The 72089-nt window shown below is 40.9% G+C and overlaps 1 long non-coding RNA gene and 1 other non-coding gene across 2 annotated transcripts; both read right to left on the reverse strand.

Moving 5' to 3' along the window:
- Positions 1-1629: 1629 nt before the first annotated feature.
- Positions 1630-1736, reverse strand: LOC131257239 (small nucleolar RNA R71). The gene has a single exon (XR_009177251.1). It is a non-coding gene; the product is annotated as a small nucleolar RNA R71 (small nucleolar RNA).
- A 22266-nt stretch (positions 1737-24002) lies between these two features.
- Positions 24003-43661, reverse strand: LOC131254779 (uncharacterized). Its single transcript, XR_009175867.1, has 3 exons — positions 43404-43661; positions 41557-41708; positions 24003-24384 (listed from the first exon to the last, which is right to left on the reverse strand). It is a non-coding gene; the product is annotated as an uncharacterized LOC131254779 (long non-coding RNA).
- Between the last annotated feature and the right edge of the window lie 28428 nt (positions 43662-72089).

Genomic DNA, 72089 nt, shown 5'->3' on the forward strand with positions numbered 1-72089 from the left:
TCCAACTGGGTGTGAAAGTTGGAGTTCCCCATCTATAAATAGGAGTTCTTGGAATGCTCCAAAGAATCTTCTAGGGTTTAAGGAGTAGAGTAAAAGGGTAGAGAGCCACCACTAAGAGTTTTCTTCTTCTTCCTTAGTTTGTTTTTATGCTTTCCTTGAGAGATTTTCGTTTAATCATGTCTATGGTCAACTAAACCTCTTGGCTAGGGATAAGAGGTGAAGCTTGTAACATGATTGAGATGTTTTCTTTGCTTTGATTTATGTTTATATTGAACTTCATTGATTTCTAGTTGATTTTAAGGAATATTTACAGTTTTCTATGCTTTGTTGTGATTTAAATTACAATAGACGCTGTGATGGCTTTGAATATCTTCTTTTCTTATTTGAGATTGTGGGCTTGGTAAAATCTATTGCTTGTCATAGTCTCCTGGGCATGGTTGAGTGATGAAATTCCTTCCGAATCTTCACAATTCTCTTACATTGAGGCTAGATCAATGAGAAGTTCAGAGATTTGATCATCTCTCCTTCCAATTGGATAAGATAGGACTCTGATTCTAGTTGGATCTCTAAAATCAAGTAAGGTAATGTCTCGATAGCTACAAGTGGATCCTTGGCAACCTAGTTCTTACCTTTAAATTCACAAGTTTCAATCTACGATATTCACAATTACTCCCTTTATTCCAGATTTCTAATTTAGATATTCTTCTTACTCTAGTTCTAATTACTTTCAAAAACGTACAAGATTAGTCCCTATGGATTCGACCACGGTCTCACCAAGATTATTACTACATTGTAACCCTACACTTAGGGTTGTGAACAAGTTTTTGGCACCGTTGGCGGGGACTATGGCTCCATTTTTCTGAATTTAACTAGTATTAGAATTAGGTTAAGATTAGGATTAACTTTCTGTTTTATTTCTAGCTTAGGATTTTTCTGAACTTGTTTTTTGAATCTAACTTAGTTTTCTTTTTTATAGGATTCTAACATAGAAATCTTCGATTCAGTAACATCTTTCTAATTCTCTACCTTATTTGTTTTAGTTTCCATAGTTTTCTTTCTTAGGATTAGGTTTAGTTACTCGAAGGCTTCAAGTGTTTCATGCCCAAGTAGGTTTCTAACAACACTCGACGTCTCTAAAGTGAAGGAGGATTGGTCGAAGGGTTGTCTATCCAACACCGGATTAGAACCACTTGAGATCCTCAGAGTCAATAGAAGTGATGGCTGCAAATCAACTGAAAATTTAGGATAAAAATGCGATGCATAATGCACCCCCATATACATTATGAGATTATTTACAACCGGCAAGGGTGAGTACACCTTCTTGTATGATTTTTCCAAAAAATATAGGAAATATGAATATTAAGCCAAGGGTGATCAAACTCCTTCCAAAGTTCTGTGAACATGAATCTAAAAGTCCATATCTACACATGATAGAGTTTGATGAGATAATAGACACTTTACAATTTCCTAATGTGTCTGAGGACACAGTCATGCTAACAAAATTTTCCCTTCTCCTTAAAAGAAAAAGCTAAGACGTGGTTGCACTTACTACATCCATGATCCATTGGTAGATGGAATGACATGACAAGGGAGTTCATAAAGAAATTCTTCCCATACCATAAGATGAACACCATCAGGAAGCTGATTATGAATTTCGCCCAAAATGAAGATAAGACATTATTCCAATGTTGGGAGTGATTCAAGGATCTTGTTAGCTCATGCCCACAACATGGTTTCGAAACATGGCACATAACAAATTTCTTTTATGACGGACTGACATCTTCCATGTGCCAATTCATTGAGATGATGTGCAATGGGAAATTCATGAATAAAGATGTTGATGATGTGTGGGACTACCTTGACAAACTTGCTGAAAACGCACAATCATGGGACATCTCCCCAAGACCTGGCACTACTTCTAAGCCTTCTCAATCAAAGGAGAGGGGCGGAATATATATGTTGAAAGAGGAAGATGATATAAATGCTAAAGTGGCTCATCTCACAAGAAAAATTGAGGTCATGGAACTTAAGAAGGATAAGGATAAAGAAGTTGTTAGTGGTATTTGTGTTTGCAATGTTCATACAACTGAAAATTGTCCAACAATACCTGCTTTTCAAGAAATATTGAATGGGCAATTGAATGCTGTGAACAACTACCAATGACCTTTCAGTGGACCCACTTCAAACATTTACAATTTGAGTTGGAGAAATAATCCAAACTTCAGTTGAAGGAATAGACAAACTGCTACTCTTCAAGGAATCCCTAATCAAACCTCAAGAGGAACCAATTCAAAATTCCACTGAAACTCAAGAGCTCATCCAGTAAAGTACACTCCAAGTATTATAAAACCTTACAAAGGTACAAAGGACTGAGTAGCACTTTGCAATTGGGGAAAAAGGGACTTTTCCAACCCAACCCCTCCCTAATAAGAAATTAGTGACACGAGCTCTTCAAATCAGATGGAACAAGCTAAGTCTATCACTACTCTTAGGAGTGGGAAGACAATTGACAAATCTATTCCGATAAGGGCTAAAAAGTCTAAGGACCCGGAAGTATATAAGAATGATAGACTTAGTAATACTCTACATGTGTTGGTACTGGAACCTCAAATTAAACCGATTGCGTCATTCCTCTAACGGTTAATTGCATCAAAACCTCTAGCTAACTCACAGGATATTTTAGAGGTGTTGAAATAAGTGAAAGTCAACATTCCTCAGCTAGACGCCGTGAAAAAAATCTCCTCTTATGCCAAATTTCTGAAAGATTTTTGTACAACCATGAGATGATAGATTATTCAACAGAGAAATTTTCTGACAAAAAAAGTGAGTGTCATCATCAAGCAAGATGTGCCACAAAAATATAAATATCGTGGTAGCCCAACTATCACTTGTATTATTAGGAATCACCAAATAGAGTACGCACTTCTTGACTTGGGATCAAGCGTTAATTTGATTCCTTTCTTGATATACGAAAAATTGGGTCTAGGTGAATTAAAGCCCACCTGGACCACATTACAGCTTACTGATCGTTCGGTCCATGTACTGAGAGGGATAATCGAGGATGTGCTAGTCCAAGTTGACAAATTCTACTATCTAGTAGATTTTATTGTCCTGGATACTTAACCCATTGTAGATATAAGGACTCAGATCCCTGTCATCCTTGGTCGTCCATTCTTAGATACATCAAAGCCATAATTAATTGTAGAAATGGAGTTATGAGTTTATCTTTCGGAAACATGACGTTGGAGCTCAATATCTTTTTGAACATGAGAAAATAGTCAGAAGATGCTGATGATATCCACTACATTAACATGATCAACTCTTTCGTGGAAAATAGAGCAACCCTGAATCCATACTCTGATCCTCTAGAAACATGGTGTGAGGAAAGTGATCTCAACTCACTTGTGAACTATTACGTGCAGGTGGCGCTAGGACGCCGCAGCAGCATTGAGATTGGAGCCTGCAGCTGTCTTCTGGAGCTTCCAATATTGCTATTTATTTCCCTTATACATTGTACTCAAAAGTTTTGATCATAGTGGATATGTGGTGATGTTGTTGGTTGTTGTTTGTGGGTTATGCTTATGATTATGCTTCTTACAAGATAAATGTACATTGGAAATCTTCCTTCTAGGAAACCAGGATCGGAACCTAGTATATGGGTGTCAGGAGCCCAGAATGGGTGTCAGGAGCCGAGAATGGGGTACTACAGATACTGTAAGCACTGGATTCGGCAATTGAAAATTTTATGAGCCCAGTCACAAAATTTTCGATCGCCGAATCCAGCGCCGATAGCCTCTGTATTACCCCATTCTCGGCTCCCAGCGCCCATACACCAGATTCTGATCCTAGGATCTACAAAGAGGATTTTTAACATAAAATTTTGTAAAGATAAAAGCATAACCACAAGCATAACCCATAAACAATAATCACAACATCACCATATATCTACTATAACAAAAACTTTGAGTACAAGGCATAGAGGGAATATAATAGAGATATCAAAAGAAAACTCAGGAAGCTCAGCCGTACGCTCCTGCCTCAGCTCAACTGTATCCTTGCATCACCTGCACTCATCTATCGTGCATAAGCTTGTAGAAAGCTTAGAGGGTGGTGTGTGTGCATAATATATGCATACTTAGAATGCAGTATCAGAGTAATGCGGAAACATGTTGGTAAATCCAAGAATGTTATGCGAAAATGTTGGCAAGTCTATGAATGAGATGTCGTTGGTGAATCAATAAATGCTATGAGTCGTAACAAGGCTATGCGATATAAGGCCTACCTGACCAAATATTAATTTAAGATGCAACACAAGCACACCAATCCTCATCTGAATCCATATATCAATACAGCTCATCTCTGGACAATCACTTGGGTCTAGTATGCTCCATATTAACTGCCCCTTCCCCAGGCGCACAACCAAGTGACTGTAAGAGACCTCACTATCCGCCTAGCCAGTATTCTGTAAATATCTACCAGACTCATCGATAGCGGACCCATTCCTCGAGCTGGTCAGACTCAATCTAGCTATGCCCCCTTCACTCGGGGCAGGTAAGGTCCAACCCCCTTCTAACTGACCACGACACAGTAGGAGACACGGCCTACTGGTATCCGACCCTCATGCACTCATATATCCACTCAGTCTAGATGTTGGAGGAACCTCCTAGTACCATAAGGGTTTAAGAAATTTCACCTAGGGATATCTATCGCACCCCATCTTTTGAACCAAAACATTTTTGATGTCCAATCCTGCCATCCACGATATGCCTGTGGAGGCTACGACCCTGATGTCCCTAGGGCGTTCAATAATCATACCACACAAATGCAAGATGCATGAGTCACACTATCCAGTTATGCATCAATCCTACGCGTGTCACGCGCTCATGTGGGGCAACTCCATCTCTCAGGGAGTCCCATAAATAATCCGCCTAATGACATATGCTATGATCAATTATTCCTCATATCAAGCATACATATGATGCACATGGGCATGAATCATGGCGTTATATTAAGCATATTCTCAGTGTGTCCTACTAGACTAAGTATGCTAGTATGATTATCAAATATAGTAGGCGATTATCGGACTTAACTGGTATGCCACTTGCAAGATCAGGGGCTGAACGATACGCCCCACTAGACATATAGAAGTCTATATGGTATGGTCCATGTTAGACTATCATAACCTACTCAAGGTACTAGCATATCATATGTCCTAAGGCGGGGTCCACTAAAAGGATGGTGGGTCTAACTCATGCATTAAGGTAGTTTCCACATAGTGGATATACCAAATCTGATACCACGTATTCTTCCATTTATGACAATGGATGATGATGCATTAATGTCAAGGATGGACCTCACACTTGTCTCAACAAGGAGATGGCTGGTGTGGATGATATATATATGTCACGAGGTCCTAACAAATGGGGTACAAGGGTAGGATACATCTCTCGTGGGGAGTGAAGTGGGTATATGATAAGGTGAGTTCACAGGGTGAACAATTGGGCTTTCTCAATCTCTTATCATGAATAAATTGGGCTTCCTTATAGGTCCTGATACATGCACAAAGTGGGCTTGGTGGAGTTCATACATCTAAGACTATGTGTCCTTCCAAACAGATTGGGTAGCCCGCCCAACATCTAAGTGGGCCTTAGGTAAGATCACTAAACTTGGACAAGCGCAAGTATCTAAATGGGCCACATATCCTATGGAAGGTCTGATATGAACATGAGGTGGGCTCCAAGGTTTAAGATGGCCCTACCAAGGTATGGTGGAAATCATTATCATCAATAGGGGCCCAATAGTTTGGGTTAGCCCCAAAAGGGGAGGGTGGAAATGGACTTAATGGTGGGCCCTAGGGAGGTTTACAATGTGTACATTTAACCACCATTGCTCCTAAGGTGCGGCCCATTTGGGATATGGAATCTAGCTTATAATGGGGGCCCACGGCCCTAATACTATCTAAAAAGTGGATGGACAACATATGTACATCACTCACACATGGTGGGCCTCACAAGGTAGCCCCTAACATGGACATAAAACATATACATCACTATGGGCCTCTCAAGGCAGCCTATGGCCTAGGGAATGTATGGATAAGATACATATAATCATATAAATCGAGGTGGGCTTCTCATGACAAAGGGGCCCATGGCCCTGAAACAATGAGTGGGCCGCGTGTGCAACCCATTCATCATGGTGGGCCTCACAAATCAGCCCATGATCCATTAAAATGGATGGGCAGCATGTATAACATATACGTCAAGGTGGGCCTCAAGGCCAGCCCTATGGCCTAGAAAATGGGTGGACAGTGTGTTTACAATACGCACATCAAAGTAGGCCTCACAACTGCACAATGGGCAACAAAACATACAACAAGTGGGGCCCTTGCACATCATAAATGGGCCCCACCAAAAGGTGGCCAGCGTGGACATGGTACATACAACATGGTGGGCCTTACACACTATCACAATGGGCCACACTCAATGCAGCTGGGCCTACCAGCAATCCAGCCAATGGATGACCTGGATAACATACACATCACAGTGGGCCTACTGGGCGGCCCATTTGATGGATGGCCTGGATAACATACACATCATAGTGGGTCCCACTATGATGTGGGTCACCCAAGAAGGTGGGCCCTGCACATGCAGCATGTGGGACTTGCACGTTTCACAAGTGGGCCCCACCAAATGGACAGCATGGATATACAACACCTACATCTTGGTGGGCTGCCTGCCCTAGACGGCGTGGATAAGAATACATCGTGGTGGGCTGCTGCTGGCCCTGGACATTGTCTAGCTAAAGGACGTCGTGGATACAATGGATACATCTCTGGTGGGTCCCACCGTCTCAACTGGACGGTGCGAATGAAATAGATACATCAGGTGGACCCCACCATCCCAGCTGGACAGTGGATAAAACAGATACATCAGCTACCTCTAGCACCGTCCCTTGCTAGATGGTGTGGGAAACACAACATCATGGGTCCCACCATCCCACCTACTGGACAATGTGGACGGTGGAGATACAACACATATATATATTAGGGTGGGGTCCACGAGTACGTGGCAACCCATAGAAGTAAGCTAATATTTTTTTCCTCTACATCCAGCCTTGCTGACTGGTTGGATGGTGCCAGCAGCAGCGGCTGGGCCACAGCAGATCGGGGACCACTCCTTTAGTGGCCCCACCACACGAACGGTGTGGATGTAACCCATAAATCAAATGGGGTCCACGTGTGTGTAGCCCACCAGTTTTGAACAGGTTGATATTTGTGTTTTCCTTCTGCCGGGACTGTCCAAAATGGATAGGCAGCAAGGTGGGGCCCCGCTCACTGGACAACCGGCCGTACTAGCCGCTGGCCTAGTCGGGTTGGATGGTTGGCATGGATGGCATATACATCAAGGTGGGTCCACGTTAGCGTGGCCCAACAACGTTGAATCAAGGTTGATACTTGTGTTTTCCCTTCAAACATGCGTGCCTGAAAACAGGCAGCAAGGTGGGCTCACAGTGGACAGCGGTGTTGTCCCACGATCTGGAAAGCATGGATAAAAACCCATCCATCAAGGTGGTCCACAATAGGGAAAGGAGAGGGAGAGAGTGAGAGAGAGAGAGAGAGAGAGAGAGAGAGAGAGAGAGAAACGTGTGATGGAGGGCTTCACCACTATGAGCCCTCCTAGGATTATAATACATACATCAAGTGGATGTACCAAAACAGGTGGGCCCCAATCAGAAAATTTGGCAGAAAATCGTATCCCCACCACAAAGATCAAGGCCTAGATGGCCACTACAAGATGGATAATAAATAAACATCATGATGGGGACCATGGAGAATGGACCCCTCATGGAATAAACATATGATCATGGTAGGCCACTGGCCACACCTTGGGTCCAAAGTGAGATCCATACGATCAATCGGTAGGCCCCACTTGGTCCATCATCAAAAGCACAATCTAATCCTACAAACACCCACCTATAGTCCTCTTCTTCTTTGGCTCCTTGAAATATCTAGCTCCTTGGCTTCTTCTTTGATGGAGGATGATGAAGGTTGAAGGGTTGAGATGAGAGATTTGGGGGTAGGAAGTGGGCCACGCACTTGGCTTCTTCTCTCCTTAGAATGCTTGGACGTTCTCACCTCTTGGGTTGCTTGGGAATGAAGAGAGAGATGGGAGAGGAGGATTTGTTGTATAAGGGAGATGGGATGGGAGGAATGGGTGTAGTAAGAAGAATGACATGGAGGGTATAGGCTTGGTTGACTTTTGGATGAGAGAGGGATGAGTGTCATGCCTTGCTGGTAAGAGAGGGATGGGTTGTGTTCACTTGTACTTGATTGATTGACGTGATAGGTTGGTAGAGATTCTTTTCTCGAAATTCACAATGTGTGGTGTTTCCTCGAAATATACGGAAGCCCACAACTCCAAGCCTATGTATCGCATTGGCGTATAGGACGCGGTGTTGAAATCGCAGCAACGGCGTGACCGCAATGATACAGGTATCGGGTCAAGTCAGCTTGGGTTCACGGGACATGACTCAGGGTCGCTGGTAAACTCTATCTATAGGTCACAAGTCACCAAAATTCGACTGAGAGGACCGCAAGATCCTAAGGAATTGAATGGTCACTAGGACACGGACCTGACAATTGAATTAGACAATGATGAGGAGTGGGATGGCAATCATGAGTTTACAGCACAAAATACCCTAGAATCGATTTCAACTATGATCTAGGTAAATGATCACAAGTTAAAAGAAGTTGTCGACCATAAAAATCTACTCCACATATTTAACATGTTTGATTTAAATGTGGATGACTTTCTTCCAATTGAATCGCATGATTCTTTTGAGGCATGCTCAGCCCACCCCCTGATTTAAATGATGATTTGAGTAGGGAGATGAACAAATCACTTGATATAGTTCCGGTATTTAAAACTAACTAACAGAGGCTGCCATTTGAATAGTCATCCCTCGACAATACAAAGCCTCTACTGACTAGTATCAAGGAACCGAGTCCTCACATTCCATCTACGCCTATTGATCCTCAATCTGTCTATGTAGGGCAAGGCGAGATGTATTCGGTGATGATTTACTCTCACCAGGATGAAGAATAAGAGAGTATCCTTCCTTCTATTTTCAAAAGCGATGAAAAAGTCCTTTGGCATATCATCATAAGCCTCAAAGTGGAAATGAGGCCCTCTCAACTGAATCTTTCAACTCTCTAGAAGAATGCTTGGCACACTTTGCAGATTCAAAAGATCCCATGATACAAGACATAGTGAATGCCTTGCGAGATAATACCTTGCTAGTTGATACTGACCGGGGGAATCATTACTCTGAAGCCCCTCCTTCCACAGATCCTGAACGTTTACCATCAAAGGAGGAGGAGCTAATAATTGAACCGAAGCCTGAAACTTCAGAATGTCTTGAGACTACACCACCTACTGATAATTTCTCTTAATTTCACCAACTTGTAGTCCCTAATTCACCATATTGTACTAACTTTAAAAATTTGTCTATCACAGGTGAATCATATATACTTTGGATACCTCAGGTGATTCAATGATGATTTTTTGCTTAGGTCCATAAATTTCTCTGAAAATTCATGCTCCAGGGCATCTAAGCCTATTGCAGAAAAGGCTTTTGGATGATCTTGTTGAGAAACCTACTAAGAAATTTATCAAGATACTAGCTAGATAAGGAACCTTACTGCATGATTGTGTAGCTTTCCTTTGCTTTCCCAATTTATGATTAGCTTATTGCTTTCATACTATTTAGGACTAGAATAGTTTGCTTTTAGTTGTTTAGTTGTTGTGCTAACTCATCTTTATATTAAGATCCTTGGAAAAACTTCAATTCTACTTCTTAAGGTACTACCTCTCCATCACTTCTCCTTTCCTTTCGTTGTCTCATATGCATTGAATGCTTACATCTTTTACATTGAGGACAATGTAGATTTTAGATTGAGGTGTGGATTAGGTAAACTCATCAGTATTTTCTTAGTTTCTGAGCAAAAAATTTTCAATTTTTCAATTTTTCAAACTCAAAACCTATTTGGAAAGCGATAGTTTATGTAATTAAGAATGCCTTGAGTAGGATAATAAGATGAAGATTGAATCTTGAATTGTTCGAGTTTGATCAACTGAGTAAACTATCACTGAAGTTCTTGCACTTAATTGACTAAGAGAAGTTTAAATATCATATTGATCTAAATCACAAGACACATTCAATTTGCTTTCTGTGAATTATGCTAAATTTCTAATGGTTAGTATGTGAATCATTGATAAATGTTGAGAATTAAGTCTGGAGAATTTTATCCACCTTAGAAGATGAAAAGAACCAATTAAAAAACAATGAGACCGACAAAAAGGTCATATATGGTGAAAAGACTAAAAATGAATGAAAAGAATATAAAGTCTGAAAAGAATGAATAAAAATAAACCGTCAATATAAAATCAAAACTTGAAAAAGAAGGAAAAGGGGATAAGTTTAGAATTAGCACTTGAATATTTAAGTAATCTTGAGGTGATAACATGGCTAACATTATCAAATAATAGTACTTTTATGAAAAGTAAGTTGAAATTCACTAAACACATTTGGAAAACTTGATATATGAACTTATGCTCTTAATTGATTGAAGAAGAAGCTATTTGATCGATTGCTCATTTGATTCGGCTCTAGGTTTTCAAATTTTCATTTTGACTTCTTTAAATTATACTCATTCATACTTGTTTACACAAAATATTGTTTTTCGGAAGAGGCTTGAACATTAAGAATTGAAGATTTCTTCGCGCATGTTTTACTCGGGACTAGCAAAATGCTGGTTGGGGAGTGCGTTAAGTGTCAAATATTGTATATTCTCCCCTATTTATATCTTGGTTTCAAGAACATAATAGTGCTTAATGGTATTTTATACATGTTTGTGTTACAAGGTGAATATGAGAACTTGGATTGGAAAGAATCCTAAAAGCATGGATTTAATGTTCAAGAATCATCAACGCAAAGGATGAATCTTAGGAGGCCAAGAACGAATAACTGACATGCCAAATATCCAAGGAAACAAAGTGAGGAATTAAGAGAATTGAAGATTTGAAGTGAAGAAAAGGAATCCTCAAAATTCGCGTGAAATTCGACTAGCCCGAGAAAATTCGGACGAAAGTCCAGCAACCATGTATTTTGAAAATTCTGAGAAATTTAACTAGTTAAAGGAAAAGTTCGACTAGTCGAAGTGCCCTTCAACTAGCCCGAGCTCTGGTTCGACTAGTCAGAGGTTACGTAGATTTTGCGTGGTTGCGTAAATTTGAGGCGATTTCTAGATTTTTCCAACTCGGTGCGAAAGTTAGAGTTCCCCAACTATAAATAAGAGTTCCTGGGATGCTCCAAAGCATCTTTTAGGGTTTAAGAAGTGGAGCAAAAGGGTAGAGAGACACCGTCAAGAGTTTTCTTCTTCTTCCTCAGTTTGTTTTTATGCTTTCCTTGAGAAATTTTTGTTTAATCATGTCTATAGTTAACTAAACCTCTTAGCTAGGGATAATGTAACATCTTGGAAAAATAAAATCCGTACAAAGGCCCGAGTACTACCTTAGGCAAAAATCCCTAAGGACTGTTTTCTTTAAGAATTAGACAAAAATTAATTAAGTGTTGAACTAAATAATCGATGGATTTAGCTTGAACCACTATTTATACAAATGGTAAGATCCAAAACCATCAAAATCAATGACTTAATACTACTTAAAAACCTAGGAGAAATCCCAAAAGCCAGTTGCTCTCGGGAACACATTGAAACTCCGTATCGGACCTAGACCACACGTCGAAAGTCTGATGACCGCGAAACTATAGGGCTATAATCATCTTATTGGGTTTGACAACCATCGCGAGAATCAAGCCAAAATAATATCCAGAACCGCACAACTTGAACCCTGAGCGAAGTGTGTGAGAAACGTGAATATCTTTAGAAACTGACTTGAGACTTAAGTGAATTGAACCATTCGCTTGCGGGTGAAGTTGAAGGTTTCAGACCGTCAGTTTCTGGTCAAACTTCACGCAAGGATAAAAAAAATTTTCCTTCACATATTGGTATACTTGTGGCCCTGATCGAGTAACAACGACTATTGATCTGATACAAGTCCTTTACAGTCGATTAGCTAATCCGATCGTACCGAAATCATAACTTGGCTTAGATTCATGGTTAGGGCACTTGTTCTATGACGTAGGTGAGAAATGGACCTTCCTAAGGGCCCTATTTGTCAAAAAAAGGCACCATTTGGCTATAACCTAAGTATATCATAGCCCTGGGGCCATTGACATTAGTTCTGGGCCTATATAATGCCCTTAAACCACCCTCTCTCTTTCATACGAATTTTTCTAACCCTAAGAGAGAGAAGAGAGGAAAGAGGAGAAAAGAGTGAGGGGAAGAGAGAGAGAGAGAGAGATAGGGAGACTATTGATGAGATTCACTCCCACTACTCCACGAGCTCAATCACCTCTCCCGTTTCACTACACCATCATTTCCAACTACAAGTTGGGTAAGGAATCCTAATCCTAATCTTGTTTTAGAACTTCAAATAGACTAATCGACGAAATAGCTAACTTATTTCGATGTTTAAGTACTCATTGTTCGGTATTCGGGAACGTAGGATTCGAACCATGTACGACTCAAGTATTCTGACGGAAGGTGCGGACTATAAACATTTAGGTTATGGTTTTCATGGCCTTCAACGTCAGCAATGATTTATGTCTGACTTAATTGCTGCCATATGATGTTAGTTACGATGTTTTCGATAATTATATATGTGTGAACTATGTTGAATATAAAATGCATTCTATGTGTTTGTTGAAATGCTTGAATGAATGTGAAATCCTGATTTGTGCTTGTCATGATCTCTAATCTTAGATACATGTATGTTATATACTTTATAACCGATGTTGTGAAATGAATTGCTATAGTTCATGTCATAACTAATCTAGTCTATATACTTGAAAATGTTTAGTCTAAGTGTTTGTTAAAATGTCTGAATGGGAATTTGTTGATGGATTATTTTATTAAGTGTATTAACGTAGGATTCTTAATTTCCATAATCATATGTATAGCTCTTTCATGAAATCATATCATTGCTACGCGATTTATGGATTAAATGCAAGTGCTTGGCGACATGTTCCATGTGCTTGACAAAATGCTCAAATGAGTGTTGTATTTGGATTGTTTGTTAAATGCCTATATGAATATCACATGTATCCATATGCTACATCTGAGTAAGATTGGGACTACAACGTAGTCCAGGCAATTGGTAATGATTCTTGTTTGAGTGGCCGAACTAGTCTCACCACATTTGATACGTTCAGGGAATCCAAGTCGTACGACAATTATCAACAGTGGTTAGGCCACGGGGAGCGCTTACCAGCTCGATTAATTTTGTGTGCGCTCGTACCAACCAAACTTGTCTAATCATCCGATTGGCTTATTGTGTGTTTACCATGTATGAACATCACTGTTTGAATCTAAGGTACCACTTTCCAATGTAAACACCTATTTCAACTATGGTACTATGATCCGCTAAGACTCATGAGCTGGGCATGGTAGTATGGGACACCATGGTCGAGTTATTGGCCTACGCTGGGGTGACGAGCCTCCTCGTAGTGACCAGTGAGCAAACCAAACTCATGAGCCGAATACGGTGGTATAAGACACTGTATTCGAGCTATCGGCCTACGCTGAGGTGACAAGCCTCCCTGTAGTGACCTTGAATATAAACTCTTGAATTTGCCTATCCACTACTTCCATTAGGGGTGATGCCCTACAACTTGCTCATCGTATGTGATTAACTAGGATTGATGACCCTAGATGGATCTCCGTTTGGGTTAGTGATATAAAGGGAGGTGCCTTAGCTTCCCAAATCTGCTGTATGAATAAGCCTAATTAAGTACTTGGCTAACATGACCATGCACTGCATTGCATGTGCTTTGGTGATGAAGGGCACGTTTAGGGAGTTGTCATGCACAAACGATTGACGGAGTCGCTTGTGAGGGAGTTTCGTGTGAGTGCATGTATCATTACAGCATACCATCCCTGCATTAACAAGAGTACTTAGGATATGATTGTTGTACTGCTTTATCATTACTGCTTGACTGAATTGATAGCATGTTAAACTTTGCCTTATAATATCGCTGAGTTGATCACTCACTCCCACTGTGGGACGGTATTTTAAAACACCAACCAAACTCTGTTGTAGATGTTGGTGATGGCGGAGTCTATACATCTGAGATGGACTTCTTTGACGAGGAGTTCTCCTATGTAAAGCTATCAGGCGAGTCTATGTAGACCATGCACTGATCGACGGGATCACAGGGATTATATGGATTAGTCAGACATTCACATTTTAATATTTTATATATTTTGAAACAAAAATATGTATATATTCAGCCCGGTAACACATTCATACTCTGGAGGTTATGAAACACGTTTATACTATATATATTTATCTCAGTCTTCCACTTGCTAAATTACATTAACTCTGGAGTATGATATGCTGATTTAGTATAATCCCTCTCATGTATAATACATTAATATGGACAACATTTAAACATCATTATCTATGTTGCATAAGTGATGTGTTGGATCTTGGGAGTTGAGCTTTGCTCGACCCTCAAAATTCGAGGAGTTTCAAGTTGGTATCAGAGCATGATTTGGATTAAACTGGACCTGGGTTATGGTAACACAATGCACACTGACACACTTTGACTTAGGAGGGGGTGATAAAATGTAGAAATTATCGTAGGACCCCAAGGTTTTACCGATGGGTGAAATTGATTGTTACAATGTAGCCTATACGCGTCCGAGATCATGTGGAATTATCTCAGCCCTTTTTTAGGCAGCCAATCGACAAGTTAGAATGAAAATTTGGTGAATCCTGAATTTGAAACAGATCAAAAAGTGTGAATACATGCTTATTGGATCAAGGAAACACATCACGCGGCTATAGGGGCCCAAATCACAAATTTCGATGAGACCCAGGGGGTCCCCCGCACATGTACAACACCCCAAGAGGGGGTGGCCACCGCCCTAGGGTGGAGCCACCACTGGCCACCACTGGCAGTCCAGGGAGGGTGCGGCGGCACTGCCCTGTCGGCAGCGCGCCCCCCGCCTTCACAGCGGGAGCGCGGCGGCACCGAGCGGTAGGCGGCGCATCGCTGTCCGACCGGCATGTGGGCCCTGTCCCACGTGTGGGGCCCTCTATGTCACTCCCCTAACCCCCCTTTACACCCATTTCATGTTATTCAAACCCTCAAAACCCCTCAAAACCTCATTTCTCTCTCAAATACCCTTCTATATACATTTTCATCTTCCAAATATTATACCTATTGCATCTACCCACCACAATTGCCTTGAAACTACCACTTCCATCTCTCTATCTTCCCTATTTCCCCACATTTGAACACAAAACCTACACCTTTGTGTCTTATCACTCTCTAACTCCTCAAATCTGTTTCACTCTCAAGCTTTTCCAACTTCATGGCTCTCTTTGAGCTTGTCATCGCCGTATTCTCGATCTCTACACTCCTTTCCCTCATGGAAAAGAAAACAATGGCCCCGGATAAGGCCGGGCCAAGGTGACCATGCCACACTATAAAGAGGGCGAGCGCCGAAGCTAGTACGAGTGCCGAGCGAGAACGAAGATCCAAGTGGGACCTCGATCCTCAAGTCCCATTGGAGAGATCGCTACCGGCGAGCGCCAATCTTAGTAGGTTCCGTAACCATAAGATGGTGTTTAAAGCAATGTCGATGGGAAGATGTTTGGACTATATCCATCCATCGACTATCTCTTGGAAAATGGGTGGGGTCCCATATTTGAGGGAAACACTCATGCAAGTGAAGGCGCAGTGCGAGCCTTCTATGCCCACATATGAAACACACTGTTGGAGCCTCTTCAGTTTACCATCCCTCTGGGAAGGCAGGAGGCCATAGTAGTTGTGGACATGATGGCTCGTATTATGGGGGTAGAACGTGGAATAGTACATGCAAGTGAGAAGAATCTCGCTAGTGAGGGAGAGAGAAATCGCCGTACATGTTTCTTATGCGGCCGACTCGTGTGGTGGAGGTGAGGAAATAGCCTTGCATCAACTAAGAAGACAAATGATTTCTGCCTGCTCCACCACATATGCATGTAGGTGGAGCAATCGCATGGAATTTACTCGACTCATGGTAGACTTTCTGTACAGAGTTGGACAAGGAGAGAAGGTATGCTTGCCTACTTTCATTTTGTCTCAGATTATCAACACTGCACGGTCTACTAGAGAAGACTCCTCAGTACCTTTCGGCCAACTTATTTGTAAGATCGCCCAAAACCTCAGCTTCAGACTCCATATGGATAACGTTGCCCCGATCCACATTATCAATGAGAACATGCTCAACAACATGGGCATTGGCCCTAGGCAACGTCAAGCTCAACTCGATGAGGATAGTGATGAAATAGAAGAAGAAAGAGAAAAGGAAGATGAAGAAGGTGGTGATGAAGAAAGTGGTGATGAAGAAGGCAGTGAAGGACAAGGAAGCGAGGAAGGAGAGGAGGACCGAGACTCAGATAGGGGACCTCCTGCTACAGATGAAGACTGTCATAATCAGGCCGCCCTAGAAGCCCACATGGCCAGGATTAAAGAGAATCAGGCCACCTTGAAATAGGAGATCAAGGAGAATCAGGCCTACCTGAAATAGAAATTCAAGAAGATGTCTCGCACCTTAAAGACCCTCCTGTGTTGTATGCAGGATAAGGGTGCTCCTCCACCTTCGCCAGAGTCAGAAGACTAGGCGTATGCTGCAGTTGTCTTCTGTTTGTTTTATGGTTCTTGCTTTTCTATGTAATAGCCTTAGTTGACTTAGTTTGGTGTTAAGATAGTCAGTGTTAAAACTTTTGTTAAGTTTAGCTCACATGCATCTTCTGTCATGATTCATGCAATACTACACCTTATGTATTGTGACGATTTTGGTTAAATGAAATGCATGAAACTTCTTTTAAATTGAGATGTGTAGAATGTTTGGAAATGAGGATGATATTATCCTAATCTCACACATGTTGCACCCTATGTTGTATATAGAGAATGCCTCCTAAAAACACTCGGAACATAGCATGTCTCGCACTTGGCGGATTGATTGACGGAGCACCTCCCCTGAGCAATAGCCATACAGACCCCAGTTTGGGCCCAAATTTTGAGACAATGCCAGATTCACAGCCGGCCATTAGCCCCACCAATGGGCCAACACCTGGTGTACCACCGGTTCCAGAACAGAACCGTGTGTCTACATCGACGCCACATATGCCACAAGCGGCTTCTCCTCCTAATAGGTTGGAGCAAATGATGCTCCTAATGCAGCAATGGTAGCAAGTTTTGGATACCATTACGGGGGCCATTGCTCAGAACATGAATGTGGCACCGCCTATAACACCTATGCAGCCTATTGTAGCTATGAACATGAGTAGCTCGTTCGAGCGCTTTCAATGCCTTCACCCTCCTACTTTTGTGGGTACCCACAGACCCAAGAAGGCAAAGTATTGGTTAGACCGTATTTCCAAGATGTTGAAACCGTTGTACTGTACTGATGTAGAGCAAGTAGAACTGGTTACTTATATGTTTGAAAAGGAGGCTAATCTTTGGTGGGACAGCATCCTACGAAACATCCCCACAGGATACGTGTGGACGTGGAGCGCGTTCGAAGATCACTTTCATGAAAAGTACTTCCCCCTCACTTACCGTAATGAGGAGGGTGAATTTCTTCACCTCTGAAAGGGAGGCATGACTGTGGCTGAGTACGAGAACCGCTTCACGGAGCTGGCTAGATATGCTCCACTAATCCTAGCCGACGAACCGATGAGAATGCGACGATTTTTAAGGGTTTGCAGCCCGATATCCGTACGAATATGTGTTGTGCTATTATTTCCAACTATGTTGAGCTAGTGAACATGTCTCTGAGAACCGAGCAAGATGGCGAGAGACTATCCCAGACACACATGCCCATGGGCCCAAGGCCTCGACCTGAATTGCCGAACCGACCATTTCTAGGCAAGAAACCACATGTAGATTCGCCTCCCAGGATTATTGCTCCACCAACCTAGTAGAGGCGATCAAACCTTCCATGCATCTACTATAAGAAGATGGGCCATAATAAGCCCTTTTGCTTTACCAAGATGAAGGACAACAACTTTATGCCGCCCTAGAAGATCAACCGCTAACTGCCACAAGTTATTTCGACTCCACCTCTACGATCGGCACCGCCAGTACAGCCATACAACCAACCTCTCGTATCCCAAAATAGGCCACCTCAACGACCTATGGTAGCACAACCCAACCGTCTACAACAAGCGCGTGTACATGCACTTACAGCTAAAGCACCTGAGTCAGCAATTGAAGTGCCTTTAGCCTTTGGAGTCACTGCCCATATTCAAGGTACACTTGTATTCCTATTGGTGGACACCAGGTCCATTATTTCAATAGTATCATGCTCTACAGTCAAGCGTTTAAGGTTGAACACTATCCCTATGGTTGGGGTGAGAGTACTTACCGCGACAGGGACCTTCTCCGACGCTATTAAGCTTTGTAAGGATTGCCCGATAGACTTAGGAAGCAGAGCGATGCACATTGACCTTATTGTCAACCCGCTATTTCATTAGGACGTCATTCTCGGTATGGATTGGCTCACCGAAATAAAGGCAGAGATCGACTGTGACAGTGACTGCCTATGGACCCGAGGGCACAGCCTTTACTTTCCTGGTTCAGGTCAGTTAGCCCTACCGCATTAGTTGTTATGCTTCCTTATTGGAAAATGTTGATGGTCCAACACTTGGGGACACCCCTGTAGTCCAAGATTTCGTAGACGTGTTTAGGATGATATATGGACTACCTCCTTAGCGCGAGATCGACTTTACTATCGACCTTGTGCCTGGTGTGATGCCCATTTCCTTACCAACAGACCACATGCCTCCATGTAAAATGGAGGAATTGAGGAGACATATAGATGATCTGATGGATTCAGGTTTTATACAGCATAACATATCTCATTGGGGAGAACTTGTATTGTTTGTAAAGAAGAAAGACAGATCGTTACGATTGTGTATTGACTATCACAAATTGAATCACGTCATGGTCAAGAACAAGTATCCTCTACCCAGGATAGATGACATGTTTGACCAGCTAAAAGCGCACAGTATTTCTCAAAAATTGACTTGCATTATGGGTATCATCAGTTGCGCGTCAAGAATGAAGACGTGTAGAAAACGGCATTCAGAACCAGTTTTGGGCACTATGAATTTCTCGTGATGTCATTTGGACTAACAAATACACCGACCATGTTCATGGACCTCATAAACTGGGTGTTTCGGCCATATCTATACTGATTCGTCGTCGTGTTTATACATGACATTCTGATATACTCCAAGAGTCGAGAAGATCATGAAGAACACCTGCGAGCAGTCTTCGATACTCTTAGGGAGAATCAGTTATTTGCTTAGTACTGGAAATGTGACTTCTGGAAGGAAAAAGTCAAGTTTCTGGGACACGTGATGTCTAAGGAAGGTATTGTCATACACCTCGCTAAGGTGACTGCAGTGCAGGATTGGGAGTAGCCCCGTTCCGTTACAAAAGTGATGAGTTTCCTCAAACTTGCTGGCTACTATTGCCGCTTCGTTAAAGATTTTTCCAAGATAGCTAGACCATTATCGCAACTCACTCGAAAGGATCTTAAGTTTGCTTGGAACAAGAAAAAAAAGCAGCCTTTCACGAATTAAAGGACAAGCTGACATTCGCACCCATGCTAGTATTTCCAGAGCAAGGGGTTAGATATGCTATATACACCGACACGTCTCGTGTTGGTTTGGGTTGTGTACTGATGCAGAAGGATAAGGTGATCGCCTATGCCTCGCGGCAGTTGAGGAAGTATGAAGAAAATTACACCACGCACGACCTAGAATTAGCAACAGTCATCTTCGCATTAAAGCTCTAGAAACATTACCTCTATGAAGAGGAGTTTGAGCTCTTTTGCCACCACAAGAGCCTTAAGTACATATTCACGCAGGGAGACCTGAATATGAGGTAACAGCGATGGATGGAAACCTTGAAAGACTTCAAGTTTGAGGTTTCCTACCATCCTGGCAAGGCAAACCTTTTGACCGATGCATTAAGCCATAAGAAGACAATAGAATTTGCAGCTCCGCTGATGATAGAAGAATGGAATATGGTAGAGTTTGTGCGAGACTTCGAACAGAAGCGTACAGTAGAGGAGCCGTTCGAGAGCGTCGCACACCTCCATGTACAACCGCTTATTGATGACCGAATCATTGCGACACAGAAAGAAGACGAGTTATTGGTGAAAATGAGAAAGTGAGTAAGTGATAGTGAAGAATCTGAATGGAGGATTGACTTAGACGGAGGTTTACAATACCGTGGCCGCCTATGCGTCCCGAACCGTCACGACTTGAGAAGGGAAGTTCTAAAAGCTGCTCACAATTCAAAGTTGACAATGCACTCAAATAGTATGAAGATGTATAGAGACACGAAGCGTTCGTACTGGTGGGATAACATGAAGGCCCAGATAGCAGACTTCATGTCCCATTGTCTCACGTGCAATCAGATTAAGGCCGAACATCACCGACCTCCTAGTCTACTTCAGCCCATGCCCATAGCTGAATGGAAATGAGATTTCATATCCATGGATTTCATCTCCAGGTTACCAAAGACGAGGAAGGGACATGACTCCATTTGAGTGATTGTGGACCGATTGACAAAATCGGCTCATTTCCTCCTGATTAAAGTTTTGAACTAAGCAGATGATTTAGCTAAGCTGTACATCAAGGAGATTGTACGACTGCATGGAGTCCCTATGGAGATTGTGTCGGATAGAGATACGCGATTCACATCTATTTTCTGGACTCAGATTCAAGAAGCAATGGGAGTGCAACTGAAGTTCGGTACCGGATTCCACCCATAGACGGATGGGCAGACGAAACGGGTAAATCAGATATTAGAAGATATGTTATGAGCATGTGTGCTTAATTTCAAGGACAGTTGGGATGACTGTCTCTCCTATGCTATGGGCAGAAGTTGGTGAGAGAGTTTGGTTGGTCCAGATTTAGTACAAGCAACCTCATAGAAGATCGACATTATCAGGTGTCGACTTCTTATAGCCCAGAGCAGACAAAAGAGTTACGCCGATACACGACGGCAGCAATTGGAATTCAAAGTTGGGGACCATGTGTTCTTAAGGTTTCCTCCATGAAGGGAGTACTCCGTTTTGGTAAGAAAGGGAAGCTTACACCGATATTCATTAGCCCATTCCAGATTCTAGATCGAGTGGGTGTGGTAGCATACCGTCTCGCCTTACCTACACCGCTTGCAAGCGTGTACATCATATTTCACGTATCGATGCTAAAGAAGTATGTTCCTAATCCTACTCATATTATCAAGTGGGAGCAGGTGCAGTTGAGTGAAAACACTACCTAAGTACTACGACCAACACGGATTCTTCATAGGAAGGAATAGGTGCTACACAACAAAGTAATCCCACTTGTGAAAGTATTATGGACGCACCACACTGAGGAAGAAGCCACTTGGAAAATGGAAGCCGAAGTCTGTAAGAACTACCTTCAAATCCTTGAGGAGTACGAGAAGGTACTAATTTTGGAGACAAAAATTTTCTTTAAGGGGGGTAAATTGTAACGTCTCGAAAAAACAAAATCCATACAAAGGCCCGAGTACCACCTCAGGTAGAAATCCTCAGACCTCGTATTCTTTGGGGAATTACCTAAAATTAATTAAGTGTTGAACTGAATAATCATGGATTTAGCTTCGAACTAATTATTTATACAAATGAAAGACCCAAAACCATCAAAATCAATGACTTAACACTACTTAAAGTTTGGAAAGAGAACTAAAAGCCGCTGATTTAAGCACATTAAAACTCCATGATCGTACCTATACCACACAACAAAGTCCCATGACCCTAAACTATGTGGTTAAGGGACTATCTTATTGGGCTCGGCTAAACCATCACCGGGAATCAAGCCAAAATAAGAGCCTCGTGAAACCAAGACAACTTAAGCCCCGAGCAAAGTGTAAGAAAACGCTAATATCTTTAAACTAACTTAGACTTAAGTTCTCTTACACGTGGAAAATTACAATTCAACATCTACCTTGGGATGTATCACGTCAACCAATTAGATTACTAAAAACGGTTTTGGGTTGGTTCTAATTTTAACATTTTTTTAGTTGGGTCCGCTTAATTTCAACAGTTTCTAAAATTTTCCCTTATTTTCCCAATATTTTTTGAAGATTTTTTCTGTGAAAAGTTTTTTACCAATACAGGTTTTGTATGTTCAATACGCCACATATCTTATCATTTTTGGGATTGGCTGATACTTATAGAAAAACAGTTACTCAAAACCTCATACTTAAACAAAGGGATCTATACAAGGAAGCGGATTTCATCAATCTCTTAGAATTATTTTAGAACTTCTGTGAATTTAGCTTTTAACATTCACCAAGTAAGAATCCATCATCCTTCGCAATATTAGACTAAATAATTAACAAAATGAGAGGGAAAAAGTGTAGTAACAAGCTCTTCCAATAATGCTTCTAAAGCTGAAAGATAGAATCTATTGACCATCTCTACCTTTATTACAAGTCAACTTCCTCTACTTGGTGCTCCTCAATTTTTCTCGGCATTTTTTAGCTTGAGTGGGGGTTGTTCAAATAGCGGAGAAAACTAAGATATCCTTGGTTAATTGGAATGGGTCAACGAAGAGTTCAAAGGAACACCCAAATAAAACCTCATCCATGACTGGAGAGAGTGATCGATGTCTTCTTGCAACCACCTTCTTGTGTCGTTGTCTAGAATCCTCCATAAGGTTGGTGGAAACTTGTATGGATAGTAGCTTGTTTAGTAATCCAAGGCCATCCAGAGTCAGAGTTGTTAGAGATGATCAACGCATGATTAAATTTACTTTTTTTTGGGTTGATGTGTGTTAGCTCCTCAAATAGAGGAAAGTTGTTGGCATCAAATAAGGACAAAGATATTTTATTCTAGGATGGGTAGATACAAGTCCTAGGTGGAGGTTAACTCTAGCAATATGATAAGTTGGATCTAGTTTTTATCCTTAATAGTATTAAACTAGGCACTATCTATTTGGATATTACTTTTTTCACAAGTCCTTTGACTAATATGGTCAATTCACTAGCTAAGGGAAGACTTTATAGGTCTTCTCTCTGTATTAGGGACTCTTATCCATTGCCTTCCTAGACTCTTATATATTTTCAACCTTAGGGCTTCTTTAATAATTTTTAGCTTGAACAGTAATGATAATTTTATTAGACTGAAGGAAAAAATGCAAAAAGGAAAGCGGATGGCAAGGTGCCTTAAAATCTATTCAAATTGGCATTCCAATATTTAGACAATGCAAGTTTATGTCTTCCATCTCCATTGGAGGTTCAATATCTTTTCTAATCAATTGATCACTCAGTTTATCTTATCTAATGCAAATTTGCATGGTGTCCTCTCCATAGTACTAAAGCCCATGGTCATATATCCAACATACAAAATTTCACCAATCAAATGGCTAGGGCGTATTGTTCGATGGAACAGAGTTCCTCTCCATCACCCATACAGAGCAAAACCCAATAGCCAAACAACTTGGGACTGGAATCTACTATAATAACTATTGTACGGAATAAGTAAAAAAACAATCAAATGGCTAGGGTGTATTGTTCGATGGAACAGAGTTCCTCTCCATCACACATACAGAGTGAAACCCAATAGACAAATAACTAAGGACTGGAATTTACTACAACAATTGTTGTACGCAATAAGTAAAAAAGCAAACCCTTTGGCCCACCATGTTGTGAGTGTAACATCCACTCCATCGATGAAGTGCTGTCTCATTCTCACCATACATATCCAAACTAGCCCAACTATCCAACAATCATGTGGATGGATTGGATGTCACACGCAGAATAAGGTGGCGTCACACACAAGTGTTTCATAGGAATCCCATCCAACAATCAAAATAACTGTTAGATGGGCCCACGTGTGTGAAATATTGGCCCCAGAAGAAATCAACACCAACAATTCATGCTAATCATTGCACAATGCAAATCTATAATCATATTTAACCCATCAAAAGAACCAAACGGAAAAAAGCATTCATGATTCAAACAATTCCAGCATACAAATACCATTTTTATGTTATCTATCAATCGAAAGAAAAGCCTTCCAAAGTAATTTTGAGTGGAAAGATCGTCATGCCCATACCTGTGCTTCACTTCGCAACCATTGGAGTTGGAGGTGCCAAAAACAATTTGATTTTTCAAGAGCTTCTCTTTAGCATTGTTGTTGTAGATGTTGTTGCAGTTCTCAAACTGAACAAATGAGGTTCCAAGCATCATTTAGAATGAGATTGAAGGCATTTAACAAGCTGTAAATCTATAAAGAAGATACATAATAATCAGAAGAACAATGAAAAAATTAGCAATTGAGAGAAAAGAAAAGGCAATAAAGAAATCAAGAATGGGGATTCTATAATTCCGTAGCAAGGGAAAAGCATTTTTTTCTTTGTGTGAGGATGGGAAAATCAAAAGCTAAAGATAGACAGGAGAAGATGAAATGAGGGGAAGAGGATCTGTACCAGCAGGGAAAAAAAAAAAAAAAAAAATTTCTTCTGTTCAAAATTCAAATAAAGAAGTTGAAAATTGGATCAAAGAGGAGTCTTCTTTAATCCATTGGAATTTGGCAAATTGACAACATCTTTGAACAATTTTGTTTAAAGACCGCTTGAAAACCGTTGAATTCTTTGGGGAAATTAATTTAAAAGAAAATTTCAAGATGGAAACATGCAGGTGGATTGAAAAAGGAAAAAAATATTACGGAAAAATCGGTCAATAGCACAGACAAAAGTGAAAAATGAAAAATCAGGGCGATCGGAGCACTCAAGACTAATAATTTCCTTAAATGCACGAGATGTTACTTGTGCTACCAAAAGACGGAGATTTTTAAGGATTAGGACCAGATGGGAAATTACTTGTAGCAACACAACTCAAATTCTAAAATAAAGAGACAGTTGTATAGGTGGTCTGACTCAGACCGGTTCTAACCTAAACCAATATGAATCTAACAATACCAAGTTATATTGGACGATACTTTGAACCATGGGCATGCTTCCATGGCCCATGCCAACTTCCAACTTTGAAAAGAAACAAGTATGTAGAAATAAGTGGACTGAAATGTAGCAAGCTTCCTATGAGGTATGAGTCGTACTGGATGATACTTTGAACCATGGGCATGCTTCCATGGCCCATGCCAACTTCCAACATTGAAAATAAACAAGTATGTAGAAATAACTGGACTGAAATGTAGCAAGCTTCCTATGAGGTATGAGTCGAAAGACTGGCAATGAAGGCTCCACAAAGGAAAGAAATGATTGAATCATTCATAACAAATTTCAAATTAGAAAATCAAATTTCCTCACTGCAGATCTCTAAAGGAAGGAAATAAAAAAGAACGAAAAAAAGAAAAAATAAATAAGAGAAGAGACCCATTCCCTAATTTCCACACCGTCCATCCATTTTTTGGATCATTTTAGAACATGTTCCCAAAAATGAGACAGATCCAAATCGCTGGTGAACCACACCAAAGGAAACTGTGGTGATTGAATGCCAGCAATTAAATAAATAAGGCCCACTGTAATGTTTATTTACCATCCAACATGTTAATTAGGTCATATAGACCTAACCAAAGGGTGTAGATAAATAATATACATCATAGTGGGCCCCATGGAGTTCACACCATGGTAAAGGGTGCTGAGCTCTCAGTGCACTATCTGAGTCCGGTCAATAAAAATCTTTTAGGAAAATTTAGGGTAATTGTGTAGTAAGGGTGGGATCCAACATTACGTACGTTCAAAATCCTCTCCAACCAGCAGGTTAAGTAACCCAATTTTAGCCATAAGGGTGAAAAACCAGATCCATTCATGATTCAAGTGTACCACACGATTGGAAATAATGTATAGGCGACACTCACCCTCCAAACTCTTTTCCTTGGTGTGGCCCAATTGAATCAGTTATTGGGTTGATATTTGGGCCTTGAGCCTAATATGGGAAGAAGCTCCTGGCAATCGGGGTAGATTTCAAATAAAAATCATGGTGGTGACCACTTAAACCATCGTTTGTTTAAGAAAGCACTTTGGGCTCTCCTTGGGTCTGGTTCACGTTAGACCACTACTCTATTCTTTAAAGAAATGAGGTTTCCTAAGCCACTCATGTGTAAGAGAGCCCCATGTGTTTAAGTAGGACGTGTGATCTAATCCATGCATCATATGGGATCAACCACCTAAATGAGGTTTCCTAAGCCACTGATGTGTAAGAGAGCCCCATGTGTTTAAGTAGGACGTGTGATCTAATCCATGCATCATATGGGATCAACCACCTAAATGAGGTTTCCTAAGCCACTGATGTGTAAGAGAGCCCCATCTGTTGAGTAGGACATGTGTGATCTAATCCATGCATCTTATGGGATCAACCACCCAAATGCTCTTATTTGTCCCAAATTCAACTCTAAACCCAAACTCAATTGGATCTAAGCTTGGGCCTTTAAGAAGTAGACCTAGGCTTGAAGGGAACTCAGCCTAGGAAGACCATAACTAGGTTGGCCCCTTACGGGTACTATAGGAGCCAACCGGAATCTGATGAGTTAACAGCCCTACTAATATGCATTTTGCTGCATTAAAAGTTTTCGGCATGCATTTCACTAATTATTGTCTAACAATCAACACTACTTATCCAATTGAACACTATTTCATCCCTGATGAGTTGACAGCCTACTAATATGCATTTTGCTGCATTAAAAGTTATATGTTGTTCCCTTCCACAATATGCATTTCACTAACTATTGTCTAAAAATCAAGACTATTGATCGAATTGGACACTGTGGATGACATATATTCCGAATTTTCAGATGTCGAACAACCTTAACGAAAGGTTGTTTGGTGCATGATCCTTGTAAATGTGGGATGCAACAAGTTGAGTCAATGGGTTAAGATAGACTAGGTCGAAGCAACGGCCCAATTTTAATTGGGCCCAAAATTCAAAGAACACCAATAACAGCTTCATGCGCAGAAGATCCACCCCATCCACCACATTTTTAGCCTTGACCTTAAAAAAAAAAGGGGCTAAGCCACAATATGAGAACAGTGTAAAGTCATCCTTAAAACCACTATATTCACGTTGTGTGGCTCTCCTAAGTTTTGGAACAACATGATTCGAAGGGGTGTTCCTATGCCATAGTGAATGAGGTGCATTAAATGAATGGATTAGATGGCGGATAACCACCATGATGAGCCCGACAAAGCAAAGGATGGGCATCCCTTTCACAACTGTTCCCTAAGGTATGGCCAACTTGTGTTTTGGATCGACTTGATTTTTGCATCCCAGGTAAGGGAGACCCAAGAGCCATACCAACATTAGGTAGCACACATAATGGATAGGATGGTTCTCTTGCATATTCCCCATAGTCAAGCAAACCTCAAAATCAAGTTGATAGAAGATTGATAGGCCTTGTATTACAAGCTATACTGGACTTGTATTGGGCTAGGACCAAATCCCCACCAACTCTGTAAGTGTGATTGATGATTGATCTAATGGTCCTATCATAAACGGGTATGCACAAAAACCATCTTTGAATGAGTGATCAGAGTCAATGGAGTCGCATACAAGTTGGGCCCACCACACGGGTCACGATAGGATCGGTAGGGCTATCGATGGGTTCCCGATGAACACTGCATGATGTTAATGAGTTCGGTATAAGAATTTTATAAGGTAAGCCTAATTGATCAACGCTCTAGATCGCCCTAAGGGTTGGATTGTGTGATCGGGAGAAACAGTGGAACCCACTCAGTAGTGATTCATCAAAAATCATGTAACGGGTTGTGCGCTACAACTGTGACACACGCACAGTTTTCTAGTTGGACTAGGATTGACAAATTCGTGTGAACCCTAAAGGGAGAGGAGTTTTGATGGGTTTCCAACTCCTTAATCCTCTAAAATACTTGAGCAAGGTTGGGTCCCAAGCCTACGCACATTGAAGCTTCTATTCCCATCTTGGTGCTTCTCTAAAGAGTATAAGGTGCAGAAGACCGCGACATCAAGGTTACAGAGATGACATCCCAATTAGGTACGTCATTTATTCAGGTTATTTGATCTCCTACTTGATGTATAGCACAGTCCTTTGCAATTATGCATATTACAGTTTACAATCAGGTCTAATAAATTGAACCCGATAAGAGATCAGGTCTCGGGATCGAGTCTTATCTTTTGGACTTGGTTAAAAATCTAGCCTAGTTAAGTACAGGTAAGGTCCATTTAATTGACTTAGTTAAATTTGGGTCTAGTTTGATGTAGCTCATGTCTATAAAATTATATACATTTGATATGCTGCAACTATTCTAGTAAAGAAACCTATTCCATACACATGCAAAAGACCCTATCTACATAACATGCATGTGTCAAAGGGACACATATGTGTGTGATCTAATCCAACCATAGTGTAGGGCCAACCAAATGCTCCTAATTGTCCACAACCCAACTCAAACTTAGATCCAGAACCCCATAGGTACTCAATTGTTATCTTCGGTCTAGTTTGGTCTAGCTCGTGTTTATAAAATTATATACATTTGATACGCTACAATTATTCTAGTAAAGAAACCTATTCCATGCACATATAAGAGAACCTGTCTACACAACATGCATGTGTCAAAGTGACACGTGTGTGATCTAATCCATCCATAGTGTAGGGCCAACCAAATGCTCCTAATCATCCCCAACCCAACTCAAACTTAGATCTAAAAACCCAATAGGTACTCAATTGATGTCTCAACCGTAAATAGATCCAGGTCCGGCTATCCAAGATCCAAACCTAGACCTGGCTAGCCTAGGTTTCGGTATTAACCTGACCTATTGACAACTTGGGTCAAGTTTAGGCCGGATATATAAATTAAAATTGATTGCCACCAATTATGGTGGCTATCAATTTTGATGGTAAAAAAAAGGGGGGGGGGGGGCAATGGAGGAAGGTGTAGTGGAGCATAAATTTTAGTTTATTTTTCATCTCACGTTATCCAGATTATCACAAGTAGTGGATTGGGTGGTTAACTATTTCTTGTTATTTAAAAGGAAAAAAAAAAACCACATGTAATTTACTTTTTCTTGACTAAACTACTACATATTGTGGGCTTCCGGTGGGAGAAAACATAAAAATATTTGAATAATGAATTGAACCTAAGAAATCACAAACATTTACTGATTTTGACTGTGTACCTAGTGGATCACAAAGTGGATAGGCCATATCCCCATTAGAAAAAGGATTGGCTTGTGGCAGACATCATATCACTGGGCTTGTAAAAGGAATTGCTAGAAGAATAAGTCTACATTCAAGTTTAATCCTTCAAGATAAGACAAGACAACGAGAGTTATCAAGTTGTTTTTTTATATCAATAGCCCATCCACATAGTGAGGCACCAGATCTACCACCCAAATAAAAACCATCATTTGGAAAAACTCAATGGGACGATCGTGGACAGGGAAATTTGTCCAATCAATGCAATTTTTGGCCTATAGCCCATCAACTTGGCTGAGGTATCAAATCAGCAGCCAGATCACTATGGCTGCCATGTGTGCCTTGATCAATGGCAATACCAAAATAGAAATGCTGAAATAGTACGCATTCAACTGAAAAAAGGTTGAAGATTAATGTAGCAAGGATCCTTCATTCTACCATGTTTTTAGGTGACTAGAGTATCAAATAACTCTCCTCTAGCTTGAAACAATGATAACAAACTCTTGATTGTCCAATAAGTCTATGATTTTAATGGTCTTCATATGCATAATGTAAGCTACATCTGCCATTGATCATGAGCCACCCGGCATGCATTGGATGTCCAACCATGCATCCGTCAATTGGCTCTCAACATGCTATAGAGAGAGAGAGAGAGGAGCTCATGCACGACAGGTTGGGTGAGGAAAGGAAATTGTAAGAAATGGACGGACGATGATCGGGACATCACGCGCACACGCACGCCTCCTACGCACGTACGCAAGGAGGAGGAGGGCCCCACCATTGATCTGGATCGATGACGATGTCCAGGGAAGGCCTCCTAATTAGAGGACTGCGTTTTGGTTTGTTGGAGTGGACCCGATAGTCGTGTGAATCCCACCATAGGTTCTCATGATCGTGGCCCACTATTCTAATTAATCTAGTACTTTGGGTTTTGCTTATTACTGTTATTAGGAATATCATGGACGGTTTAGATTGCTTTGATTAGTTATTATTTTTTATTACTTCGTCTCCAAGTAATAGGTTGCGCACATGACGCGAGTTTTGGGGTATAAGGTTTTATTATAAATAGGCACCCTTAGTAGTCTTTTATTTTTCAATGAAGATTAAATAAAATTTCTGCATTTTCCTCCTCTCTGAGTTGTGAAAGCCTAATTGGGTGCGAAACCCTCCCTTCTTCGAAGGGCTACTACCGTGGTGCGAAGCCACACCTATCCCGATTCGCCCCCACCTTCTTCCATCCATATTTCTCCTCCTACAATCATCTACGCTTCAAATTCATACTCTATTGCAGCCGTTTTTCTCTCCACAGCAGATTTCCAGAATCTGGCCCTGCAGGAGGGCTGAAACTTCGGCGAAGCACCACGCACAAACCGTGCATTGGATCGAGCTAAAATTTGGGAGTTTTGGAGTCCACCCCTAGCCAATCTGGCCTTTTTCTGAATAGTGGGCCCCACACACGTGCAGGCGGGATCACACGCATGTGAGTTTGAGCCATTGTTGTTGTCCACACATGCGGTACTTCTCTAGTTCGTCTCTCTCCTCTCTTTCACTCTTCTTTCACCCAAAATCCTTAATCCTAACCCTAAATTATCAAAATCCCTAATTTTATGCCCTTTCTTCAACCTTAGGGCTCCCCGAATTGAAATTTTTGAATCCCTTAGGTTGGGGGAATTTTTTCTGTGCATGTGTAGATGAATTTACCCTCCTTAAATTCTTGTTTGGTATGTAACTTTGATTGATTCGGCCCTAACATGTGTAGGCCTGGATCCACATAAGATTCCCCTTGATTGAGTGTTTGAACTTTTGAGTGGGATGTGGAATTTTGAGTAACTGTTTCTGAACTAGTGATCTAAAGCCTGAAAATCTTTCACATCATACTTGAATTTCATGTCTTGCATCAAATTTGGTATCAGAGCACAAGGTTTTTTATAGGGGAATGCATTGCATGATTAGAGTTTAGTTTACTTGTGTCTATCATGCATTAAGTATCATCGTATAGAGCTGTTTAGAGGTCCATAATTTCTGATATAAGCTGCTGAATTTTCTGCTATCCAAAAATCCTCATCTCTCTTTGCTGGATTTTCTGTTGACAGATTGTTTGGGCAGATAGGGTGCTGGAAATTGAGTAGTGTTGTGTCGTTTCCCACATATAAAGGCTTATAGGAGCATTTAGTCTCATCTAAGCGCATATAGTCATATTAGAAGGTCCTTAAGTTGAGTTAGTAGTTGTATGCCCACACATATGGGTCGTGGTTTTGGCTTATACCCTACACTAAACATGGAGCAATTGCAAAAGTCAATGAACAAGCTGAGCTAGCAGTTTGAGTCTTTGGGTAAGCGCTTGGAACAACGTATGGACCAACGCTTTGAGCAGTTTAATGTGCACATTACCCAACTAAAGACCTCCGTCGGGGCAAACTCCACCATTGGGGAAGATGCTAATCTCAGGCATGTGGTCAAGAGGATAGACCAAGGAATGGAGGTGGCCTAGGAATTGGTCATGGGCGCGCACCCGTTTACCAACCCCGCGAGGGACATCATGATCAATATGACCCAGATGCGCAACTCCTCAAGGGAGTTATAGTAGATGCCCCTACGTTTGATGGCCACTTGGACCCTAAAGCCTTTTTAGACTGGCTGGCGGATATGGAGCACTATTTTGAGTGGTATGACATGTCGGATGCTCGTCGAGTCCGATTCGCAAAGATGAAGTTTGTGGGCCAAGCAAAGAGGTTTTATGCTATTGTAGAGCGAAAGAAAGAAAGAGCAAGGGAGCTCTCAATAGTCCATTGGGGAGAAATAAAAGAAACGCTTAAGGAGAAGTACCTCCCTTTCTCTTATTGCTTACGGTTGATTGAGGAATGGCAGTCTCTTCGACAATGTTCCATGAGTATGGCAAAATACATTAAGAAGTTCGAAGAGTACTTGACCAGGTGTGAAATTGATGAGGATCTCGTACTCACCCTTGCTTGATTTAAAACGGGCCTCCATTCCAACATTGGGAAAGAATTGCTCGCCAAAGACATAGACACTATTGAACAGTTGCATCAAGTAGTGTTGGTGGTTGAGCAATACCTCAAAGCATCTATGGGAAGGCGGTTTGAGTTTCGCGATTCTGGCACTAAGGCCAACCCTTCTGGGGTTAAGCTTAACACTGGATACCAAAACAAACCTTCCAATAATTTTCAGTCCAGGCCTAAGGATAATAAGGGTAAAGAAGTTATCGGGTCTAGCTCACGTAAGAGTGGAGCAACTAGGTGTTTTAGGTGTTAAGGGTTTGGTCACTTTGCCTACCAATGTGGCACAAGAGAGGGCACCAAGGTGCTCCTTACTGATGGGCAAATAGAAGTAATGCCCCCCAGAGAGTGACGGCGAAGAGGAAGAATATGAGCCAGTAGAAACCCCTAGTGATGAGGAAGAGGGAGCGCAAGAGTTTACGACCCTCACAATTGTGCGTTGCGCCCTTGCTCAAGCCAAGAACACTGACAATTGGCGCTGCAACACGATCTTCTATACTTATGCAAAATGTGGGGAAAAAAGTTGTAAAATAATCGTGGATAATGGTAGTTGTGCCAACATGGCATCAACTAGCACTGTGAAGCATTTGAGCTTAAAGCTTGAAGCTCATCCTCAACCCTATAGAGTGTCCTGGGTTAATGAAACTTCCGTTCCAATCTCGCACCGTTGTCTTGTTCCTATTCAGTTTGGATCTTATAAAGACACACTTTAGTATGATGTTGTTCCCATGGATGTGGGCCATAACATTCTAGGTAGACCTTGGCTCTATGACAGGGATGTCACCATATTTGGCCGCTCGAATGTGTGTACATTAATTCTCAGTCCAGGCCTAAGGATGATAAGGGTAAATAAGTTATCGGGTCTAGCTCACGTAAGAGTGGAGCAGCTAGGTGTTTTAGGTGTTAAGGGTTTGGTCACTTTGCCCACCAGTGAGGCACGAGAGAGGGCACCAAGGTGCTCCTTACTGATGGGCAAATAGAAGTAGTGCCCCCAGAGAGTGACGGCGAAGAGGAAGAATATGAGCCAGTAGAAACCCCTAGTGATGAGGAAGAGGGAGCGCAAGAGTTTACGACCCTCGCAGTTGTGCGTTGCGCCCTTGCTCAAGCCAAGAACACTGACAATTGGCGCCGCAACACTATCTTCTATACTTATACAAAATGTGGGAAAAAGAGTTGTAAGATGATCGTGTATAATGGTAGTTGTGCCAACGTGGCATCAACTAGCACTGTGAAGCATTTGGGCTTGAAGCTTGAAGCCCATCCTCAACCCTATAGAGTGTCCTGGGTTAATGAAACTTCCGTTCCAATCTTGCACTGTTGTCTTGTTCCTATTCAGTTTGTATCTTATAAAGACACACTTTGGTATGATGTTGTTCCCATGGATGTGGGCCATATCATTCTAAGTAGACCTTGGCTCTATGATAGGGATGTCACCATATTTGGCCGTTCGAATGTGTGTACATTCTTGTTTGAGGGTAAGAAAGTCAAGCTAAATCCACTTCCACCCAAGAACACTACTAGAAAAGAGGCCACCACACAGAGTGGTGTGAGCGGCTCAAAAGATTTGAAGGAGTCGAAGTCCAAGTCCAAATCTCTCCATATTCTAAATGTCAAAGACTTTGAGCGAGAAACGGAGGCGGACTCAATGGTATACGCCCTTGTGGCTAGGGAAAGTGTACCAGATGCTAGTGTAGAGTTATCCATCGAGGTCATTCAGGTAGTACATGAATTTCATGATGTCTTTCCTGATGATCTACTGAATGAGCTTCCCCTTACGAGGGATATACAACATGCCATTGATTTAGTCCCCGGAACGACTCTACCAAACCTCTTTCATTACAGAATGAACCCAAAGAAGCATGCAGAGTTGAAGAGACAAATTGATGAGCTCCTATAAAAGGGTTTCATTCGAGAGAGCATGAGCCCGTGTATCGTGCTCGCTCTTCTTACACCTAAGAAGGATGGCACATGGAGGATGTGTGTTGATAGTAGGGTTATCAACAAAATCACAATCAAGTATCGGTTTCCTATACCGCGTCTTGATGACATGTTGGATATGATGACCAATGCTACTATCTTCTTGAAAATTGACCTCAAAAGTGGTTATCACCAAATCCGTGTACACCTACACCCTAGTGATGAGTGGAAGACGACCTTTAAGGTGAAGGATGGGGCTATACGAGTGGCTAGTTATGCCTTTTGGGCTGACTAACGCCCCAAGTACTTTCATGCATGTGATGACCCAAGTGTTGAGGCCCTTCATGGGGAAGTTTCTGGTCGCATACTTTGATGATATCTTAATTTATAGCATGACCAAGGAACAACACCTCAACCATTTGAGGCAGGTTTGTGGGATCCTTAGAGCCGAAAATTTGTATGCCATCCTAAAGAAGTGTGCATTTTTATCTAGTAGTGTTATCTTCTTAGGTTTTGTTGTGTCAGCTGAGGGCGCATCAGTGGATCCCGAGAAGGTCAAGGCCATCGTCAATTGGCCTAAACCCCGCAATATTCATGAGGTCCGCAGCTTTCACGGCCAAGCCACCTTCTATAGGCGGTTCATTCGAGTCTTCAATTCCATTATGGCTTCAATCATGGATTGCATAAAAAAGGGTGAGTTTCAATGGACAAAGGCACGGTCTACACGATATGGAACCTGCACGAAGCCGAAGATTAATGCTCTAGATCCAGCGGCCCGCCTATTTACTACTGGAGCAGATGGGTCTATTCACCCCTCTGATTCAATGGTATAGATGGCCCCGAATCACGATCCTATATACCAACCACCATGCCTCTTTGTACTCTCGGTATTTCTCATAATGCTTTTCACGAGAGAAACTCATCCCTTTTTATAGGAAAGGGTGGGAGTTTGGATGAGACCGGATTATCCGGTCTTATCCCTATCTCCCATCCTTATTCAAATTTATATTTGAAAATATCTTCTAACGGAAGAAGCCAGAAGAGGCCTAAACTCATGGGACCCACCCACTAGTAATTGCCCACTAGTGGGCCCCACGGGCTTATGACCAACATCTCCCACTCAATCACATTGTGGGATAGGCACAAAAATTTGTCCATCTAACTCGCCTAATAACAATCAAAACCAAATATCGCGATCAAAAGAATCAGAGGCGTGGGACCAGCTAGATCACCGTAATCTTCTCACAAGTGTTAAAGTACTAAGTGACCACCTAACTAGTATTCAATAACTCAAGCTATGCAATGCCTGTCCTAGTCCGCATGACCACACCGGATGGAGTTAACTTCCGATCTGAAGTACTCGGCCAACATACGCACTTACCCAACTTATCAAGTTATTCTGAAGACTCGATTTTTTACAAACTTCGACTAAAATCAATTTTAAAGCAAATATGCTTTTAAGAAAAAATATTGTTTGTAAAAGTCTATTAAAAACAACTCGATACTGCCGGCGAATAAGTCTTCAAGTGCGTATTTATAGTTCTAGAAACTTGGTGTAGCTGTCACAGGATCTTCCCCACGCAGATGTGTAATTTGGAATCAATCAAGTCGCTTTCCTAGCGTAACCGAGTCTGGCCAATCAAGGACCTTTCGTCATAGTACACTAAAGTAACGACACCCAATCTCATCCTCCTATACACAAGAGGAGGGTAACTAAGGACACAAAGAGTCACTTATGAGACTGGCTACTCGCACGTTGCAATGATTAGATCGAATCAAAGCAATCTGTAGGTAAAAGGTCCCCGCACGTGGCTACAATCCACGTGGTAAAGTCTTCAAGTGCGTATTTATAGTTCTAGAAACTGTGTAACTGTCACAGGATCTCCCCCACGCAGATGTGTAATTTGGAATCAATCAAGCCGCTTTCCTAGCATAACCGAGTCTGGCCAATCAAGGACCTTTCGTCATAGTATACTAAAGTAGCGACACTCAATCTCATCCTCCTATACACAAGAGGAGGGTAGCTAAGGACACAAAGAGTCACCTACACGACTGGCTACTCACACGTTGCAATGATTAGATCGAATCAAAGCAATCTGTTGGTAAAGGTCCCCGCATGTGGCTACAATCCACGTCGTAAAGTAGACAACACTAGGTGTATGTCGGGTCTACAATACGCAGGTCATTCCACATGAGGTACGACTTATCTCATAACCTCAGAACCTGGCTATCAATTCAGGCCATAACATTGATCGCATGAAAAGGAATGGTGCGATTATGTTATTCGACTTTATCAGTCTCATCTTTAATCTTTTAAGATTGTAGGCGAATATGACTCACTTATATCCCCATCCTTTATTATTCACAATAAAGAGAAGTTCATACCTCAATGTATGAACATCGCCCCAAATGTACCTTTCTTGTACATTCAAGGTTGGTCAACCCGTGCGAGTGGGTGACCGGCCTGCTGAAAAAAATAGAAATCCTACATGATCTCAAGGTAAATGTTGATGATCTACTTACCTAGTTATATTAGTGTTCAATACTGAATAAACGGAATGTGTTATTCATTAATGAAAGATCAAAGGTACTAAAAACAAGTTTATCGTTCAAGTTTTCCTCAATCTCATCTACTTGATGTGAACCTGAAATAGATCTCTAGCTATAAGTTTCATCATGGGATCAGCCATCATCTCTTTAGTAGGAATGTAGCTGAGGGCGACCTTCTTATCTCTCACTTGATCGCGGACATAATGATACTTGATCTCAATGTGCTTAGATTTCTAGTGGTGTTTAGGGTCTTTCGCCAAGTCAATGGCAGAAGTATTGTCTATCTTCAACGATATGGGCTGACAAACGTTCGGTACAACACCCAGACGTAGTAAAGATCTGCGAACCCATACACACTCCTGAACCAGAGCACAACATGCAATGTACTCAGCCTCCATAGATGAAAGAGCTGTGAATATTTGTTTCTTACTTGACCATGAGATAGCTCCTCCTCCGAGTAAGAATACATATCCTAAAGTAGATCATTAACATTTACCTTGCTGATGATCTACTTTATAAGATAAAAAATGGAGAGTTTCAATGGACAAAGGTAGCCTCGAAGGCCTTCAAGGAGATAAAGGTCAGGATGACCGAAGCTCCAATCACGCGACTTTCAGACTTTTCAAAAGCTTTTGAAGTCGAATGTGACGCGCTTGGAGTCGGCATAGGAGGAGTACTTAGTCAGAAAGGGCACCCTGTCGCCGTTTTTAGTGAGAAACTGAATGAAGCGAAATAAAAATATTCCACCTATGACAAAGAGTTCTATGCAGTAGTGCATTCACTGCACCATTGGCATCATTACCTATTGCCGTAAGAATTCGTCTTATTCTCAGATCACGAGACCTTGAGATATCTAAACTCTCAGAAGAAATTAAATCCTAGGCACGCCAAGTGGGTTCAATTCCTTCAGGAGTAAACTTTTGTGCTTAAGCACAAGGCCGGTGTAGAGAATAAGCCTGCCAACGCATTGAGTCGTCGAGTCGTGTTACTCAATTCCATAAGTGACGAAGTCACGGGCCTCAAGCGCATCAAAGAAGATTATTCTGAGTGTCTAGATTTTGGAGTTGTGTACACATCGTTGTTAGAGAGCCCGTCAGGAGGTAGCAGTGAGTACTTGATGTTAGACAAATATTTGTTTAGGAGTGATCGCTTGTGCATATCTCCCACCGCCCTTCGCGATTTTCTTGTCTAGGAGTTACATTCAGGAGGGGTCGCGGGCCATTTCGGTCGAGACAAGACCATTACCCAAGTGGAGGATAGGTTTCATTGGGACAGCATACTACCTATAGCCAAGTTTGAGTTCAATAGTTCTGTCAATAGGTCCACAGGTCTAAGTCCTTTTGAAGTCGTTACTAGTTATAAGCCTAGGAAGCCTACTGATTTTGTCCCTATGTCACCGTCCCATAGGCCATCAGAGTCTGCAGAGTCCTTTGCGCAACACATTCATTCATTACATCAAGAAATCAGGCGAAAGATCACTACTAATAATGAACATTACAAATTTTCTGCAGACTAGCATAAATATTTCAAGGAATTCAATGTATGGGACTCTATGATGGTCCGCATTAGGCCCGAGCGGGATCCTCAGGGGGCCATTCGTAAATTACATGCGCAAAGCGCTAGATCTTTCAAATTTATAAAATGAAACGGTCTTAATGCGTATGTGGTAGATTTTCCACCTTCCATGGGAATTAGTTCCACATTCAATGTGGAGGATCTAGTCAAAATTATAAAATGAAATGGCTCAATGCGTATGTGGTAGATCTTCCACCTTCCATGGGAATTAGTTCCACATTATAAAATGAAACGGTCTCAATGCGTATGTGGTAGATCTTCTACCTTCCATAGGAATTAGTTCCACATTCAATGTGGAGGATCTAGTTACTTTTCAGGGGACCACTGATACTTTGTCCAGCCCTTCCCCCACCCATCCTGATTCCCCAGACCTGTCCCTTAATCCATGGCCTCTTCCCAACCTCTACCTCCCATACCTACCCTTCCCACACCAAGAGAGGAAATAGAACATATTCTAGACCATCAGATAGTATCAACGTCGGACGGCGGGTTTCAGAAGTACCTGGTTAAGTGGAAGTCACGCCCAGCTTCAGACAGTACGTGGCTCACTGAGGAGGAGCTTTAAAGACTTGATTCTGACATCTTAGAGCGGTTCAGGAATTTTATTTCGCCAATAGCGAAATCTTTGCAGCCGGGGAGAGTTGATGTGGACATCACGCGCACACGCACGCCCTCCTAGGCACGTACGCAAGGAAGAGGGCCCCACCATCGATCTGGATCGATGACGACGTCCAAGGAGGGCCTCCTAGTTAGAGGACTGCATTTTGGTTCGTTGAAGTGGACCCGATAGTCATGTGAATCCCATCATAGGTTCTCATGATCTGGCCCACTATTCTAATTAATCTAGTACTTTGGATTTTGCTTATTATTGTTATTAGGAATATCATGGACGACTTAGATTGCTTTGATTAGTTGTTATTTTTTATTACTTCGTCTCCAAGTAATAGGTTGCGCACATGGCGCGTGTTTCGGGATCGATGACGAAGTCCAGGGAGGGCCTCTTAGTTAGAGGACTGCGTTTTGGTTTGGAGTGGACTCGATAGTCATGTGAATCCCACCATGGGTTCTCATGATCGTGGCCCACTATTCTAATTAATCTAGTACTTTGGGTTTTGCTTATTATTGTTATTAGGAATATTATGGATGGTTTAGATTACTTTGATTAGTTGTTATTTTTATTACTTCGTCTCCAAGTAATAGGTTGCGCACATGGCGCGTGTTTTGGGGCATAGGGTTTTATTACAAATAGGCACCCCTTGTAGTCTTTTATTTTTCAATGAAGATTAAATAAAATTTTTACATTTTCCTGCTCTTCTCTGAGTTGTGAAAGCCTACTTGGGTGCGAAACCCTCCCTTCTTCGAAGGGCTACTACCGTGGTGCGAAGCCCCACCTATCCCGATTCGCCCCCACCTTCTTCCATCCATATTTCTCTTCTCCTACAATCATCTACGCTTCAAATCCATCCTCTATTGCAACCGTTTTTCTCTCTACAGCAGATTTTCAGAATCTGGCCCTGCAGAAGGGCTGAAACTTCGGCGGGCGGAGCACCACGCACAAACCGTGCATCGGATCCAGCTGAAATTTAGGGGTTTTGGAGTCCACCCCTGGCCGACCAAGGCCAAGCTAGCCTTTTTCTGAATAGTGGGTCGCACACACATACAGGCGGGATCACACGCACATGCGTCTTGGCCATTGTTGCTGTCCACACATGCGGTACTTCTCTGGTTCGTCTCTCTCATCTCTTTCACTCCTCTTTCACCCAAAATCTCTAACCCTAACCCTAAATTATTCAAATCCCTAATTTTATGACCTTTCTTCAACCTTAGAGTTTCCCGAATTGAAAGTTCTGAATCCCTTGAGTTGGGGGAATTATTTCTGTGCATGTGTGGATGAATTTACCCTCCTTTGATTCTTGTTTGATCTATAATTTTGATTGATCCAACCCTAGCATGTGTATGTCTGGATCCGCATAAGACTCCCCTTGATTAAGTGTTTGAACTTTTGTGCAGGATGTGGAATTTTGTGTAACTGTTTCTGAACTAGTGTGATCTAAACCCTAAAAATCTTGCACATCATACTTGAATTTCATGTCCTGCATCAGACGAGTAAGGTAGGATTTTATTATTTTTAAATATTATATATATATAATATAAATTATATTAGAGGGCAATAAAATGATCAATTCACTAGCTAAGGGAAGACTTCGTACATCTTCTCTCTATATTGGGGACTCTTATGCATTGTCTTCCTAAACTAATGTATATTTTCACCCTTTGGGTTTCTTTAATAATTTTTTGCTTAAACGGTAACGATAATTTTATTAGACTGAACGAAAAATGCAAAAAGAAAGGGGATGGCAAGGTGTCTTATAATCTATTTAAATCATCATTCCAATATTCAAACAATGTAAGTAATATATGTCTTCATCTACATTAGAGGTTCAACATCTTTCCTAATCAATTTATTAATCAGTTTTTCTTATCTAAGGCAAATTTGCATGGTGTCCTCTCCATAGTACTAAGCCCATGGTCATATCGGAGAAAATTTCACCAATTAAATGGCTAGGACATATTATTCGATGAAACAGAGTTCCTCAACAACACCCATACAAAGTGAAACCCAATAGACAAACTACTAGGGACCAAAATCAACTACAATAACTGTTATACGCAAAAGAGAAAAACCAAACCCTGTGGCCCACCATGTTGTGAGTGTAACATCCACTCCATTCATCAAGTGCTAATTCTCATTCTCTCACCGTATATATCCAAAACTAGCCCTACTATCCAACAATCAAGTGGATGGAATAGATGTCACACGCAAAATAAGGAAGCCCCACACTCAACAAGTGTTTTACATGAATCCCATCCAAAAATCAAAATAACTGATTGATGGGCCCACGTGTGCGAAATACTGGCCCCAGATGAAAACAACACCAACAATTCATGTTGAACATTGAAGAACGCTAATCTATAATCATACTTAACCTATCAAAAGAACTAAACAAAAAACAAAAACAAAAACAAACAAAAAAAAAAAAAAATCATTTTAGATTCCAACATAGAAATACCATTTTTCCGTGATCTATCAATCGAAAGAAAAGCCTTCTAAAGTAATTTTGGGTGGAAAGATCATCATGTCCATACATGTGCTTCACTTCATAACCGTTGGCGTTGGAGGTGCCAAAAACAAATTGATTTTTGAAGAGCTTCTCTTTAGCATTGTTGTAGTAGATGTTGTTAGCTCTCAAATGAAACAACAAAGTTCCAAGCATCAGCTAGAATGAGATCAAAGGCATCTAACAAGTTGTAAATCCAGAAAGAAGATAATAATCAGAACAACAATGGAAAAATCAGTAATTAGGAAAAAAGGAAAAGTAAGAAAGAAATCAAGAATGGGGATTCTATAATTCTATAGAAAGGAAAAGCATTTTTCTTGGATGGGGAAATCAAAAGCTAAGATAAAAAGGAAAATATGAAATGAGGGGAAAAAGATCTGTACCAGCAAGGGAAAAAAAAAAGCATATTCTTTTGTTCAAATAAATAAGTTAAAAACTGCATCAAAGAGGAGTCTTTTTTAATCCATTGGAATTTGGCAAATTGACGGCATCTTTAAATAATTCCGAGCAAAGACCGCTTGAAAACCATTGAATTATTTGGAGGAATTAACTCCAAAAAATTTCAAGATGAAAATTGGTCAATAACACAGACAAAAGCAGAAAAAAATCCAATTCCCCTATTAAGAAAAAGGAACTGAATTGTTTGAATAATAGATTCAGGTGAAAATAAGAAAAAATCAGAGGGATTGGAGCACTCAGGACTGATAATTTCCTTAAATGTATGATATGTTCCTAGTGCTCCACCAGCAGACGGAGGCTTATAAGGACTTGGACCATATGGGATATTACCTCTATTAGCACAATTCAAATTCCAAAATAAAGAAACATAGTTGTATAGGTGGTCCGACTCGAACCAATTCCCACCAAAACCAATATGAATCTGACAATACCAAGTCATATTGTACAATACTCCGAACCATGGGCATACTTCCATGGCCCATGCCAACTTCCAACATTGAAAAGAAACAGGTGGACTGAAATGTAGCAGCCTTCCTATGAGGCATGGGTTTTAAGACGGGCAAGGAAGGCTCCACAAAGAAAGGAAAGAAATGATTGAATCATTCATAACGAATTTCAAATAATAAACTCAAACTTCCTTGCCGGGGGGGGGGGGGTGGTGAAGATGGAGACCCATTCCCTATTTTTTGAAAGAATTTCTTTAAGTTATAAAAGCTATCAAAGCCTTCAACAATCCAAAACTAAAAGGGTTAATGATTTCCCAAGTTGGAACACAATACCCTCACAACCAGTCTCTACAAGGGGAACATAAAGGGACCAAAATACCATATTCTAAAGAATTTTGATCAATGAATCCATCTGAACCCATGGAGGATTCTTGACTAAAACCAATCTAAAAACCTAAAGAATCCCTGATCTAAAACTCAATACATTTGCGGATATCCTCTACGTAATAAGGAAAAAAATCAGAAAGACTGCCCTAGATGAACATATTAAAATCCTTATTAGAACCAATTCGAATCCACAATGTCCTCATGAACAACCTCTACAGATGATAAAGAAAAAACCAAAATGCTTTTGAGAAAGAATAACATTAAACTAAAACTATCCAAACCCTGGATCACCAAATCCAACACACTAACGAATTCGGAATACAACACTCAATGTCCTCAAAAAAGGACCAAACTACCATTTTCTGGAAAATATTTCACGATACCATTGATTGTATTATAAAACCTATTAAGAGACCATAATCGTAGCAGAATACAGATGGAGAATCGATTTCCCAGAGGCCAATCAATAGATCAAATCATAAGAATAGAGACAAAATACATCTATCTGCCCTAGAAATCCCTGAATCGCACATCAAAGAACAGGAAATTAAAGGACATTCGACCAGAGAGAGAGAGAGATGACCTGGTGGTTGTTGTCGGGGTTTGGATGCCATGAAAATGCAGACTAACAGACTAGATCACATCATCATATTCTCACCATCATCGCCATTATAGATAGGAGAGAGATCAAGGGTTTCATGGGGCGAGAGGAGACCGGTGAGAGAGGAAGGGAGGAGGGGGGTTGGGTTTTTCTTGGGAGAGAGAAGGCGAGGCAGAGGCGAGAGAATGCAGAGGCAGGGTTTCCGACTAAATTGTCCTCTCTCTCTCATGGTCGGAGAGAAGCCGTGGGCGCAGAGAGAGAGAGAGAGAGAGACAGAGAGAGAGGAACGCTGGGAGAGTAGACATTTGATTTTTTACTTTTATGTACTAAGTTTTTCGAAAATAGAGCCGTTTGGGGGCATTACGCTTGGGAAACGGATTATATACTCACCCCGCCTCTAGCCAATGCCTACTAGTCGGTTCTCTGTGGGCCCCGCTGTGATGTATGTATTTCATCCACGCCGTCCAAACATTCTTCCAGATCATATTATGATATGAACCCAAAAATCAAATTGATCCAAATCTCAAATGGACCGCACAGTGTTGATTGAACTCCCACCATTAAAAACTTCTTGGGGCCACAAAAGTTTTGGATCAACCTGATATATATTTTTTACCCTCTATCCAAGTCTCTATTACCTAATCAACAGGTTAGATGTCAAATAACCATTACATTGGGCACTAGGAAGTTTTTAACGGTAGACATAGTACCGAATGAGATTTACATCTACCTCATTTTTTTGTATAAAGCTCTAAAATTATCTCTCAAAATGGATGCCCAGTGTTGATAAAACACATACATCATGGTAGGGCCTACATAGTACCGACTACTAGCCACCTGGCTGGTGGAAGCTCACCAGCCAAACCGCGTCGTTTCGCTTGGCAATAGGTAATGAAATCGGATTGGGCACTGAGTTACACAAAATACTATTATCGTAATATCGTACCAGTAAACTCTGGTGGGCCTACCTTGAAGGGATGTGGTTTATCCACGCCGTCCGTCCGCTTTCCTAGATCATTTGAGGGGCTGAAACCAAAAATTTAAGATATCCAAATCTGAAGTCAACCATACCAAAGGAAAATGTGGGAATAATGATTTCCACCGTTGAAACCTTTTTAGGCCCCACAGTGGTGTTTATTGTGGGAATAATGATTTCCACTGTTGAAACCTTTCTAGGCCCATCAGTGATGTTTATTTGTCATCTAACTTGTTTATAACATCACATAAACATGAATAAACATGAATGAAGGGAAAATAGAAATATAAGCTTGATCAAAAACTTCCGTAGCCCTCGAAAATATTTCAACTGTATACATTCAATTCTCACTGTTTCCCGTGGTGTGGTCCATTTGAGCTTTGAATGTGCTTCATTTTAAGGGTCAGGCCCTAAAATTATATGATAAAATGGATGGAAGGAGTGGATAAAATATATAAATCACGATGAACCCCATTGTACCTTAAGGGTGTGTTTGGCCCACGGCAATGGATGGAAGTAGACCGTTTTAAGTTAAGTGGGATTGGATCCCGATATCCATCCACTGCATGTTTGGATGGCTAGATGAGTAATGCCTCGTAAAATGCACCTCTGATAGAAGGGATTTGCGAATCCCACCTTGCTAATTCCGCTTGGCTTCGCTCATCCCTCGCCCAACCAAAATCCGGCCCGAATTTCCTGCTTCCTATGTTGGAAACCTATGTGGGGCCCACCATGAAGTATGTGAGAAATCCACCTCGTCCATCCATTTTGTGAGTTCATTTTAGTACAACTGATCAAAAATTAGCCGGATCCAATACTTAAGTGGGCCGAAAAAGTGAGGATTGAACTTCCGCAGTTAAAATATTCGTGGCACCACAGAAGTTCTGAATTAGGGTAATATTTTTTTTCAGTTAATCCCCGTAGGAATGACATTTTGAATGGTATGGATTGCATTTAAACATAACTGTTGACCCCAAGGAGGTTTCAACGGTAGGAATTTCCCTACCTAAATTTTCCATTAGTGAGGCCCATTTGCGTCTTTGATACTGTTCAATTTTGGTCTCAAATCTTAAAATGAGCTCACAAAACAGATGAACGAGGTGGGTTTCTCATAGTCTTCACGGGGGGCCCCACCTAGGTTTCCTGCGTAGGAACTTCCTGCAAAAGAAATCCACGTCCCAAAACCCCCCTTTCTCTCCCCAAAACCCTCGTTAAAGCTCTCTCTTTCTCTGTTTTTAGCGAGAATAGAAAAACCCATCTCCAAAGTTCTGATATTTCTTTATTTTCTCTCACTCAACTCTCGTTAAACCTCTCTCTTGCGCTCTCTTTCTACAATCCACGGCATCCTCCGATGCAGGGGCATGCCTGCAGGCTCCTCCCAAAAGCCGTGAAATCCTTCACCCTCAATGAATCAAGTGCTCTCGAGGTCTTCCTTGACCGCCCCTGTCTCACCAAGTACGAGAACAACATCTTCTTTGATGTCGTTGTCCATGGAAATCTCAGCTACGCCGCCCTCACTGACCTCATCAGGATTTCGCATTTAGAGCTCTTTTTGTGGCCACCCGTCAACAAGACCTATGGTACAACACGCTGTATCTCAATATATCCTAGCATTCCCAAACAATTCCACAATTTTTCAAATGGACCTGGCTGAATCCCATAAACCATCCAAACAAGATTTCTTAACATCCGTGCCTTCTCAAATCCACTACAAATCCACGACAACCACTGACAGGTGTTATGATGGGCTTATGTGTAATTTCATTGTGTTTAATCCAGTCTAATACAACATCCCAAACTGGCCCTAACCGTACTGAGTTACTCACTATTAGAGTTGGGCATCGGTCCGGATTGAATCAGATTGGGTATAACTTGATCCGATCCGAAATCTCTATGGTCTGATCCGAACTCGATCCGATTTGGGACTGAGTCCGGGTCACCTGACTCGGACCAATCCGATGCATGGTTGGCCTAACCTGAACCGAGTTCGACTCGGTCAGGGAAACCAAGTCAGATCGGGTTAGATACAATTCGGATCGTTTAAATTTAATTAAACTGTTTCATGTGGTGTGGTCCACTTTAACCTTCAATATACCGCATTTTTTGTGCTCAAGGCCTAAAATGATATGTCAAAATGGATGAACCGCTTAGATAAAACATATACAGCAAGGTGGGCCCCATATGACTTTGAAAAAACTGTATCCGTGCTTTCACCAGATGTATTACAGTGTTGACGTGCACTACACAAAAGTGCAGTGTCGTCCTTTTCGCGCAAGAATGTGACTTGTTGTATATAAGTTCTGTGGGTCTGATAATGGGGTATGTGTTATATCCAAATTGTCGATCCATTTGGCGAGCTCGTCTTAAGGCTTGAGATGAAAAATAAGACAGATCTAACTATCGTGGGGACCACACGAATTATTTAACGATGAAAATCATTCTCTGCTACTATTTGTGGTGTGGTCCAGATGATCTTTGAATATTATTGATTTTTTGCATAATGCTCTACAATGATATCTAAAAGTATATGAACGATGTAGATATAATAAATACATCACTGTGGGCCATGTAACTTTGATATCCTTTGAACTATTACTCGAAGCTCGAGGAGCGCAGTGTTCGTCTTCGCACGACAAATACCTATAGCAGCTGGAGACCGGAGTGGATGTCAGATAAACATCATGGTGGCGCACAAAGAGGGAAACAGATTGACTACTCCCCCTGACATGGTCGATGCTATGCAGGCCCCACCATGACGTATGTGTTTCATCCATGCCGTCCATATATTTTTACAGATCATTTTACAGTATGAGTCTAAAAATGAGGTATATCCATATCTCAAGTGGACCACATTACAGGAAACGGTGTTGAATAAGAGTCAACCATTAAAAACATTTTGAGGCCATAAAAGTTTTGGATCAAGCTGATTTTTGTTTTTTCTCTTCATTTGGGATTGTATGACCTAATCAACAGATTGGATGTCAAATAAACAGTATAGTAGGCCTTAGGAGGATTTTAATGGTAGATATCCAACCGCTATTGTTTTCATGTGGTATGGTCCACCTGAGATTTATATTCCTCTCATTTTTGGTACCAAGCTATAACATGAACTTAAAAAATGGATGAACGGAATGAACGAAACACATACATCCGGGTCGGATCGGATCGGTCCGGGTAGGCCTGGATTCGAACTCGACCTGAAAAGCTTTTGGATCTAGTCTAACCTACTCGATCCGCACCGATTCAGGCCGTCGGATCTGGTCGGATTTAGTCGGATCAGGTCAGATCCACTGGATCGGGTTAGGATTGCCTAGCTCTACTCACTATGCAATCCACTTCCATAGGCAGTAGGATTATAAGGACCAACTGCATTCAGGGATTTCTAGTGGCCGAAGCTACGTGGGGCATAGAGATTACTATGATAAATCTATTTCATCTATTAGTTTCTAAATATCACAATAAGATAATAATTTAATATTTATACTCCTTTATTTGATGTTTATAGACTGATGGGAGGAGAGTTTTCATGGAAAGGGACGGATTCCCTAATAAAGGAAGTTCCTACGCAAGGATGCTGGGTGGGCCCATCGAAATGTTTGTTAGAAATTCACCCCATCCATACATTTTTCTAGCTCATTTTAGGACGTGCGACAAAAAATGAGGTGTATCCAAAACTCAAGTGGACCACACGAGAGGAAACAGTGAGCATTCAATGAGCACAGTTGAAACATTTTAAATGCCATAAAAGGTTTGTATCAGGCTATCTCTTCGGTGTTTCCGCTTCATCCCATTAGGAATGACCTTATAAACGGTTTGGATAGCATATAAATATCTAGGTGGAACTCTGGAAGGTTTCGCGGGTAGGAATTTTTTTTCCCCATTTTTCCCTCTCAAGTGGTCCCCTTCATTTTTATTTTTTTTTGCATGTCCTAAATTGAGCTCTCAAAACCGATGGATGGAATGGATTTTTGACGTACATTTTAGTGGGCCCCACCTAGCATCCTTGCACATGAATTTCTTGCTTGGAAGGCTTTGGCAGGAAATCCGCGCCCCTCCTGCTTCCCAAGAACCACAGGAACTTGTGTGTGGGGGCACACGCAATTCTAGTGCCTTCCCCACAATGTGGATTAACTTCGGCCCTGACCATTGGCCACCTCGATATCGGTGTTGTACGTACATGCTATTCATCCATTTTCTCATCTCATACCATGAGTAAACAGTTAGAATTGAACGAGCACCACCGTTGAAAACTTTCTAAGAGCTCACCTTAATATTTATTTTCCTTCAACTAGTTGATAAGGTCATAAGATCATGGATGAATGTCACTTGATTCAAAACTTTTGTAGCTCATAATAAATTTTTAATGGTCAATCACTATTGTTCCTATGATGGGTCCACCTGAGATCTAGATCTGCTTTTATTTTTGCGATTATGATGTAAAAAAATCTAGAAAAACGAATTGATGGCGGGGATATACAGTAAATACATCAAGGTTGCCCCATGATTAGGGCCGCACATTTCTGGGTGAGCCAGTGGATCAGCTTAGGTTGGCTGCAGGACCCATCATAATATGTATCTTATAATCACGCCATCCATCTATTTCACCCTAACATTTTAGGGTAAGAGCTCAAAAGTTTAGTAGATCCAAAATCAAGTGGACCACATCACAGGAAACTGTGGTGATTAAATGGTCAAATATTTGGATGAGTCTTTATTCATTGATTCTAATGTTTCCTAAAATTTATTACATTGTAACCCTAAGAAGATTTTAATTGTAAATCAACATTGTTTCATGTGGTGTGTTCCACATGTGATTTGGATCTTATAAATTTTGGGTTCAAATTGTAAAATAACCTAGAGAAATAGATGAACGAGATGGATGTAACACACATAAATCAAGGCAGCCCCATGTTCAGGATCCACCAAAGCCATGACCAAAGTGCCAGATAGAATTCTGGCATCCGTGAGCAAAGCGAAGGGGCTTCCCATTATATGGGCATGCGCACGTACAAATACGTGTATATACAGTACACGATAATGGGATGCGCACGTACACATGCGTGTATATATATACACGCACATACATGCTTGCGCGCCCACATACATATCCACGCACGTTTAGGGCCTGTTTGGCCGGACCAATTCCATGGGATTAGGTGAGATGGAATGGATTTTAAGGTAATGATGGTAGTGTCAATGTTTGTCCCTTAATCCCATGGGTTTGGAATGGCCCATGGGATATACAGCAGCCTGTTTGGACTGTCTCAAATGGTTGGGTTTGCATCTACACTGCTTCTTATGGTGTGCCCCACTCACTGTTTTATATTTGTCTTAAAACAGGTTTATGGCTAAATGTAGGCCGGTGAAAATGATGGACGGAGTGGATATCTCATTGATATCTTGGTGGACCCCACATAGAGGTGAAAATTCACATCCCAGGATTAGCAGAATCCATGTTAGCTACAGGCGGTGTTTATGAGGACAAAGTACATCCTGCCATCCCAAACGGGAGATGAGATGAGATGGTGCAGGATAACTCTCCTAATCCCATCTAATACCATATCCAGTGACCGACCAAATACGCCCTTGTAGTACGGGCACTGCCGCACGTCAAATTCTTGTCCAAAAAAATTTGAGCTTCCTCATTCACATCCGATGGAGGAGGTGAGAGATTTTGGGAGGACTTCCCTTGCATAGTGTAGCATACAGCACCAATGATGGTACCATGGGCGGATGTATATGTCTTATCCACACCGTCTATCCTTTTTTAAGATTATTTTAGGGCATGTGTCCAGAAATGAGACATTCAAAACTCCGATGGGCCACAACAAAGGAAACTGTGGTGATTGAATGGCTGCCATTAAAAAGTTACTAAGGCATATTGTAATGTTTATTAACCATCCAACTTACTGATTAGGTCATACATACATAATCAAAGGGCATGGAGAAAATATATACATCACAGTGGGCCCATAGAGTTCACACCATTGTAAAGGGTGGTGAGCTCTCACCGCACCATCAAGTCCGGTCCATAAAAATCTTTTGTGTAATTTTAGTGGGATCCATCATTGCGTATTTTAAAAATCTACTCCAACCAGTTAGTAAATGACCCAATATCACACACAAGGATGAAAAACCATATTCATATATGATTCAGGTGATCATAAGATTGAAAACAGTGTACAGGCAATACTCACCTTCCCAACTCTTTTCCATAGTGTGGCCGACTTGAATAAGTGAGAGGGCCCATATTTGGGCCTTCACCAAACATGGGAAAAAACACCTGATAGTCCGGGTAGATTTCACATAAACATCGTGGTGGGGCCCACTTTACCGATCTTATGCTTATGAGAGTACTTTAAGGTCTCCTTTGATGTGATTTGCAGTTGACCGCATCTACTCTGACTAAGGCAGGATCTACTCCAAGCGCTTGCAGGTTAAACTAATTGTACATTGCAATCTATAGGTCCAATGCTAGGCTTGTATAAAATCCAATCCGTCCATCGTGTACGTCTAACGTTGTTTTTCCTTAATGGCCAAATTTCATTCCAATCCAAATCTCAGGTGGGTCACCAACCGGGGACAAATTCCTGATCCTTCTTTACTCCTTGAATGGGCAGTTTCATCATTTTGTAAAAATTAAAGGTACTCTCAGAAAATTTGTTTTGTCAACGCTTACACGCACACTGTCATGCACATAAAGATCTCCCGCCCAAAAATAAGAAATTTATGACTGTGGACCCCACCTTTTATCCATTGGATATTTATGAAGCAAAACAAGCTTCATATACAAACTTATACCTCCTCGTGCGGACTCCGAATATGAGGACGAAAATATCCCTCCTTTCACTGCGTTGCTTTCACCCCCTTCCACTGGTGCGTTCGGCTCTTTCACCCCCTCTCCTCAATCCGTTAAGAAAGACAAAACATCACTGTGGGGCCGCTTCCTTAAGGGCCTGTTTGGCCAGCGGATTAGAAGGGATTGGAAAGGATTGGAAGGTAAATCCCGGGATTGGCCAGGCTTGCCATACAGACTTAGGATTATGATCCTGAGATATGGCAATCCCCAGCAATCCACTGACATCACCATCATTACCTTAAAATCCATCCAATCCACCCTAATCCCATTCAATTTTGCATTGAACGTGTTTGGTTCGACGAATTAGAAGGGATTGGAAGGTGCAATCGCGGGATTGGACTGGCGTGCCAAACAGACTCGGTGATCTAATCCCAGGATATAGCAATCCCATAGATTTTGCACCAATCCACTGACGCAGCCATCATTACCTTGAAAGTAATACCATCCACCCTAATACCATTCAATCCGGCCCTTCCAATCCACCCGGCCAAACATGGAGTTTCAACACGAGGTCTTGGGAACCACATAGGTGGTGAAATCCCACTATATATGGCATGAGTGGGTGCATGGGTCAGTGTGTGTTGGGTGCCTGTGTAAAAAAAAAAAAAAAAAACTTTGGATGAAGCTAATGATCTGCATAACACAATTAAACTTGTTCATAATATCATACAGACATGGATTAATAGAAAACACAATTATAAGCTTGATCCAAAACTTCCGTGGCCCCGAAGAAATGATCATTAGTAGAAGTTCAATTCAAAATTTTCATGTGGTGTGGTCCATTTGAACATTGGATACGTTTAGATTTTTGGGCTCAGCCCATGAAATTATTTGTTAAGTTTGCCCTGCAGAATTTCATGTTTGCCCCGCTTAATTTCAAGTTTGCCCCGCTGATTTTCGAGTTTGCCCTGCTCAATTTCATGTTTACCCCGCTGATTGTCTAATTTGCCCTACTCAATTTCATGTTTGCCCCACTGAAATTCAAGTTTGCCCCGCTGAATTTCAAGTTTGCCTCGATAAATTTCATGTTTGCCCCGCTGTATTTCATGTTTGCCCCGCTGATTTTCTAGTTTGCCTAGCTCAATTTCATGTTTGCCCCGTTGATTTTCTCGTTTACCTTGCTCAATTTCATGTTTGCCTCGCTGAAATTCAAGTTTGCCCTACTCAATTTCATGTTTTCTATTCAGTGTCTCGCTCAATTTCATGCTTGCTCCGCTGAATTTCATGTTTGCCCCACTCAATTTCAAGTTTGCCCCACTGATTTTCTAATTTGCCCCGCTTAATTTCATGTTTGCCCTGCTAATTTTCTAGTTTGCCCTGCTCAATTTCATGTTTGCCTCGCTAAACTTCAAGTTTGCCTCGCTCAATTTCATGTTTGCCCTGCTCAATTTCAAGTTTGTCCTGCTAATTTTCTAATTTGCCCTGCTTAATTTCATGTTTGCCCTGCTGATTTTCTAGTTTGCCCTGCTCAATTTCTAGTTTGTCTCGCTCAATTTAATGTTTGCCTCACTTAATTTTCATGCTTCCCATACTCCATTTCTAGTTTGCCTCATTCAATTTCTAGCTTGACCCGCTGAAGTTCATGTTTGTTCAGTTTTGGAAAGGAAGTTTAAGAATATGAGTCGCAACATCAAAACGATATTGTGTTGTCTACAAAAGGAGGGAGCGCCCCCTCCCTCACCCAACTTGGATGACCAGTAGTTAGTACTGATGACAGTTACTAACTTGATAATAGAGTAGTTAGGATTTACTTTCCATTTTTGGCATGTAATGACAAATTTCATCTTTAATTATGCTGTAGTTTTCACATTGACAAGTATTGTAACCATACATGTTTCAATTTCCATTTTGACTAGTGACAATGTCCCTTTTAGTATATGATGTGCAATCCATTGGTGTGAAATCCAGCACTTCAATTGAGCTGAATTCCAATACTTCAGTATATGATTGATCCTCCAGTTACCATTTGTTAAATTCTGTGGTTTTTTCTTGCTGCTTAGTCTTATGAAGTGACTTTGGCGAAGTGTTGCTCCTTTTGGACTCATGTACTTGAAAATTGGAACCCTAAAACTGAAGAGATTCTCAAAGAGGAAACAACTAAGCTGCCCTCCTAGACTGCCTTTGGCGATGGAATTTGGTTAGTAGAGAAGGATAAACTCTTTATACCAGATGACCTACAACTGAGGAAAATATTTATAGAAGCTAGCGAAGATGGTATTCTATTTATTTGGTACCCGTAGTCTAGCTTACAGACCATTGATTCAAGTAAATTGTACGGGGTTTACAGTAATCTTATAGTGCAGCAAATTTCCAAGTCTGTGCATTTCAGTCTAAGTTCTTTCTCTAATCACGATAGCCTTGGGAGGGTTGATCCAAGGGATAGGTTGATTGCAAAAGGGTTGATTAAAACTATATTGGGTTATCTTGCTGGTCCATCTCATGCTAGGCTCGCTCAATTTTCAGTTTTCCTCGCTCCCTCTCATGCTAAGCTCGCTCTAATTTCAGTTTTCCCTGGTCCCTCTCATGCTAGGCTCGCTTAATTTTCATTTTCTCTTACTTAATTTCAGGCTACTTAGATAATATTGATAGTATTTGATCCTCTCTGGCGCAATAGATCATTGTCGCATCATAAAAGTATGAATGCTCACTAAGGTACCCACGAAACAATTTTTATGTACTGTAAATTCTTTTCATTTGGCTTGGCATATCGCTTCATTCACTTTTAATGAAATTGTTGTCTTTCATTAGATATTGGAGTTGGATTGACAAACACAATAACCACTGTTCAAAACACATTAACCAAAGTGAACTGTTCTCAAAGGCTAGCTTAAAATGATGTTTACTTGTCTCTAACTTGTGCTGGTGTAAGGTATTTGGCTTTTAGGGCCTATTTAGATACCCCGAAATAAGTTACTTTGTATAGCTACAGTAGTAGATAACTAGCTTATTCGAGATAAGTAAGCTCGGTAAGCTCGGTTTAAGATGAATTATAAATAACTTTTTTACTCAAAGTTACATAATCACTTCAACTTGGTAAGCTTGGTTTAAGATACAAGTATCGACATATATCGAGAGTGTCTCAATAATATCGAGATTCAATCTTTGATATATTAAGCGTTGCTCAATAATATCGACTTTGCCTTTGAAATGTTCAGCAGCCAACACTGAAATTTTAATAATTTCTCGATATATCGAGTATGTTCCAATAATATCAACGTTCAAATCTCGATATATCGAGCAATGCTCGATAATATTGAACGATCTCTTGATGATTGTCCTGCTGAAATTCAAGTTTGCTCCACTGAATTTCATATTTGCCCCGCTAAATTTCATGTTTTCCCCACTCAATTTCATGTTTGCCCCGCTGAAATTCAAGTTTGCCCCGCCCAATTTCATGTTTGCCTCGCTGAATTTCATGTTTGCCCCGTTCAATTTCTAGTTTGCCCCACTGAATTTCCTGTTTGCCCTGCTGAATTTCATGTTTGCCCCGCTGAATTTCTTGTTTGCCCCGCTGAATTTCAAGTTTGCCCCGCTGAATTTCATGTTTGCCCCGCTGAATTTCATGTTTGCCCTGCTCAATTTCTAGTTTGCCCCGATCAATTTCCTGTTTGCCCCTCCCAATTTCATGTTTGCCCCGCTCAATTTCTAGTTTGCCCCGCTCGATTTCCAATTTCCCCGACTGAATTTCATGTTTGCCACGCTGAATTTCATGTTTGCCCCGCTGAATTTCATGTTTGCTCCTTTGAATTTCCTGTTTGCCCCGCTCAATTTTGTGTTTGCTCCGCTCAATTTCATGTTTGCCCTGCTCAATTTCATATTTGCCCTGCTTAATTTCTAGTTTGCCTCTCCAATTTGATGTTTGCCCCGCTTAAATTTCAGTTTCCCCCGCTGAATTTCATGTCTACCCCGTTCAATTTCCAGTTTCCCCTCATTGAATTTCATGTTTGCCCCACTTAATTTATAATTTGCCCTACTCAATTTCTAGTTTGCCTTGCATATGAATCGTCATTTTTGCAAACACAATTTTGCTATTTGCCTGTGTCATATATAATTGTTACACCTGCATATGAATCGTCATGCTGACAATGTGTAACAATAAAGCCCATTTATTCTTCTTTTTTAGTGCAGCATTGACTAAAAAATGATGGGAATTCTTCCACCGTTCACGGCATAGTTGCGTGACAATCTAAGCCATCAAAATTTGATTGAAATTGACCGCAAATTGATTAAAATTTTTGCAAAGTGAATGAAATGGATTTTCGAACATCGACTTGATGAAATCTTAGAAAATAATCAGGTTAGTTGGCTAAAGTAGCTTCTCCTACCCCAAAATCATATATGGTATGTCAAATAAATAATTTTGGTTTAGAACATATTCTTGTTAAATGAATAAAGAAAGAAATTATAAAAAGAGAGAATTTTTTTTTTATATGCTTATATATACATATTTATGTAAATATGTATTAGAGAAAAATATAAGTAGGTAGAATAAAGTTCTCCGTGTTAAAATTAAAAATTAAAAATTAAAAAACAAAAAAAAAAATAGACTGGTGTGGCAGAAATAGCTACGGTTTTAATCCGTAGCCATGGAGGTTGCACAGACTGCATCGACTATCGCGGCACTACCACCGGTTCGGCGATACTGCCTCGGCAGGTCGCAATGACTACGGTTATGCTACGGTTATAATCCGTAGCTATAGAGGGCCGCCACTAGTCTCCTTTTAAAAGCAGGGGTATTTTTCGTCCTCAAATTCGCTGTCCGTACGAACAGTCTAAGTTCGTATGTTAATTTCGTTTTACTTCATGAATATCCAATGGATAAAAGGTGGGGTCCACAGTCATAAATTTCTCCCTAAAAATCGTTTTGGTGGGAAGCTACGTGAGGGAAGCAATGTGGAGCCCACCCTGATGTTTCTGGAAAATCTACCCTGATCATCCATTTTTCCGTATCGTAATAAGACATGGGATGAAAAATAAGGCAGACCCAAAACTGCGCGGAAGCAGAGAGATTGAACATCCACCATTAAAACATTTGTAGGTTTATAAAATATTTGAATCAAGCTAATATACCTGTGTTTTCAATTCATCTTAATGACCTTATAAATAGTATGGATTCCATGTAAACAACATGGTGGACCCAGGGAGGTTTTAGTGGTAGTCATTTCCCTACCCACTGTTTCCAATCATGTAGCCCACTTAGAGTTTTAGATTTGCCTAATTTTGGATCCCATGTCCTAGATTTGTGTAATTTTGGGTCCCATGTCCTGAAATGATTTTAAAAAATGGATGGACCTCGTGTATTTCTCACAAACATCAAAGTTCCTGCATTGGGATGCTAGGTGGGGGCTCACTGTGATGTTGGTGAGAAATTCACCCTGTTCATCTTTTTTACTAATCATTTTAGGACATAAAACAAAAAATGAGGCGGATCCAAAACTAAAGTGGACCACACAAGGGAAAATTTTGGTAAAAGAAATGCCTACCATTAAAACCTTCCTGGTTGTCAGCTTAATGTTTATATGTTATCCAAACTGTTTATAAGGTCATTACCACTGGGATGAAGTGAAAACACCAAAAACTATTCTTGGTGAAAAACTTTTGCGGCCATACAAATGTTTTAAAGTGGTCATTAAATCCCCACATTTTCCTGTGGTCTGCCCATTTGAATTTTAGTTCATTCTCAATTATGGTCACATACACTAAAATGAGCTCACTAAACGGATGGACAGGATGGATTTCTCATGAACATCACGGTGGCCCTACCTAGGCATCCTAAACTGAAAGCCTTTAACAGGAAATCCATTTCCCGATTTGCCTATTGACTCTGCTAGTAGCAAGGTGGCTACTGGACAGTGCTTCGTGTGCCCACCTTGATGTATTTGTTTAATCCATACCATCCTTCTATTTTATCAACTCATTCTAGGGTCTAAACCAAAAAATGAGTTATGTCCATATGTCAAGTGGAGCACACCATAAGAAAATAGTGGTGATTGATTGCCCATTATTAAAATTTTCCTATGGTCCATTGTAATGTTTATTTTCTATTCAACTTATTGATTAGGTAAATAATAATTAAAAAAAAAATTTTAATTTAAAAAAAAAAAAAAAAAAAAAAAAAAAAAAAACACATGATTGAAGGGAAAAACAACAAAGATCAGCTTCATCGAAAACTTTGGTGACCCTCAGGAAGTTGAAGTTTTTAATGGTGAGTGTTGAATTACCACTATTTCCTACGGTGTGGTCTACATGAGAGTTTTATCTACCTCATTTTTGGTTCATTCCCTAAAATGATATGAAAAAATGGATGGACGGCATGGATAAAACATATAAAATATGATATTTGTGTTTTCCCCTCTTCCATGTTTGTGTGTACTTATGAACATGTTATATAATAAATAAACAACAATGTTAACCCTCCGGAGGTTTCAATAGTATACATCATTTTCAGACTATTTCTTATAGTGTGGTCTATTCAAGCTTTGGTTGTGATTCAATTTTGAGATCATGCTCGTTCATCTTTTCTTCCATAACAATTTAGGACATAGATCCAAATCATAAGTGGACCACATTATAAAATTTGCTTGTTTCTTACAAAATGGTCTTAGTAGACATTCATCATTTTTTTCATTGGTGTGGTCCACTGGAGATTTTGATAAGCTTATAAGCTGATAGGTCATACTCAAATGTCCTAATGAAAATAGGTAGGCAGTACAGATATGCAACATGTTCATCAAGGTGTGCCCCGTCATACACATGTCAATCCGTCTTGCAATGCAGCCTCTTTGAACACATGTTGAATGCTTTCACTGAATTATGAAAGAGTGCATATCCACTCGAGAAGACATTGCATCAGTGGTATGGAGACTCTGGAAATAATCGAACCCCACGCCGATGCCCACTGACCTACACAGAACCCCTAAAATAGCATTGATCGATTCTTAGTTACACTGTAGCACTCGAACGTATGTTAAACGCTTTCACCGAAGTACAAGTGAGTGCATATCCACTTGAGAAGGCGTTGAATTAAGTTACAGAGACTTCGGAAACAATTAAACCCCACACTGACGAATATATACCAACCCACACCGAACTCCTAAACTAGCACCGATCCATTTTGACTTACACTGTAACTCCTTCGAACGCAAGTTAAACACTTTCACCAAACAACGAATTGGTGCGTATCCTCCTAAGAAGACACTGCATTAGGTATGGAGACTCCAGAAACCATTGAACATCACACCGATGCACACTGACTCACACAGAACCCCTAAAATAATGTCGATCCACTCCGACTTGCACTGCAACCCCTTCGAACACACGTCAAACGATTTCACCAAACTACAAGTATATGTGTATCCACTTGAGAAGATGTTGTATCAAGATACGAAGACTTTGAAAACACTCAAAGCTCACACCGATGAACAATGACCCACACTAAGCCCCTAAAATAACATCGTTCCACTCTGACTTGCACTACATCCCCTTCGAGTGCACATCGAACACCTTCACCAAATTATGAGTGAGTGCATAACCACTTGAGAAGATGATGAATTTGGGTACAAAAAGTCCAGAAATAATCGAACACCATACCAACAAGCAACGACCCACATTGAACCTCAAAACTATCACCGATTCACTTTGACTTACACTACAACCCCTTCGAACGCACGACGAACGCTTTCACTGAATTATGAGTGGATGTGTATCCACCTGAGAAGACATTGCATCAAGGTATGGAGACTCCAAAAATAATCGAAGCCAATATCGATGCACACCGACCAACGACGAACCCCTAAAATAGCAATGATCCACTTCGACTTGCATTGCAACCCCTTAGAACGCATGTCAAACACTTTCAACAAACTATGAGTGGATGTATATCCACTTTAGAAGATACTGCACTAGGATACAGAGACTTCAAGAACACTCTAAGCCCACACCGACGAACATCAACCCACACCGAACCCCTAAAATAACACAAACCCACTTCCACATGTACTGCAGCTCCTTCGAACACATGTCGAATGATTTCTCCAAACTACAAGTGACATGTATCCACTTGAGAAGATGCTGCATTAGAGTATGGAGACTTCTAAAATAATCGAACGTCACACCGACGAACACCGATCCACATCAAACCTCTAAAATAACACTGATCCACTCTAACTTGCACTACAGCCCCTTCGAACCCACGTCGAACATTTTCACCAAACCACGAATGGGTTTGTATCCACCTAAGAAGATGATGTATTAAGTTATGAAGACTCCAAAAATAATCAACACTGACGCACACGGATCCACACCGAACCCATAAAATGACATTGACCGACTTCGACTTGCATTGTAACTTCTTCGAACACATGTTGAGCGCTTTTCACCAAAATATGAGTGGGCGCATATCCACTTGAGAATATGCTACAACAAGGTATATAGCCTCCAAAAATAATTGAACCTTATAATGATGAATACTCACCTACACCGAACCCCTAAAATAGCATCGATCCACTCCAACTTGCACTACAACCCCTTCGAATGCCCATCGAATGCTTTGACCGAACTACGAGTGGGTGCATATCCACTTGAGAAGATATTGTATCAAGGTATGAATACTCCAAAAACATTCTAACCCCACATTGACACACACTGAGCCACACCAAACCTTTAAAATAACACTGATCCACTCTGACTTGTACTGTAGCACATTCGAATGCACATTGAACGCTTTCACCAAAATATAAGTAGGGCGTATCCACTTGAGAAGATGCTACATCAAGGTACAGAGACTTCGAAAACACTCAAACCCTACACCGACGAAAACAAACTGACACTGAACCCCAAATAATAGCACCGATCCACTACGAATTACACTGCAACCCCATCGAATGCACGTTGAATTCTTTCACCGAACTATGAGTGGGTGCGTATCCACCTGAGAAGACACTGTACTAAGGTATGGAGACTCCATAAATACTCGAGCCCCACATTGACGAACACTGACCGACATTGGATCCCTAAAATAACACTGATCCACTCCGACTTGCACTCCAACCCCTTTCGAACGCACGTCAAATGTGTTCACCGAACTATGAGATTATGTGTGGATACCTAAGAATAAATTGTATTAGGGTATGGAGACTCGAGAAACAATCAAACCCCACAACAATGCACATTGACCCGCACCGAACCCCTAAAATAGCATTGATCCACTCCGAGTTGCACTACATCTCCTTCGAGCACACGTTTGCTGACTAGGACGATCACGAACAATGAAATTTGTCCAATCACTACAATTTTTGGCCTATAGCCCATCAACGTGGCTGAGGTATCAGATCAGCGACCTGATCACTATGGCTCCCATGCATGCCTTAATCAATGGCCATACCAAAATAGAAATGCAAAAATAATACACATTCAAATAAAGAAAAGGCTGAAGATTGATGTAGCAAGGATCCTTCATTCTACGATGTTTTTGGGTGACTAGAGTATTAAATAACTCCTCTAGTTTAAGACAATGATAAAAAACTCCTGATTGTCCAAATGAGTCTATGATTTTAATGGCCTTCATATGCGTAATGTATGCTACATCTACCATTAATCATGAGCCTCTCTACATAGCCACCTGGCATGCATTGGATGTCCAACCTTGCATGCATCAATTGGCTCTTAGCATGTTAGAGAGAGATAGAGAGAGAGAGAGAGAGAGATGAGGCAAAGGTTCACATTCTACTCAAACATGTGCCTCCCACGATAAGGTTGACGGTACCACCTTTTTGGGTTAGGTTCTAATCCATAACTTGGATGTCCCACACATGCTTGCATAACTGCATATGAACCTGATCAGATTGCTTAGAGGGTTGGAATCTTCCTCTTTTATAATTTTTTTGGAAGCCCCCCACCTATAGTGTGCTTAATCAAATCAATGATCCAGATTATTGAACAATGGGGTGCCCATGTATTTGTCGAGACTGAGGAGCTCCTAATTTCTCTCCATAATAAGTCCATGAATGAAAATTTAAATAAATATTTCCAACAAAAGAATAAAGCGTTAATATATGTTTACACACATTAAGTGGTTTTATAATTGAAGTATGAGAATAACATCTCAAACAAGTTGCTTGAGATACATTATACTTCCAGAATAACTTATTAATGGACTGTGGACAACTAATCAAAGCAAAATATTGTATTGTAAGACCTTTTAGATTTTGTTCAGATGTAAGGTATGTGAATCAAATTAACCGTACAACAATACCATTCATGGCATAACTGCCTTTTGAAATCAATTAAAATCGATCGCATTGAATATTTCTGTAAAGCCCCAAAAATCGGCACATGAGTACATATACTCCGATCCCGAGTTCTTGGGTGTTAACCAAATGAAAATGCACGTGTGATGTCGTTCAGATTCAAGTTCATTTCACATATAGATAATCAGAGTTGCACAATTCAACTTAACAGAATCAAAGAGAGGTAGATATAACAAAAATCCATAAATATAATGTTAAGAGTAAAAATATAGTTCCAATAGCAGTGATTGCTCAAAATGGGGATTATACAAGTCACAATATACATACCCAAGACGATTAAAGTATAAAGTTTTCAGCTTTCACCCAATCCTCTAAAACATAACGGTGGTGGCACAAGTCGATTTAAGCTTACCTGCAGGAGGCCTCGATAGCACCTGCAACAACAACGATGCCAGGTTGGTGTTTTAAAACACCATCCCAGGTGGGAGTAAGCAGCTAACTCAGTAGTTTCATTAGTCTTAAGTTACATATACTATCAACATAATCAGCGCAATTAATGATAAACAATCAATCAAGTGTTTCCTAAATACTCTTGTTAAATGCACATTTGAGATTATGAAATGATGCATGCACCTTAAAATCCAACACTCCCTCACATGCGACTTCAACAAATATTTTACAAATACCAACACTCCCTCTTCATGCGACCACAACGCCCAAGTCGCTACAACCTAAACTAATGCGATGAATGTACATGTTAGCCGAGTAATTATTAAGTTCTATTCATCCAGTATATTGGCGAAGCTAGGATACCGATGTTATATTACGAGTCCTTATTCGGATCACATGGTTCATTGCTGCATGTAGCGGCTCCTCACCAGTGTCCCTTGATCCAAATTTAGGTATCACCGTTTATTTTACAAATCAGCGATTCCAAAGGTACGATATGATACCCAAATGTATGAGGATCAACTCAGTATGAGTCGTCATCCAAACATCGAGTATGATCACTCAATCCCGAGGTGCAGTCTTGTCACAATAAAACTAATTCACCACAAAGGAAAGGACTCGTCATCCAATTCCGTTCACGCCCAAGTCGTTTGAACATTACTCTGGTATGAAAACATCAGCCAAGTAATTTGGTGGGGGCTATTCGAACAATGATCCATCACCTTCATTAGTGTTCACTGGTCACTACGGGAAAAATCGTCACCCCAGCATAGGCCGACAGCTCGGGCACGGTGTCCCATACCACCATACCCAGCTCATGAGTCTTAGTAGGATCGTATCGCACTAACAGTTATGAATTGACTCATTTATTGGGAACGTGGTATCCTAGAATCTATTAATTCGTGTCACACATTTTGAATATATATAATTAGTTGGCTAGTGGACTAATTTGATTAACATAGGAGAACCCCGAGACACCGGACATTGGGTGCGAGCATCCCATGTAGTCCAATTACTGTCGATTATCTGTGTTCAACCCGGGTCGATCGAACAAGTCTAGGGTGCCAGCCCCAATTGGGGCCAATCCTTTAGTTCGGGCAGTTAACCAACTAACCCAACATCATAGCAATCTTAAGTATTGCTATGCACTAAACATTGCATCATACAATTATAGCATAAGTAATACTGCACAACCACTTAGGCATTTCATCGAATATGTGAGCATCCATAGGGTATTATGTTCACGATAGCATTAAATCAACATATGGGCATGCATAAAGTAATACAATCACTTAGGCAATATGTAATACCCAGTCCATTCCGTACCAGTTTCTATGCATATATGCACGATGATCGACACCCTTAGCTAGACCTAGATTAGCCGTTCATAGTACACACCCTACTGACCAGGACCTCAAGACCTTGAAACCTACCTCATATCGACCGCCCCATCGCCGTGATCGTGGAGGTACCACCCGTTTGTCGGTATGATAATCTGTTAGTGAGATACACCGTGAAGAATAATAAGTGTATCATGTGCGCATGGAACCATGTATTTTATTCCACACATGTGCACAACACATGTCATACACACATGCACATGCCACACATGGGTGAGAGAATCTCTACCCATGTGTGTGATGTCACATACCCATACCTCTTCTCTCTCATGTGCATGAAAAGTCAACATTTCTCCATGCCATATACTATGCATGACATCACCACACCATGCCATCCCATGCTCCTTTAATCCACCATTAATTACAAAGCATGAATTAAGTACCATAATCCTATCCTAAGATAATATTAATCACATTAGCTTAACTTAACCAAAAATTTATCCATTTCTTTATAAATACCCCTCAATTCCTTGGCATTTTACCATTTTTTTTCCATAAGAGAGAGAGAGAGAGAGAGAGAGAGAGAGGAGTGATCTTGGTGGGCCATCAACTCCATCAATCCCATACCTTCCATCCATCTTAACCATCAATTCCATCCCTTCCATCCATCTCAACCATCCATCTAATTCATCAAGGTGAGTACACCCACACTATTCATTCTTATTTTGTTTTTGTTGTGTTTTTGTATGGTGGAGATGATGTTGATCATAATGATGTGATAATGATGTGTTTAATGGTGTAGATTCATGGGAGAATATAAAATAATAATAATAATAATAACAATATTTTTATAGACTTTATGTGGGACCCATTGATTGTGGGCCCCACTATAATTTTGTAGGCCATCCAAACCATCCCAAAGTGAGGCCATTGTGTTGGGCAAACACACATGTGCACACACTAAATAAATAAATAAAACAAAAAAAAAGAGAGAGGAAGGCTGGACGCTGCAGCAAGCAGCGTCCAGACGCCCCTGCCGCTTGAAAGAAAAAGAAGGAAAGAAGTTTGGGTCCCCAACGGGCCCCACCCATGATGTATGTATTCAATCCACGCCGTCCATCTAATTTCTCAGCTCATTTTAGGCGTTGAGCCGAAAAATGAAACTAATCCAGTTCTCTGGTGGGCTACACCATTAAAAATCATGTGAAGACATGTTAAAGCATATAAAAGTACTTGCTGGGGCCCAATTGAAATATTTATGCATTTGAAACTTGGATTGAACGCTCCACCACGTGGGACACATACAACAGATGGACTGGATCGTCCTGTTGTGGACCCCATCTATGAGAAACAGAAAAAAAAAAAATTAACAAAAAAAAAAAAAACGCAATCTGACGCTGCATGCTGCAGCGTCTTCGTTGACGTTGGAAAGAGGTGGCCCCACCACTGGCTCTACCTTGATGTATGTCGAACATCGGAACCGTGCATTTGATGGGTCCCCTCTTAAAAATGGGTCACGCCAAAAAGCAACCGTACGAAGAACTTAAGTGGCCCACACCATCTAAAATAATATGCAGTCATGGCTAAAACATATAAAAGCACTTGCTGGGCCCCACCTAAAATTTGGATGCATCTGAAACTTGGATTAACCCATCAACCACGAGGGACACACACAACAGTCGGACCTGATCGTCCTGTTGTGGGCCCCATAATTGAAAACAAGAAAAAAAAATATAATATATATATATGCTGCTGCCGGCAGCATCGGCTGCTGACGTTGGAGGAAAGTGGGCCCCATCACAGGCCCCACGTTGATGCATGTCGAACATCAGTACCATGTATTTGATGGGTCCCGTTTAAAAATGGGTCACCTCCAAATTTCAGCCATACATGGAACTCAGGTGGCCCACACCATCAAAAACAAAAAAAATAAAATAATAAATAAATAAAATAAAATTATGAAGCTGACTAAATCAGCAATTTTATGGGTCTGATCATGTGGTATATGTTATATCTAAACCATCCACCCATTTGGTGAGCTTGACCTAAGGCTTGAAAGAAAAATAAGATAGATCTAACTATCAAGTGGGCCACACGACAAAAGGAGCAAGGATTGAACATCTACCATTGGAACCCTTTTTTTGGGTTAGAAGTTTTGAACCAATATAAAATTTTTCTTTTCCCTTAATTCAGGTCTTTATGACCTTATGAACAGATTGGGTGGAAAATAAATGATATGGTGGGCCTGATGAATGGTTTAACGGTGAAATCATTATCCTAATTGCTAATTGAGGAGAGGTCTATATAATCTTTGGTTATGATTCATTTTTGGATAATTTTCTAAAATGATCTCTAAAAATAGATGAACGGTGTAGATATAATAAATACATCACTTTAGCACCCATGTAACATTGATCTCCTTGAACCATTCGTACAACTTGAAGCTCAAGCATATAAAATCATGTGTTAGGTCCACCTAAAATTTGGATATATCTGAAACTTGGGCTGACCCCTCAACCAAGTGGGACGCACATAATGGATGGGTTGGATTTATGAACCACACCTCTACGGGCCCAACAAAATAATTATGAATATTTAAGGGAGGGTAACCCTCTCAACTTATGTGTGGTATGGCCCACTTTGATGTAGGTATTATGCCACTTAATCTACCATGGTTATGACATGATTTATATTCAAGATCCTCATCGTTTATTTATTTTATCAGCCCCTTTGGCGGTATGTTACCAAGACTCAAGCCCATCCAATGATTAGATAGCCGTTCATTATGAAATAATGTAAATTGAACTCTCATCACTAAAAATTTATTATGGGTCATCCTGATGATGTATTAGATATTCAACCCATCTAGCCCATGTACCGGGTCCCCTCTAGGGCATTGTCCCAAAGATCAATCAATTCAACCTGAATTGGACCACACAATACAAGGCTGTGAGAATAAGGACTTAACTATTGAATCCAACCTAAGGCCACCATGGTGTATCTATTTAATCCATGCGGACCATCCACTTCCTCATATCATTTTAGGATTTGTACTAAAATCAAAGTAGACATAAGTCTTAAGTGAGTCACATACGACTTAACCTCATGGGAAAGCCCCATGAGCTCCACCATATAGAACTCATTGTAAATTCCATTTATTTGTGGGTCCAAGAATGTTAAGGCCCATTTTAAGTTAATGTCATGTGGGCCCATCAGTGGTAGCCTTGGGCCAACCATTAGGTCTCTTCGACAAGAGTTTGTAATCTCCATGTGTTAAACATATGACGAACTGGTATTGTAATTTTTGAAGTAATGATGGTTAATCCCTTAAATGGGTTGATCATGGACAGCCCTTGATCACTTGGCACTTTGGTTAAAGTACGGCCCTAAGTAATAGGATCATATGACTTGTGTCTAAACCCTTAAACATGTTTAATTATAATAAATATGTAGACTCTAGTGGTGTGAGGGTGTGATATACCTGTTTGGTCCATTAATCATGTAGGTATTTGATGTATATATAGCCGCCTAATCATAGGCAATGGTGGAGTATATGTAGTATACGTAGTCATCTAATTGTATGAATGTGAAATACGTACAAGGCCACCTAACCGTATGAAATCAAGTGGCATTGATGGTCATTCAATAACGTAGGTTTGTGCTTATCGATATAGATACCGCCGCTTGAATCACATATAACTAAGTTGTACACTAACTGAATGTGATGTAGAGTTATATTACCTAAGCTAAAGCTATTAAGGTACTGGATTCTATACGTTGTGATCGCTAAACTGTAAATGGTACGATGAAACGTGGCTCTTGGCCCTTAACTATACAGCACCAAATATGAGCCATTAACTATGTGACGTGTGAAGTGGTTGTAGTATAAGACTTATCATAATTGGTGTAGCCATGTATTCATGGCCTATGAGCAAGGCCCATTGAGATATATTTCTGGCCCATATGATGAGGCTCATTGTGATGTATTTGAGGCCCATGTGTAGGGCCCACCTATTGTGTATTTAAAGCCCATGGGTTGTGAAGCCTGATGTGGTGTATTCTTGGCCCATGTGTCGAGGCCCATAGCGATGTGTAAGGCCCATATGATACGGCCCAATGTGATGTATATGCGGCTCACGAGTGAGGCCCAATGCGATGAATGTGTGGCCCTTGCGAGAGACCCAGAGCGATGTATATGAGGACCAATGTGATGTGTGATTTCGCCATGATGTATGTATTGATGTTTATGTGGGTCACTCCTTGGGAGTAATGTTGGTTAAATGCCCACATTAACGGGCAATGATGGTTGAATGTCCACATTGTGACCTTCCTTTAGGCCTTGTTAGGCCCATTCTCACTGATTCCAATTGACGATGCCGATTACGAGTACATGATAGCATAACATCATGATACATGCCCATACGCATCATCTGCATGTTTGTTATGAGATGTGGTTGATCATTGCATATGTCATTGAGCATGTTACTATGAGACTCCCTGATAGGCGGAGGTTATCTCACATGAGTACACGGTATGTGCAGGATTGATGCATGACTGGATTGTATGACTCATGCATCTTGCATTGTGTGCCCTAGCGACATCAGGGCCGTAGCCTCCACAGGCATATCGTGGATGGCTAGATGGGATACCGGAAATATTTGGTTCTAGCATACGGGCGCTATAGATGTCCCTGGGTGAAAATCCCTAAATCTCTGAGGCCAGGAGACGCCCCAACGTCGAGACCGAGTGGATATATGAGCGCTCGAGTGCCGAATACCAGGAGGCCGCGTCTCCCACTGTGTCGTGGTCGGTTGGGAGGGGGTGTAGCCTTACCCGCCCGAGGGTAGGGGGCATTACTAGGCTGAGTTTGACCAGCTCGTGAATGGGTCCGCTATCGACGTGTCGGGTAGGTATTGGCAGACTATTGGCCAGGCGGATAGTGAGGTTTCTTACGCTCACTTGGACTGTGCTGCTGAGAGAGAGACAGTGCCATTTGGAGTGTACTAAACCCCGGTGATGATCCCAGAGATGAACTGTACTGATATGTGGACTTATTGAGCAGGGTTGCATACTCATTCATTCATTCATTCACTATCCACTCGGGCTGGTGGTGCACAACTATTTGTTACGTGTACCTTCGCAATGTCCAGGATTTCGGTTGGGGCGCACGACTAACCTGAGATCAGGAGTTTACCACATTGAGTCTGACTATCCAAATTAGGTATGGGACTAGTTTGGATAGAAGTCCTTTGTGATAAACCCCATAGTCTGCGATACTACGTATTACCATCCCGACTTCACTCCAGGATAGTCATTTCATTCGCACCACATATTGCATTGCATCCTCGACATCTGATATTTGACTCTTTATAACTCCTCATTTACATGCCGATTTATATTGCGTACTCTGATATTATATGACTCATGGACTTGTCAGTATTTTCGATATTGTATAATTATGGCATGACAATATGATGATGATGATGTGATTAAGGATGCATGTAATATGGTTATAGCTGTGGTATGATTTCCTTGTAGCATATTTATCTTGCCTGCATGTAGAACACACTGCATACACATGTGTACTCACTAGGCTTTTTGCCTAAGCCTCCTATTTTCCATTTTTTTTCAGGGTTGGAGTAGCTTAGAAGACTTAGCTTTCTCGATGCATTGCATCTATTCTTCGATTTAGCAATGTTGATGTTACGTATCTTTTGTAAAGCATTATACTTATAACCATCGGGACTTATGATGGAGAGTGTTGCTTGGTAGTTTGATCATGGATCTTCATGCTTAGGTATTACTATGTATATAAATATATATATATAAAAAAATTCAGTCAAAAATCTTCCTTGTGTTGCGCCGAACTCGGGACTTGGTGTATGAAAGTTGAGTGCCGAATTCGGGGCATCACGGAAGCTGTCCATCCCTAGGTTTGGGGCGTGACACAATAGATCAAGCATGTGAACATCAACAAAGCAACACATTCTATCACTTAGACATTTCATCGAACATGTGAGCATCTATATCCAACCAATATCATATAATACAATCAAACATGAAATATGAGTATGTTAGTTATTACAACCCATTCAGCACAAGACATCATTAATTAAGACCTTCAAGGGTTGATAAATGGAAATCTAACATAATGGTCCACACCTTGTGACGATTCGCCTTCTCCACAACGCTCCTAGGGTTAGGGTTTTAGAGAAAATCATTGAATAACCTAAACAAGCATATAAGCTGCTTGTGAGATTAAGGAAAAATAATTATTGAAAACCTTAAATTACAAGTGAGATTCAACACTTACCTCCATTTATTATTAAGAAAGTTCCAACGATGACTCTTATTACGGCGAGGCGGCTAAAGAGGGGATGAGAGGGTGGAGGTGCACCAAAACCCACACCCCAAGCTCTTTCTCTCCTCATTTCTCCTCTTTTCCTTCTCCTTTTCTCCCCTTTTCTCTTGTTGAAATTCGTATGGGAGGAGGGGGTGCCCAAATGAAGCTTATATAGTGCCAGATTCGGTGCAAATGGCCCTAAGGGCCGGGTTTTTACTATACTAGCCCTAGGAGAATATGTTTCCACTCTTTGGGGGTCACTACGGGGCATAGGGGTTGACACCCACCGTGGGATAGTTGGACCTAGTGATGATCTATGCATAGACACAATTAGCCCGTTATTTGGATGCGTCGATTGACGGGTATGACTAAAAGTCAGTTCGATGGTCACCAACCATCGATCGGGCCCGTGACTATAAGGATTTGTGTAGGACGTTACTCTACGTTGTTGTTCTAAATTTAATCACAATCTAACGGCCCGAAAGCCACAACTTCGTCAAAGACCGGACACAAGCGACTAACTTAAGTTCTAGATTAATTCCAAGAATAGTCACACATCTCATGCACTAGCCTTGCAAGTTCAAGTTGAGTGATTCGAGATGTGATCTTAGCTCGATGTCCCGCAATGGATGTCAAGCCCAGTAAGACGAATGTCTTTCTATAGTCTCGGATTTAATGGGCCATTAATGAGCAGTCTAGAACTTATTTGGATAACAGGGCATTTCTGGAATGAATTAGGATCTAGATTTCTTGTGCGATTAGGTAAGTTCATAGTGTGGCCTATTTGCAACTAGCGAAAATAGCGATTTGATCATAATCACCATAAACTGTCGATTCTTAGGCTAAAAGGATAATTAGGTCAGTTTGGTTTGTTAACTAAGATCTGACCCCTAGTTGTCTCAGCTTTGAGTAGATCTTTATTTATTTTTGGTTGTCTTAATTAGTCAGTAGTAGGTCAGATAGATTTGGGCCCTATGTGAACAAATCACAAGGCTAAACTCGATATTGAATTGATTAGGCAGATTTGTTGACTTCCTGTAGTTGATTTATCAGATTTGTGCGGTTCCTTACCAACAACACCCACGTATAGGCTCACTTCGAGTATTAAAGGTTAGTTAGTGATAATGTGAGCTAACTATAGCGAAAAGTTTCAAGGATTTTTGGAAATCCAAAACAACAAAAATCTGGGACATTACAATCTACCTCCCTTAAGAATAATTTCTTCCTCAAAATTGCCTAATATCAATATGTAAGTGTAATGCCCCGAAAAAATTCGTACAAAGACCCAAGTACCACCTCCAGTGGAAATCACTACGGACCAAATCCTTTAGAAATTAGATGAGAATTAGCTAAGTGTTAAACTAGATTATCTATGAAATTAGCTCTAACTGCTTTAAATATGAACTGTAAGACCCAAAACATGTAGAATCATTTACGCTACATCACCCTGGAATCTAGGATCAATCTTTAAACCCGGTTGCTTTCGGGAGCACACCAAAACTCCGCATCGAACCTGGACCGCACGTCGAAAGTCCGATTATCATGAAACTAGATGGTTATGACCACCTTACTGGACTTGACAACCATCTCAGAAATCAAATCCAGATAGTGTCCAAAAACGCACAACTTGAGCCCGGAGCGAAGTGTATAAGAAACGCGAATATCTTTAGGAAATGAACTAAAACTTAAGTGAATGTAGTCGTTCACTTGCAGGCCAAATCTAAGGATTCAGATCATTGGAATCTAACCCAATTATACTCTCGGATCAAGGAAAATTTCTAACACATGAACTTGTGACCCTGATCGCGTATCGGTGACCGTTGAACTGAAACTGGTCCCCCGGGGCCGATCTACTGATCCGATCGGATCGAAAACTTAACTCGACCTAGATCCAATGTCAGGAAGCTTAAGTCCGACTGCATGCAGATAAGGGGCCTCCAGAACAGCTCCGTTGGACTGAAACAGACGCCCTATGGATATAACTTAAGTATACCTTAGCCCTGGGGCCATTTCCATCAGTACTGGGCCTATATAAGGGCCTTAAACCCTCTCTCTCTCATTCCATACGAATTTGGAAAACCTTAAAAGAGAGAAGAGAGAAGAGAGAAAAGAGAAGGAAAGAGAGAGAAAGTGAGAGTTTCTTCCTAGGATTCAATCCCATCACTCCACGTGCTAAACCACCACACCTGTATCACTTTTCCGGTGATTCCAACTCCATACTTGGATAAGAAAACCTAACCCTAATCTGTTTAAGGGTTTTAAATAGTGTAAATGATGAAATAGCTAACCTATTTCATGCTATAGGTTGTCGTTGTGTCGTAGACAAAGGATTAGTGTTTAAACTGAGTTTGTTTTGAGTCTACCGGCGAAAGGTGCGGACTATAAATGTTTAGTTATGGTTTTCAAGGCTTTCAATGTCAGTTAATGATTTATGACTGACTTGAATGCTATCA

The sequence above is a fragment of the Magnolia sinica genome, chromosome 9 (assembly GCF_029962835.1).
Source record: "Magnolia sinica isolate HGM2019 chromosome 9, MsV1, whole genome shotgun sequence".
Lineage (NCBI taxonomy): Eukaryota > Viridiplantae > Streptophyta > Magnoliopsida > Magnoliales > Magnoliaceae > Magnolia > Magnolia sinica.